The sequence below is a fragment of the Vitis riparia genome, chromosome 12 (genome assembly GCF_004353265.1).
Source record: "Vitis riparia cultivar Riparia Gloire de Montpellier isolate 1030 chromosome 12, EGFV_Vit.rip_1.0, whole genome shotgun sequence".
In the NCBI taxonomy this organism is placed as follows: Eukaryota; Viridiplantae; Streptophyta; class Magnoliopsida; order Vitales; family Vitaceae; genus Vitis; species Vitis riparia.
Genome location: NC_048442.1, coordinates 22,510,855 through 22,582,943, shown reverse-complemented (window position 1 = coordinate 22,582,943; position 72,089 = coordinate 22,510,855). Strand labels below are relative to the sequence as shown.

General features: G+C 31.2%; 2 protein-coding genes and 1 pseudogene across 4 annotated transcripts in view; 2 read left to right on the top strand and 1 right to left on the bottom strand.

Annotated features, from left to right (window-relative positions):
• Positions 1 to 1,769: 1,769 nt before the first annotated feature.
• LOC117926289 (pentatricopeptide repeat-containing protein At1g11900-like) lies at positions 1,770 to 8,927 on the top strand. The gene is made up of 3 exons (XM_034845374.1): positions 1,770 to 1,980; positions 7,174 to 8,325; positions 8,692 to 8,927. Exons 1-2 carry the CDS (start codon positions 1,873 to 1,875, stop codon positions 8,224 to 8,226), a joined length of 1,161 nt encoding a protein of 386 aa, XP_034701265.1. The 5' UTR covers positions 1,770 to 1,872; the 3' UTR covers positions 8,227 to 8,325; positions 8,692 to 8,927.
• Positions 8,928 to 40,906: 31,979 nt separating this feature from the next.
• On the top strand, positions 40,907 to 43,478 carry LOC117926115 (annotated as a pseudogene).
• Positions 43,479 to 68,765: 25,287 nt separating this feature from the next.
• LOC117927347 (probable receptor-like protein kinase At2g42960) overlaps positions 68,766 to 72,089 on the bottom strand; it is a 4,803-nt gene continuing 1,479 nt past the window's right edge. For all 3 annotated transcript variants that reach the window (XM_034846839.1, XM_034846841.1, XM_034846840.1), the window contains exons 2-8: positions 71,708 to 72,089; positions 71,513 to 71,617; positions 71,193 to 71,315; positions 70,789 to 70,959; positions 70,546 to 70,675; positions 70,229 to 70,438; positions 68,766 to 69,324 (exon numbers count right to left, since the gene is read on the bottom strand). The exon at positions 71,708 to 72,089 is cut by the window's right edge. In XM_034846839.1, coding sequence (XP_034702730.1) covers positions 69,199 to 69,324; positions 70,229 to 70,438; positions 70,546 to 70,675; positions 70,789 to 70,959; positions 71,193 to 71,315; positions 71,513 to 71,617; positions 71,708 to 72,089 — 1,247 coding nt within the window. In that variant the 3' untranslated portion in view covers positions 68,766 to 69,198. The remainder of the gene's footprint in view (positions 69,325 to 70,228; positions 70,439 to 70,545; positions 70,676 to 70,788; positions 70,960 to 71,192; positions 71,316 to 71,512; positions 71,618 to 71,707) is intronic.

Here is a 72,089-nt window from a genome sequence, read left to right as displayed (position 1 = left end):
CCGGATGAAGCTTCCCGCCTTATTAACTTCACGCACCATGGAATACCTTTACCCATTTTCCTTCCATCCCTTCTCCCATTTGTCGTCTTTCCCATCCTTAACACATTGGTCCAGCCCTTCCAGAAAGATCCCGACGCTTGCCGGCCCCAATCTAACCCATGAGGATACGCCTTTTTTGCTTTCCACAATGAAGAGTAGGGTTTTACCTCTTCTCTTCTCCACCTCTACTTCAAAGATTTTTTATTCCACCTTGAATTTCTGCCTTTTTCGATTCGATTTCACCTCGTCGTCGTTAGCCTCCCCCTCGCTCTCACCCTTTCTCTCTCTCTCCCTCTCATAATTATAGAGAGTAGCAATATATGGAAACTTCCCGTAAAAGATTACCAATTATAAACAGATGATGAGAGAGACACCATTTTTTTATGAAGGAAGGTTAACACAAGCTAGATTTTGGTGAGGTGTTTTGGGAATTTTTCGGAAGAAGATTCAATAGATTTTCGGTAGTGGATGAACGCCATTTGGATGACGCACCGGTTGGATTTTGAGGGAGCATTCTAGGGGTTTTTGGTAGTGAAGATTCAACATATTTTGGGATATTCAGAATAAGTTTTAGAGGCGCGAGGAGGATTGAACAAGCTTATGTAGTTTTTTCTCCACATGACTTTAATTATGAGCTAATTTTGAATAAAGCCAAGTTGAAGTTATTGATAGACTTGAAATTTTGTAATCATAAGTGTATCAAATTATAGTTTGATTTTGAAAAGATTATAGTCTTTTGGTGGTCATATTGTTCATTCATATCATTCCAAATAATAAAATGATATTTGACCGCAATGTATTCAATTTTTAATCCTTCATCAATGTGATAGTGAAATAATATTAAAGTTTTGACATGATCCTACGAGAATGCGTCATTTCCTTTTGTAATGGTCATTTCAAAATTCATTGCATCTAGGTGAGTTCCAATATCCAAAACTCAAGATAAGTAGTTTTTTTCCGAAATCAAAGGCAACAAACTCAAACTTTGAAAGGTTTAACATTATTTGAAAACTACATATGGAATAATTTAATAAAAAAATTCAATTTATTGAAATAAATTAATAACATTATCTAACAATATTTTATCAAGTAAGTAATATTTAACCAATAAAAATATAATAATTTAAGATTTTATTGCTATAACATTATTATAAATATGATAAAAAAGCATGAAGATTAGGTAGTACTAATAAAATAGAAATTAAGAACTAATAGTTTTATAACTTTCGGTTATAAATTATTTTATCGTAACAAAAATATGCAAATTTGTACGTAATTTTAGGTTATGAAATATTCGTTGTATAACTTCCAACTATACAAAACAATAAAAATGAATTAGAAATTATATACGTAGTTTTTTGATATGTTTTTTTTTTTAATTTTGTAATTTTCTATATAACTTTTGGTTGTGAAAAATTCAAAATATTTTTTATAACTTCTAATTATGATTTTTTTTTCCAGATCATTAACATTTATTGGTACATTTTTATACCGATATTGACTATTTTGTCTTAAAAAATAATTTGAAAAATGAGGGAATTGAAAATCATGTTAGAGATTATAAATAATATGAATTTTAAAATTAAACCTAAATGAAATAAAATAAAAATTAAAAATAAAATTAAAATTAAAATTAGGACATCTAATGGAAGTGGCTGAATAAATCTTAATGAAATTGTGGCCACGCCAGGATCATATAAGGGTGGAACAAAGGAAGAATAATCGAAATAAAGGTTCATGAATGAACCAAAATCAGTTTCCAAACACACCTCTGAGCAAACAACAGATACAATGTGGAACTGAAACCCTAGAATCAGTGGCGTAGTGGCGAGCATGATAGCTCTTTCAAGGCCCTTCACCAAGATTTTCCCCTCCATTTTCTTTCGAAGTTTCCATTCGAATTTGGGTCCCATTGCAGCAACCAGGCGTCATCGATATTCTGTAAGTTTCGATCGCTTCTGGTTCCGTTTGTTTCTCCAGAAAAAGAAACGACGCGACTATTTTCCCTTCTCGATGGAAATTTGGATTTCTTTTGGCTATTCAAAACTTAATTACCTGTATCATGGCTTTTAGAATTTTTTGTGTTGTGAAATTTCAATCCCGGGCATTATGATAAGACTGATGACTTTGTTTTGTTCTACAAAGAAAGCTATAGGTTTTCAAACAGTATTGAAAATCCATGTTCTTTTAGCTCTATTTACAGCTGCCCAAGTAATTAGGTTTAGCTTGAAAGTAGTAACCATTTTATAGAAATATAGAAACTGTTTTATGGATACATTCTTTTAATAAGCTCAATAGTTCATTGGACAACAGGAGAAGCAAGACAGAGCACTACAGTTGTTTTAAGTTGTCATGGACCTCTTTAGTGATTATATGGTCCTGCAATAGGTGGAAAGGAAACTTTTCCTCTGGGTTTTGCTGCATAAGAAAAAATATGCCATCGCTGGAATTTCTGGCCAGGGCTTAATAATGGGTGATTATTGTAATCGTTAATTTTTTAGAGTAAGATTTGTGTTTGTGTGGGTATAAGCATATATAATGCTACTCCTTGTTTGCACCTTGGAAAGTACAAGAGTAAGGGGAAAAATAAATAGGAAGGAATGTCAAATTCTTTGGTTTGGTTTGTCAAAGGAGAATTGCTTAAATGTTTTGTGCATTTTTCAGATTCTTCATTCTTTATAAATTGGAGAAGGATCAAAGAAAAATTTATTTTGGTCAAATTTGTTTTTTTTCTTTTCCTTCACTCTTCTTTTTTGCCTTTCCCTCATCTTTACCCTCATTCTTTTGGTGACCCAAGTAAATTCTCAATGAATGTTAATGCAAAAGTAAGTTGATATGAACTAATTTTCTGGGCTGAGGTTGCGGAACAGTTATCTTTTAGAGCTAGTAGACTTGGGGCCCTTATTGCATGTTGCCCATGGCAAACTTCTAACTTTGAGTTCTTAGGATTTTTAGCTTTTTTGAAGTGTAGTTCATGTTTTGTTCAAATATCAATTTGTGACTTCAGAAATTCTTTTGGGATTAAAGTTTTTGGTTTAGGGTTGTTAAATAGATAGTGCAGCTTATGAAAATTGTTGGTTTGGTGCTTTCAGAAGCTTGTTCAGATGCATACTTATTAAATTAACCAATTTTAAAATCTTCGATTGTAGAACTAGCCAACATTGATCTCAACTGACTTTATTAATGATCTAAATTATTGATAGTGGTTGTTAATTGTTCTTGTATTCAGTGCTGGTTCTTTTTTGTCTTGGTGGCTCCTCTTGTATGCACCTTGTGTACGTAGGGTGTGCCTCCCCTTTTTGATTGGTGCTTTTAATGTATCTTTTTGTTTTCCTGTCAAATATATAAATAACATTGATCACACCTGGCTTGTCTCAATTAGGTTGCTGAAAGATTGGGCTGGGTTTTTGCAGTCAGTAACATAATTCCTTAAGATGATTTCTCAAAGCAAACACTTTTAGGCAAAATAAGTAAAATAAAGTCTGCAAGTGATGAAAAAGAACCATATCAGTTTCCTGTGCAAGCAGGGTGAGGAGTTGCCTAATCATGTTCTGATGCATTGTGGAATGGCTTGCAGTTTGTAGACTTTTAGGACTCTCTTTGTTTGGATGGTCATGGGTCTTTTCCTTATTTGTTTTTTTTTGATAAGTAAAGGATAATATTGTATTAAAAAAACCGCCAAAGCAGCGGCTTAAAGATTACAAAGAAGAAAACACCCCCCACTCCCTAGCTGGATGCCAAGGACGGAGGAGCAGCCCGAACCCCACCCTCAACGGGTTCCCATCCAATCAATAAAATCAACTAAAGTCGAAGGACCATATTTTATAAATAGTTTTGTCTCCGACCAAAGGAAATATACAAAAGAATTCTTAAGTCTTTGGATTGACAACTCTTCTTCCTCAAAGGCAACTTTGTTCCTTGACTTCCAAACCGTCCAAAAAAAGACACAATGGGCTTGCTCTCCAAACTCCCTTCCTCTTTTTTCCCACAAAAGACCCGTCCCATCCCAAAAGTGTCGCCTTAACTGTACCTGGCAGCATCCACTGCACCCCAAAAAGAGAGCAAAGCAACGCCCACAAAGTCCTTGCCTTGGCGCAGTGGAAAAGAATGTGATCTATTGATTCTTCATGCCTTTGACAGAGGTAGCATCTATTCTCTAAAGACCATCCTCTCTTTTGAAGTTGATCCAAGGTAAGAGCCTTTCCCCACGTTGCTTCCCACCCAAAAAACTCACTCTAAGCTGCACGTAAACTTTCCAAATGGCCGATGAAGGGAAAGAGGTTGGGGGGCCTAAGACTAATGATTTGTAGAGAGACTTAACAGAAAACTTCCCACTTTTAGTCTCTCTCCAAATCACTCTATCTTCCACCGCCTGCTGAACTTTCTTCCCATTAAGGCCCAAAAAGAACCTGCACACCTCATCCGTCTCCCAATCATTAAACGGTTTGGAGAAGTGCTGGCTCCAACTCCCACCCCCCTCATTGGAACACCACACATCTTTTACCCAAGCATCATTAAAAACAGCTAAAGCAAATAAAGAGGGAAAAGAAACACAAAGAGGTTCATCCCCACACCATCTATCTTTCCAGAATTTCCCCCTTTGCCCATTCCCCACCACAAAATAGAGCCTGCTACTTACAACAGTCCACTCCTTCCATACCCACCCCTCACTTCCTTAGAACACCAACCCCCACCACAAAATAGAGGGTCTTTTCCTTATTCCTTGAAAGAGTTTTCACATAGTTGGCTGGATGTTTTAGGAAAAAGGTTGTGGAGGATTATGCCTTTTTGCCTGATGCGATCCATTTGAAGATAGCCTGATAGAATAGGCTTTTGGGGACTTGGAGTGGTTGGAGGTGATGATGAAGTCTAATTTTGTGTGCTCTTCTTGCTTTTGGTTTACTCTTGTTCCAGATTGTAAGCACCATTAGTTGGACTGGCAACAAGATGATGTTTGTTGGAACTAACAATAATAATCCTGAGCCAATCTTGGGTTTGATTTAGGGACAATTGTGTTTTGGACCCAGTTGGGCCCAAAAATTAAACTTTGGTCCATATAAGTTCACTATTTAAGCCCAAGACCCAGAGGAAGTGTGAAAATTGAGAAGAATGATATGAATTTTTTATCTTTCTATAAATGACCTTTGTTGACTTAAAAAAAAAAAAGAGTAGAAAAACATCAATTTAAATTTTATTCCTTTTGTTAAACTTCAATAAAATTCAATATAATTTAGTGATTTGGACTTCTTTTTGGGGGGGGGGGGGGGGGGGGGTGGGAAGTGGTGTGTGGGGATAAGGAGAAAGGGGGGCTTGGAATTAGGAAGCTTACCCTTATGAATAAAGTGTTACTTGGTAAATGGACTTGGAGATTTGCTTCTGATAAGGAGGTTCTTTGGAAGCAAGTGCTGGTGGCAAAGTATGGTCAAGAGAATTACGGCTGGAGGACCAAAAAGGCTGTGGGTGCGTGTGGGGTGGGGGTGTGGAAGGAGATTTTAAAGGAAGCTGGTTGGTGCTGGGATAATTTGGTGTTCAAAGTGGGAAAAGGCAATAAAATCAGGTTCTGGACTGACATGTGGTGTGGGGATTCAGCGCTGTCCCAAAGGTTCCTGCATCTCTTCATCTTGGCAGCCAATAGAAACGCGTTAGTTGAAGACATGTGGGACCAGAATGTTGGAGAAGGAGGCTGGAACTTGAGATTTATTAGGGATTTTAATGATTGGGAGGTGGAGATGGTAGGTGAGCTGCTCCAAGTGTTGAGGGGATTCAGGATTACTTGGGGGGAAGATTCGGTTTTTTGGAAGGGAGGGGGAAGTGGGCAGTTTAGAGTGAAGGATGCATACAGCTGGTTGGATAGGCCTATGGATGTTGTCTTCCCGAAAAACAAAATTTGGATGGAGAGAGTCCCAACTAAAATCATGTTTTTTTGCGTGAGAAGCGACTTGGGGAAAGATTTTGACTCTTGATAGGCTCCAAAAGAGAGGATGACAGCTCCCTAATCGGTGTTTTTTGTATGCTTGCGAAGCGGAAAGTGTGAATCACATTCTTATTCATTGTACAGTGGCTAGAGTGCTATGGGACTTAGTGTTGGGTTTAGTTGGGGTCAAGTGGGTGTTCCCTAATACTGTAAAGGAGGTTTTATATAGTTGGGGGGATGCTTTTGTGGGGAAAAAAAGGAAAAAGTTTTGGAATTCCATTCCGTTATATATTTTTTGGATGGTTTGGAAGGAAAGGAATAAACTAGCATTTGGGGGGGGGGGGGGGGGAGTTAGCAATTCAGAGGTTTAAATATTCTTTTGTATGTAATATTTGGGGTTGGACTAATTTGTATATGGAAGAGGAGCCGCATTCCCTTTTAGGTTTCCTGGAGTGGCTTGCCTCCAGTTAAGGGGTGGTTTGTTTTTGGCTTTTTTGCTTGTTAGGCCTTAGCTGCCTTGTATACGTCCTGTATACTTTGGGGCTCTTTAGCCTTCTTTTAATGAATTCTATGTTTGCTTATCAAAAAAAAAAAAAAAAAAATACACCCTTTTCCAAAAAATAAAAATAAATTATTATTATTATTTAAAAATCAAACATCTTGGAAAGTATATATTTTTAAAATTGTGTATATAAAAAAAAACTAAAAATATGTCAAATTTATTTTTTAAAAATGATATATTTTTATAATATATATTTTAAAAAAAAATAATTTTCTAAAAATAATAAAATTTTAGAATAATTATTAAAAAGAGATTTAAGATAAAAAATTTGTCAAACATTGTGGTAGAAAATAGTTTTGAAGGGTATATTGCTTTCTTCATATTTTATATCATCATCATCAATTATGCACTTTATATGGACCAAAACTTAATTTTTGGACCCAACCGGGTCAAAAACACTATTGTCCCTTTGATTTATATGTTCAACTTGATTAATACCCCAATATGCAATTCAATTTCATCCTTGTTCTTGTCTGTGAATTTGAGTGATGATTCTGAATTTTGATAGAAAACCAAGAAATAGAATTAATGAAGAATAGTTCATAGTTAACATAAATACATTGCTGCGTTCACTCTGAACTCCTTTTTCTTCGCGCAAATTAATTGTTTGAATTGTGCTTTGTTGCTTTTACAGTTAATGACTATACTTCTAATGCAGAATTTTATCTCAGCTATCCCAGATGAGGTCTCCTGGATATTGCCATTCTTTGCTATTCTGAGTAAATCTATTGGTAGTTATCAATCATTAGCAACAGAGGCCTCTCCTGATGAAGATGTTGTGCCAGATGAATTCTTGAATGAAATTCTTTCTGATATAGAAAGGTCTCCAAAATTCTCCAGTGAGAAACTTTGTACTACTTACATTGATAAATTGTTGAAAGCTGGGAATCCTTCAGCTGCTGCTAGGTTCATGCAGTCCTTGCATGATAAACACATATTCCTTAGTCCTAATGCATATAATCTCCTTCTGGTAGCAGCAAGTGAAGCAAATGCCATTGACTTTCTATCTCAGATTTTTAAGGATCTATTGGTGTCCAATAAGCCCTTGTCTTCAACTTCTTATTTCAATGTTGCCAAGGTTTTTACAAAGACCGATGATTCTGTCCTGCTCAAATTTGTGAGAGAAGTATCAGAATTAACCTTTCCAAGAAATGCAACGATTCTCAACAGGATCATCCATGCCTTTGCTGAGTGTAGGCAGATTGAGAAATCCCTGATCATATTTGACCACATGAAGAGTTTGAAATGTAAACCAGATTTGATCACATATAATACTGTTCTAGGGTTCTTGGGTCGGGCAGGCAGGCTGGATGAAATGCTGCATGAGTTTTCCTCCATGAAAGTGGCCAATATTGCCCCAGATATTATTTCATATAATACTTTATTAAACAGCTTGCAGAAGGTTGGGAGATTGGATTTGTGCTTAGTATTTTTTAGAGAAATGGGTGAGAATGGACTCAAGCCAGATTTGCGAACTTACCGAGCGCTGATTGAGGGCTTTGGTCAGTCAGGGAACCTTGAGGAAGCACTGAGACTCTTTTCTGAGATGAAACAAGGGCAGATCCGTCCATCTATCTATATTTACCGATCATTAATTAATTATTCAAAGAAGATGGGGAAGGTGGAGCTAGCAATGTCTTTATCGGAGGAGATGAATGCATGTCTTCCAGATCTTATTGGTCCAAAGGATTTCAAACAGAAAAACAGGTAGCTAAGAACTTCAAAGTAATTTTGAAGTATCAGAATTCATAGGTCAGCTCAAGCAAGGATTTGTTTTGGAGGCACAGTTCATGAATCATGCTTGACATTGGTATGTAATTTTGATACACTTTCTATTCTTTGTTTCCCCCTTTTCCTTTTTTTTTTTTGAATTGATTCTCAATTGAAGTCTTTGGATCTTTTAATCCTGTGGTGAGAACTGGTCGTGCTATGGACAGGAACTAAACCCTGAACTCAAGAAATGTCTATGTGTTCATCCATGTCCAAATTGTAACCTAACCATCCTCTCATAGTTGTGTTTATGATTATCTGAATTTGACAGTGTCCAGTCATACATAATAGGCATTCATCACATGCAGTGCATAACTGTAAATAAAAAGAGATGCAAATCAAAATGATTTCAAGGTTCAATACACAGACCAACTAACTTGATGATTTAATTGTGCTGTTGTCAAAGGTCCCTTGAGAAATGATTGGTGGTGCATGTGTGCCTGTTGGCTTGTGCGAAAGTTGGGCTACCATTTTGGACCTGATTGGTAAATTCTCAACATGCCCTCAAATTTTTGGTAATATCTGGAGCAGCTGGTTTTGTAGGTTCATGATTTAAGTGCAAGGGCAGGCTGGCAGCATTAGAGGATCCGAGTACTGAGGTACTTTCTTATCTATATTCTTGTAATGAATGTAGAAGTTAATCTTTACTGGGTATTTCTGCTTTTAACAAGACCTTTCTCCTATTGTAACAGTGGGGACAAGCTAGACGAGTAGTTGACTGCAGCAGCAGTTTGACATTTAAGATTGAATTTTCATCCTGACTACTGGTCTGACATCTGGCATCAACTTTGATGAATATATCAGCCCATTTATGTTTTGTTCTGGGTATGAGCTTTTTTCTGGTGCCTCGTTGAAACTGTCTAATGGGGTGTTGGTGGGAAATACATTCAATACAGTATGAATTCTGCAACAACCGTGTCTTGACCCAGTATGATCCGTGTTCCTTTACATATCTTCTAGTTTAATTCATATTATGATTATAGTTAAATATTTATGGCTTCTCCAGAGCATCAGGCAGCCTGCCTGAGTGTTGGAAACAAACAAGGGTATGAAGGTGTTGGAATTTAGGAGCTTGGATGAGAAAAAAAAAAGGGATGCTATAACGTAAAATCCTATATGTCATGAATCACGTGATATTCTACCAACTAGATCTATGTACAATACCGTTTCGATGAAGCTTAACACAATGTTCATGTGAACAAAGTCAAAAAGGTAGATCTAAAGGAGTCTGCTGGAATGTGTGTGATGTGCCCAATCAACTTGGTGAAGAACTTGCAGGAGAGTAGCAGTTTTCTCTGACTTGAGTTAGAATTGAACCCACTTTGTAAAGAAATTTGTAGAAGCTAGAGGGGAAACAAGCTATTTGTTTGTGGTCTCCATTAAATGACTGGGTGAACAACTTAAAGATGCTCTCGAAAGTAAACGGCAAGGGCGCATTCATGATCCTGTTGATATGAAATATGATCTTCCAGTGGAAGTGCTGCAGCATTGACAAGTTCAAAATCTAATAAGAAATATGTGATCAAATAAAGTGATTCTAGAACGCCAAACGAGTAGTGGAAGCAAATCTTTGTGTGGTAGTATGAAATTCAATTGGGCTTGAGCATGTTTCTTTGTAGATGTGTGAATTTGGCCTGTGGGGTTGAATTTTGAATCCAAGTCTGTCTGAGAATTGTGGGTCTAGTCCAAGCCTGATCACTCCAGGGCTGGAGCCTGATCCCTGCCAGGTACATGTCCTGGAAAAAAGAACCTACCAAAATCACGATATGCAAGGCTTTAAACCCCTTGTGCAAAGCATTACCACTTTGTGAATAACTATATATTTTCTTCTGATGTTCCTTGTAACTGGATTTTTTTTCTAGTATTCTATATAATCCGAAGTTGGATTATACTTAGAATAAGAGGGTGTTTGATAAATCAGTTTAATGTTGAGGATGTTTGATAAATTAACTTAACAGTGTGGTTGACATTGTTTTTATTTGAAGAGTCAGTTTGGTAGTAATTCTAGAAAACATTTTTAATATTTTTAATACTTAAAAATTTTTATCATTAAAGTGTTAAAAATGGTAAATACGCTTTCTAGAATTACTCCTAAATGCACTTGAAGTCTTTTAAGTAAAAGTATTTTTAGGGGAATTATCAACCAAAATATTTTTTCAAAACAGATTGATGTTCTCCAATAGAAAGTTGTAGAAAAAGTTCAAAAAAACGTAAATACACTGGAGAATTTTAAAAGATTCTTCAAAAACAACTAGAAGACCTTAAAGGATTAGTTAATGGTGTCTAGTTGAAAAATCTTTCCAACTTAATTTAACTTATTAAACACCAATTTACATCATATGAAAAATGATTTTTCAAAAATTTCTTGACAAGCATTGAAAAGATATGTTTAAATTCCAACCTTTTCATACATATTAGCAAAGTCTAATGTGGACCAAGCCACTTCCTAATGACGCCTTGATCGCATCACAAAAGAATCACCCTTTAGACCCAAAAAAGGAAAAAAAAAAAGAAAAAAGAAAAAGAAAATAAGAGAAGGAAAACTAGCATAAATCAAGATGGACCATACCCATATATTGAGACAATTGTGTTCATAGATGGAACAATGGCCCAAGATATCACAAAAGCAGCTATATAAACCTCATGAATCCAATAATTGGTATAAAAGATTTCATTTCCTACCACCTCATTTACAGCTTTCCAAATTCATAAGCCGATAACAAATCTTAAAATCTACCCATCATTTTGAGCCCACAAAAGTAAAGGGGCAATGCCCATTGGGGATGTTAAAAGGTTGACAACCAGGAATCTTTCACCTTTGCCATATGAAGAAGGGAGAATTATGACACAATCAAATCAAAAGTGGCTTAACTCATGAAGAAGGAAAAAAAGTCATAAAGCTGCAATGAACATGTGGGTGGGGTCCTAGATTCCTAATTGACTAACTTCTTCAATATATCTATTATAATCATTCATTTTCAAGACCAGAGCCCCTTCCAAAGTCAAGACTACCCTACTAAGTGTCCCTCAAGATCCTTTTTAATTTCTTATCAACTAGACCAATACCAAATTCAAGTTCAAGTCTCCTAAATGGGTCATTTAGTTCTTTAGTTTATAATATATACAAACACTTACTCTTTCTTTGGATTTTGGATTTGGTAGGATGATTCCATCAAAATTTAAGGCTCCACATGAAAGGACATCCAAAGTAGACTTCATCCTCATTGATGTGATATATTCAAATATAAATTGTCATTTCAGTTTTGCTCCATACCAACCAACTATGAATCATGACAACCTCCCCATCTACAAAGCCCACCCATACTCAAATTCGAAAAATAATAAATAAATAAATAAAGTTGATTTGGACAAGCACCTAATTTATATGCGAATTTTTAGAGTTGTTCATATGATCTGAAAGGCCTGAATATCAATCATATATTCATGGACTAAGGTCATATCTTATGTCAAGTATTATGCAAGAAAGATTGAAAGCTGTCCAAGCTTAAATGAAGGGTTTTTTTTTATTTTTTATTTATTGGTTTTTTCTTTGGGTTTCATCTATCTTGACGTGAATTTAATATATGTTGCTAATTTTTATCCTGGTTGGAGGAAAAGCATGACAATTTAAAAGTTAATTTATTGATTTTTACTTGGATTTTTCTAAATTATCAATTATTTATAAAAAGTTGGGAAAAAAAATACATATGATAAGCCTCAAAGTCTTACTGTAGGAACTACCCAAACTACTTATAGGAATACATAAACATCAGATCTCAAGTTATAATCTATTCAAGATTTCATATTAATAACCCAATTATAACAAGATTATGTTATAACCCAAAATTAAGATCATGTGTTTTAATTCAAAATCAATATCAAGTTAAATCATCAAGAAAAATAAATTGGAAGCGTACTTAGGTCCATTGTAATGCAAAAGAATGAGGTTTTAGTCTTCCACGTCTAAACCTTTCTTTTCTAAAGAGAAAAACCTTGTTTTACTCAATAATGGGATATGAGTAGAATATCTAATATGTTTAGACTAGGGACCTTAACCTATTTATATTATTTTATTTTATTTTTAACCCATCATAAAAATGAAATAAAATCAAGTGGTCTCTACACATTAAAGTCCACACTTAATGAGATGCCTAAGTCTAATAAATAAATAAATAAAATTATATGATCACTTTAATGTACTAAACAAAAATAATAGCTAATAATTTACAATTAATCAACATATGTGAGTCTACTTTAATAATTTCCAAACAGTGACTTCCTAGTAAATAAAATTAGGATCTATATTAAGCTATTAACTTTTTAAAAAAAGTTTAATTTTTAGGTAGTGTGTCAAGAATATTTATCATGCTCATTAGGCTTTAACCCTAACAATATATTCTTACACAATTGTTATCATCTAAAAGACCTAAGTAAAAATGCTTGAAATATATATAGGTTTAGAGACTTTTGTTTTGTTTTTTTAATTAGAGACAATTTTTTTTTAAAAAAAATTAAAAATTATAAGAGAGAACAAGGAGAAGAAAGTAAGAAGAAAAAAATAACTTAATTGTTGAGTCATTCTTTATTAACTCATAAACTCTTATTCATAGGCTAAGGATAACACCAATATGGTAATTGTACAAACATGGTAATAGTGTTGTCTCCTATAAATTATCATAAATATTTATAAGACTCACCCTTGGATGAAAACCATTCTTTGAATATGCCTTATTAGAACTTTACTAAGAAAAAAACCTTGTGGGAAAAATCCTAATGAAGGAATTTTTTTTTTTTTTAGTGATTTTGAATTACTATGAATACTTTATTAAAAACCTTGTTAGTAAAAGCTAGTGGTATAAAATTTGGATGAAGGGAAAAAAAGTATAGTATAACGATATCCTTAATAATTTGTTCTTGCTCATATTGACATGATTATATTTAGTAGCTCAACTAAAGATCTTTGAGTTATCGTATTACAATGTTAAATATGAGGTTCTTGAATGTTGCAATTGGTATTACTTTTGTGAATAGGTCAGTCAAATGGTCACTTGATCTTAATTGTTGAACATTAATTTCATTGTTTTTTTGAAGCTTATGGTGTAAAAGAACCTGAGCTATATATATTTAGTTCAATCACCCATATTGAATCCTTCTTGAATTTGTGCAATGCATGCAACATTTTCATGTAACATTGTCAGATTGTCTTTAATGGAAGATAATCCACATAATTCTTAATATATTGGATCATAGATCTCAACCACACACATTCTCAACTTGCTTTATGAATTGCAATTATTTCTAATTGATTTGAAGTAATTATCATTGTCCACTTCAATATAATCAATTTAGGAAGGTGACAACTAAGTATACATGTCAATATCTTTCTAGTAAATTTATAGAAAATGAAATCTTTGATCTTGTATAATTTTTTAGATACATTAATGCATTGAGATGTGGTACTTATAGACTATAAACCAAACCATTCTTCATTCTCTTCTTTAGAATGAATGGGTCCTTGTTCACTTCAAGTGAATGAACAACCATGGGAAACTTAGTGGACACAATTTGTCCATATGAAAGCACTTCAAGACTTTCTATGTACATTTTGATTGATAAACTAATGCTCATCATTAGAAAAGTACTTGATCTATAAGTCAAGAAAAAAAAAATTTGTCCAAGATCTTTCATTTCAAATTCCTCCTTTAGATAGTCAATTGGTCTTGTAATCTTTTAAGGAGTTTCAATAGGATTCAAATCATCTATATATACTACAATAGATATGAATTCGATTATCAATTTCTTAATGAATATGCATGAGTAAATAAGATTATATACATATCCTTTCCTTAATAAATATTCACTGAGGCTATTGTACCACATGCATGCATTTGAATTGCTTAATCCATACAAGGATCTTTGTAACTTATTGAAATCATGCTACGAGGTTTCAAATTATGTGCTTTAGGTGTCTTACCTTCCGGGATTCATTTGCGTCAATAGTTTAAATCCTTCAAGGACTTGGTTGCTTCATGTTTTTGAATTTTTTTTTTTTGGAATTTTAACATATATATGGATATGTTTATAGTACATGTTAAGTCCTTCAAGGATAATCAACCTTATGCTATAATTTTTAACATTATCTTAAATACCTTTTTATATGATAACTCATTGGTATCTAATAATTTTTACGTTTTTAAACGTTAAACTTCAATTTCTTTTTATATTAAATAAGCTCGATGTCTTCTAGTCTCTAGTCTACAAGTCCAAATGATCCTCTTTTTGTCAACGGGGTCAAGCTTATCTATATTGCATCTTTCCATTTTAACCAATTATTTCTATGTCAACATTCTTGCATAATTCATGATTTGAAATCCTTATCATTTCTCATGATGTCAAAGTCCATCTAAAAATAAGATAGATGTGTTGTTATTGATAACATATTTTGACATCATCTTCCTCATGTCATGTTCATAATTAATAGAGAATTTTTTAGGTATCTATGTTTTTTCAAGTTATTTGCTCAATTTGTATCTCTTCAAGGGTTGCTTATTCGATATATGCATCTTCAAGGGCTATTTGTTTTGTTTATGCCTTTTTGGGGGCTGGTTGGAATTGATTAGTCATTTTGTAACCTCTTTGAGAGTACCAAGTTTTCATACGTTTTCCTCTTATGGGAACTTTGAGGCAACATGTTTATCATACTTTAGTGTGCCTTAGACTCATTAGTTCATCGTCTTTTAGGAATATCAATGCATACTAGAATATTAACAATCAATATATGTAACTTTTGTACTTTCTTTGCATTAATGAATAGAACTAGTAATGAGTTGTAAGTCCTAACAAATAAATAATCTTTTGAACTTTTAGTTCACATTGATTAGTATAAGTATCAAGTTGAAATAGAGTCAATAATTTCACATCATTTTTCTAGAATTGACTTTCCTCTCCCGAACAATGGAAAAATTATCTCATAATAATTTATATAACATTTTATATTATCTTTTAAGTATATAAATAGGATAACCACCAAGTGATTACTATTCAAAAAGAGCATATTATAGATAATAATTGTTATGCATTTCACATCTTTTGAGTAATAATTATGCCTAAAATACTTAATTAATATATTGTTGCTCTTGCAAGAGTTACTAACAAGTTTTGTGAAGCTTTTGAAGTTATTTCAAGGTGTGATTTTGGATGAATTGAGTGACAAAAGAAATAAATCAACTTGAAGAAGGCAAATAATGTTGATAATGATCCAAATGCATAGTGGAAGAAGCAATGCAACTGGTTTGGATCAGGATTTGAGTTGATTGGAGGTACGTAACTTGGTTTCAAATGAAAAAAATTGAAAAAATGACAAATATGCAACTGGCTTGGATTGGGATCATGCAAAATTGTGCAAATTGGATTAAGAAGGGGATTTTGTTGTAGTGTAAAAAATGGATTTTGCACTATTGTGCGAAATGGGCCAAAAGTTTTGTTACCTTTTGTTGCCATCCACTCTGAAATTTTACATGACTATGCAAAAGTGCCAATGCTTGTGAAAATTGGCTGGAGCTCATGTGAAATCATGTTTATGGTGTCAAGTTCTAGATTTTTTAAATTGGAAGGTTTTATAAGACCAATGGGAGGTTACCAAGTGTCCACTTAATCTTAGCCTATAAATAAGAGCTTGAATTTCTCATAGGGATTTTTTTGACACTTTGGATTTTTGGAATTTTCTAGTAACTCTCTCTTTTAATAGAAATCTCTTTCTCTCTCTCTCTCTCTCTCTCTCTCTATATATATATATATATATATATATATGTATTTAATTTTCCTACTAGTCAAACATGTCTTGTGAGATCAAATCTCTAAGCATTAGTGACAAAATCTTGTTTTTCTTTGAGGAATGAGGATTTAGAGGCAATATTTATGGTGAATTAGATAAATTAGCTTTAATTGCAAAGACAATTTGATTTAATTGAATTTTATGGAATTTTTCTTCAAATTGTCTTGAATGACTATTATAATGCAAACTAGGTAGATTCATTAAATTCTTAAAATTAGATTTAATGAGATTAAATAGTTGCATTGTATACATCATTGTAAGATGATTTAAGATAAATGGAATACATATGAATTGAATTGGTCTTTTAGATTAAATCACCTAATTTGAAGAAAAATTGAATCTAGATTTAAAGCTAATTAAAAAATCGATTTAGATGAGAATTTAGGTTTTCAATCTAACTTGATGAAGAATAGATCTTAACACCCATTCACCATAGAGATTGTTTTTTTAGAAAATCGTAGCTTTGAGAGTTTTTTTCCTATTAATTTCATTTCAAAGTTTGATTTTTTTTTTCATTAAATTGTTCTTCCTAATTTGAAATCATTGTAATTTCCATTTTTCATAATGAGTTGTTAATCCAATTTCACTTGATCACATTCAGTTCTCTTTCTCTCATCAAGCCTTAATTATTGGAAATAATCCATCTTAGTGGATGACACCTAAAACCATTATACTACCATAGCTTTTGTTAAAAACCATTTTTGATTAGGTAAGAGTTACCTTAACATAATTGAATTAGGTTACAAATTTTGTTTTGATATGATAAATGATGAAAAACGATCGATTACCAGGTAAAAACTTCTGGTTTTATAAGTATGTTGATGCATCATTTTTTACTTTGGGGAACTTAGTTAGTCTTGCAAGATTCTTCTAGATCTACCAGAATAAAAAACATCATTTACATGGAATCAAATGCTACTAATGACATAATGTGAGCTCTTTCGGAGCCTCTAACCAGATTTTCATTATTTGATATAGTATTAAGATATTTTGTTATCAATGATAAATAATTAATGAGATAAAAGTTTCATTAAATGACAACTCATAAAGATCTCATCCTTATAGGGTTAAAGAAATCATATTATAGAGAAAGTTAAATCAATAGAAAAACACTAGTCATTCATATATATATGTGTGTGTCTGTGTGTGTGTGTGTAGAGAATATGTCTATTATTTATAATTTATGGAAAAGACTTGATGTTGGTTCTACTGACATCTATCTTATCATTCAAACTTTATATATAAGTTGGTCAACAATGATAAAAAACAATCATTTTAAAGATTATACTATTAGGTAGAGATTTTCAAATTATATTATTGTGAAATATAAGGTTGACTAGATATGGAATGAGGACACTTTCAACTATTTGTTATGAAGCTTATTTTGCTTCATATGTATGGTATATCCTTTTAAATCATATTAAAGTTTAAATAAATTTTTTTAGGAAATTTTGATAGTTGTTGTGTGTTTATAGCTTTTGATTCTTTTCTTTTTTAATATAAAATTTACTTTTGAAAGTTTAAGAGATTGTTTGGGTTTCAGATTAAAAAATAATTTTTTTTTAAAAAAATAGAAAAGTATTTTTAAATATTCATTACATTGCTTGACAATTTTGGTTGTGTGATTAAAAAATAGTTTTTTATTTTTAAAAATGGAAAATTGTTTTCAAGAGAATGAAAGAAACCCATCTTTCTCTTATGCCAAGTTCCATGAAATGAGAGATTGAGTGAAAGATTCTTGAGTATACGAGTTCTACGAGGTCTTTGACATCTTCTTCAAATTGGATTCAATTTGAGAACATCCAAATCGCAAGTATAAAAAAATAAACTTTAGATCTAGTCTTTATTATGGTTTTTGATGTCATATTTTCCATTGTGCTTAGATTTAGTGAATTGTGATTTATTATTGTTATGAATTATTGATTGCTCTTTAACTTGGGTTGTAAGCATTATGGTTGTAAGGATATGAATTTCTTTTTGGATGTAAAAAGTTTTTTCTTTTGTTAGATGAGTTGTAAGCTCTAATTTGAAAAAACATAGCATTGTTTTTCCTATGCAAAAATTTTATTTTATTTTTCCCATCTTTGTAACCCAAAAAACAAAGAGAAGCATTCCCCTACATCAATCACATCCATGGTAGAGAAACCAACCAATAAAGGTAAGTTTTTCGGTGGAAAAATGGAGGGAATTAATAGAAGAAGCAACCTTGGGTAGGAAATGTAGGCAGCAATAATCGAGTGCCCTTTCAATATTTAAATCACCCTAAAGTAGTCATTTCTATTACTTAAGCATTGCAGGCAATAGTAAAGGGTAGTAGGGGCATATTTGGTAGCTTTGGGGACTTATGTAATAGTTTGAGGTTTTATGATCTAAACATAATTTTTGTTACAAGCAAATTGCTAGTAATTATGGGTAATTTGGATTTCATCAAAATTTTATTACCAAATGTGCAATGGGATCTCTTAAGGCCATGGAAAAAACTTTATTTTTCTTTATTTCTATTTTGTGTTATTTTTTAATTGTATGTTTAACATAAATCAAAGTATTTTGGTATGCTTAAAAATAAATCATGAGAAGTAATTTTTCAATATTATTTATTTAAACTGAAAATTGCTATATAAGATTGCTATTCCTTTTGAACTATTCTTTTCAATTTGACAAATGGTTCTCTAGGCTATTCTCCTTGAAAGAAAGAGAATGACACTTATGGTGATCCTTTAGGCTTTTCTCCCTAAGAAAAAGAGGATAACACTAAGTCCTTCAACCTCTTCTCTCAAAAAGAAGAAGAACTATGTTAAATAAGGAAAGTTTAATGATAAGGAATATGAGAACAATTCTTTTTAGCACAAATATTCCAATTTAAGAAAGAAATAAGGGGTTTAAAAAATTTCATGATAGAAAACATATTTTAAGAACAGTACCCAAAATTTAATGAAATAAATTATTATGAAAATTAGATTCTATGTCCAAAAATAATTATTAAATTGAAATGGTGTATGAATAAGGAAAGTATTATGAGGAATTTTGAATATGAGAGTTAAAGTTCGTTTCTAAATTTATTCTTAAGGGTTTAAAATATTTTTCTTAAAAATATCTTTTTAAGAATCCTTAAAGAATTAAATTTTACCACTTGTGTGAGATGCTCTCAAAGTTTCAAAATCTCATAAATTGGAAGTTTCCTTATTACAATAGAGTTTCAAATTTGGAAAATAAATATTGTGGAAATTTTCACTAGAGATTATTTATCGTTAAAGGGTATTTACCAAAAGATACTTAGTAATTTGATAAAATAATATTTCTTGTATAAAATACTTATTAAATGGAATTGTCTAGAGAAAGAGATTTTTTATTTCATGAAAATAGATTTTAAAATTTGAGAGTATATATTTTATCAAAATTTATTTTTAGATAAAATAATTTGATAAAAATTTAAAATTTCTTAAGATAACATTATCCTATTACACTAGGTTTCCAAGTAGGAAATTCTCAAAAAAGATAATTTATTCACCAGGGTAATTATTAAGGTTTTTAAAAGCTCTTAAATAACTTAAAAGATTAAGTAGGAGAGAGCCCTAGGCAAGCTCATGGCCTCCATTATCAAATTAATCTCGATTTGGGTTTGTCACTACCTCAATAGTAGATTGGGCAATAGAAATAAAGGGATATAAACTTTCCATATGGACAAAAGTATACATGTCTATAGTGGGAGCAACCACTCTAATAGTTGGAATTCTTTACTTAGTGGTATGGATGTTAAGGACAATGGTTGCACACTTAACTTGGATATGAAGTGGTTGAATCGTCCACCATGGTCCCACTTGCATAACCCAAGGGCCAACTTATAAGGTTTATTGATCTTGCCTTAGGTACCTTCCATGGCTAAGGCAAGAAAATCAATCTAAGTGGGTCTCTAACTAGTAATAAGGTCAGAACCTGCCCACCATATGATTGATTCTTATAATATTAGGACACCTTACAAAAGAATATGTAGTCCTCAAAACTTTACATTTTTTTGAAATATTGTTTGCCTTGAATTCTCAATTATATTAATGCATGGTTATTTATTTATTTTTTATATATAGATATCATGTCTGCTAAATGACTCACTTCCTTTCTCACAACCAATTAATGGACCAAGCCCAAATAATCTTTTGGGTTGAAAAATAATCTAGATGTAGTAACCAATTGTAAAGAGGTTATTTTAGGTTGAGCTAATTATTCATTGTGAACAAACCTAATATTAAGAAAGAGTGGTATATCAAGGGTGGCATAAAATAAATCAAAATACCAAGTATGTCATACTTGGGTTTTTGGATAATGTGTTACAACAACAACACATGTCTATTACCATGGACTTTAAAATTCTCTTTTTTGTCTACAAGTGATATTTGGTGATAAGGACAAGTAAACTAGGCAAGTAGTCCTAAGGATTGTTATGAACACCAAGGTTTGTATGATTTTAGAGACCTTATCAAATTCCTTTGAGATGGATAAAAGGATTCTCAAAGATTATAAGGTGTTCATATAGGATTCAAAAGTTTTTCAAACTCTTCAACAAAAAATAAAATGAACAACACCAAATAAGGAAAGTTCAAGAAAATGAATGAAAGAGTAAGTTCAAGGGCAAGCGATCTTTTTTGGCCTTTTGGGACACCGAAAAGGGAACACTTAGGTTACCTAAGAAAAAAGAAAGCACACATCATATTGTCATTGTTGAATATATAGAGTTGAATTTCTCTAATTATGGTGGATAGATACCAAATCCACTAGTCTTTACAAGGCTTTCAATAAGTAAGAAGGTTACATGATGAGATTGTACTTACCTTCGCTTTAGTTGCAAGGTTAGTTGTGCAGGTTAGTGAGAGGTATTACATATTTTATATGTGACTCTATTATCACTTTGCTAAGTGATAAGAATAGTCAAATCTCACTAATAAGAATGAACTTGGTAGTAATCAAACATTTAGCTTCTAAAGCATAGGTCATTAATTTAAATAGGATCTAAAGACTGGTTAAGTCTATACACTTTGATTCTAGAGTATTTTCCAATCTAGGAATCCTATATTGGTGGTAAAATTACCAAGAGGTGCTTTATTCCTAAAGGATATAAAGTCAAAGAATGTTTAAAGTTAGCGCTTACTGACATGTGAACTTTTTGGATGGGAAAAGTATGGGTAATTCATAACTTTCATTCATGAATACTCTAGGTTTGGATGTGTGTACTTGGTACATAGGAAATCTAATGCCTTGGATAAATTCATTGAATTTAAGGTAGAATCAGATATCTTATTGGGTAAACATTCCAAGGGTCTTTTCTTATGGTGCATGGGATTATATCCTAGTTGTGTGCACTAGAGACTCCACTATAAAATAAAATAATGGAAAGAAAAAATCAAACTTTAATGGACATAATGAGATTGATGATTGGTTTCTCATCACTTCTTACATTCTTTTAGGGATATGCCTTAGAGATTGTGTCATATCTCCTTTACTTAAAAGGTACATTAGTTTGTAAGATATCAAATAGGATTTTAAGGATTATTACTTTATAGTCAAGATGATCAAAAGTTATTTGTTAGTGTAAATGCTAGATTTCTTATGAAAACTATATGAAAAGTAATAAGACAAAGAGTGATATAGACTAGAAAACACTAAAAGATGATCTTACATTGCATAGGATACTGTGGATTCAGAGGTATAAGCACATATCATTCCAAATACTTCTAGTAGATGAGTACCTCATCATAGTGGGAGTTTTATCTCCTACAAATTATGATAAGGAAATGAGCAACATTAGAACTTATATTTGGCAAAAAGCTATGAAAGGATAAAACCCATAAGTGTAAATTGGTCTAAAGAAAGAAAGAGATAGATGAAAAGCTTAAGATTTATGTGGCTAGGTTCTAAACAAAGGAGTAGTGATATCCACTCAAGCTTATATAACTTGTTGGCACAATTTATAAGGGTTGGATTGGCTCTAGGTTCACTTTTGTGTATAAGGACATTTTGGTAATTACATATGGTTGCACATGGGTAGATAAATAAGGTCTATGGATTGGGATAATTGATTAATTAGTAGATCCTGTTAGGTTAATTAATCAATTAGGATCTATTTTAAGTTAGATTAAGTTACTCACGCCTTTAATGGGCTCATGTCACTTAAGCCCAATTAGGAACCCTATAAATACCATCTTAGAGGTTAGGGTTTCCATAGAGTTGTCTTCCACCTCCAAAGAAAAAAATAGCCATAGCCTCAACGCTTTCTTCCATCATTGGAAGTGTGCCAAGATCAAGGAAAAACCATCAGGTGAAAGATATGACTCATGATCTTCGGTCTATAGACTTCCTATGACTATGAATATACTTTTCATAGAAATGAATCAATTTAGGAATGTCTAAATTGAAGGTAATTTTTTTAGCACTAACAGATAAAACTATTTTGTTTAAAATTATACTTGTTTCTATTGTGAATAAGATTTAGAAAGTCAAGGAAAGTTTTTGCTTTCACCTAACCTAATCTAGGTATAGGGAATGGAGAGATATGAGTATCCCTACATCTTCTCCATAGCGACATCTTCTTTCACTACTATCTCACAAATTAAGTGAAACTTCCTCTCAATGTGTTTATACCCTTTCGATGGTTTCATAGTTCTTTAAACTATGCCACCGCCTCATTATTATCACAAAATAGTACCAAATGTGGTACAACGCAAAGTACTACTCTAAGTCCCATGAGAAACTTCCTAAGCCAAACAACATCCTTTGTTGCTTCAGAGGTAGCAACATACTCGACTTCCATAGTGGAGTCATAAATACAGGATTGTTTCAAACTTCTCTAACTAATAGATCCACCACCTTGAGAGAACACAAACCCAGAGGTAGGTTTGTGAGAGTCTTTATAAAACTAAAAGTCTTAATCCATGTACCCAAGGGGTACCAACTCATCATAATGATACACTAACACATAATCCCCCATTTTTTGAAGATACTTAAGTATATGCTTGATTGTCATTTAATTCTCTAGTCCCGGATTGGATTGATACCTACTCATCATCCCTATGGCAAAGAAAATCCTTGACTACTACATAGCATTGCATACATAGGGCTACTCACTATTGAGGCATAGGGTATTGCTTCGATGAAATCTTTCTCCTCATGTGTCTTAGGACAGTGATTTGAGAATGAGGTACTCTATGCTTAAAGGGTAGTAGACCCTTCTTAAAGTCCTGTATCATATACTTAACCAAAAACTTATCAATATAGGTGGTTTGAGACAAGACAATCTTCCTATTCTTATAGTCCTAGAGTACCTTAATCTCAATAATATACTATGTCTCACACAGATCTTTCGTCTAAAACTGAGCAGATAATCAGATATTGATTGATGACAATGTGCTACATCATTCCTAATAATCAAATGTCATCAACATACAAGATAAAAAAATACACCATGTTTCCTTGCAACTTCTTATACACACAAGACTCTTCCTTATTTTGATCAAAGTAAAAAAAATTGACTAATTGATTGAAACATATGTGTAAACTCCAAAATTTGTCCCAATTTTATTTTTACATTAATTTTGAGCCTAATTTTGTCATTAGATTTTAAATCCTAATTACATGCGATATTTTTGGCTCACTCACCCTTTAATTCTTACTTTTTATTATTTTATAAATTGTTTTATTTTTATTTGTTATTATATATATATATATATATATATTATTTTCTCTTTCTTCTTTATGTCATCTCTCATCCACCTACCCTTACCTACCCCCATACCTCTGCCCATATTCCCACGTCCAAGCCATACCCCTAGCTCATCCCTTTATTTATTTTTTATTTATTCTTCTTCTCTTCATGATTTCTTCTTCTAGCTCCCTTCTCACAGAACACACACTCCACAACCCATATACCAGACGACTAGCCCATTTTCTCTTCAATTTTTTTTTCTTCTCTTTGCAACCCTTCCCAAACACTACAACACCCACACTCCACTGCCACTCACGACTCTCACCCTTATTGCCCCATTTTTATTTTATTTTATTTTATTTTTTTTCCTCCCTTCCAACACAGCCACCACCTCACATGCACTCCACTTCTCATCTTTGGCGGTCTTCGTCACCATTGTCGGTGGCGTGATATTGGTGCCATTTCCGATGCCCCTTCATCCTCCATCTTCTTCCATTTTCTTCCACCAATTTTCTCATTATCTTTCTTTTCTTTTTTATTTTATTTTTGTTTTTCAAAAGGCCATTAATCATCACCACCTCCGGTAGGACCATCGGCTAGTCGTCGCCGACGAGCCACTACTGGCCGGCGACCATCTCCTACTTTTCTCCAATTTTCTTTCTTTCCCACAACACTCCAACCGGTTTCAAAACGTGAGTTAAAATTTTTATTTTTATTTTATTTTGCTTTTATTATTATCATTGTTGCCATTATATTTATTATTGTTTGATTTATGTAGTAATGGTTTGGGTGTTTTGAGCTTTCTTAATTTATTTAGTTATTTACTTATTAAATTTTGTTTGATTTTGATTGTAAATTGGGATTAGCATAAATTGAGTTGATTTTGATTGTGGATTTGAGTTTATATATTAAATTAAGTTTGAATTATGGGATATTAAGTTTAGGCCGGATGAGATTTATTTTAATTTATCATGTTTTGGGTTTGATTAATTGAACTTATATTTTGGCTATTAATTTGGAAATTTTAGATTAGGGCTTATGACATGTGAGATATTTTTGTTGTGATATATTTGTTAATTTGGACCCATCTTGATTGGCAAAATTTGTTGGACTAATTTAAAATTTAAATTTGGGCTTGAATATCCATTGTGAATTTTATACATTTCTAAAATATTTACTTTGAGTTATTTTTTTTTTTGCATGGACCCATTCTGCAATTTTGTTGGTTGAGTACAAATTTATGACACGTGGTGCATGAAATTTCATAGAAGAAAGTGGGAATCAAAAAGTTGTAGGAAGACATTGAACTTGTTGTAAGCCTATTGGGGTACATGTTTTATTACCTACTTTTATTTGGTTTTAATTTTATTGGTTTATGTAAATATTTGTTTGTATATATTTGCTTGTTATATATAGAATTGAATATTGAACAAATCAGAAATTTTGTTTAAATAAGATGAATAATTCAGTAAATATGTTTTAATAAAATAATAATTTTAAAAGAATTTTTTTTATTAATAAAAATTCAGAAAAATGCATTTAGAAAAATAAAAAAAAAATTGTTTTTAATATAATTTGAAAAATTGTTTTTAATAAAATTGTCCAAAAATTTCTTTGTTTAATAAAAATTGTCCAAAAATTGTTTTGTAAATAAAGTTGTCCCAAAAATTAAATTTTAATAAGATTGTCCAAAAAATGTTTTGTTTTAAAAAATAAAAAATTTCCTTGATTAAAATGGGATTAAAAGTAATTTTTAGAAATAAGGGATTTAATTTTTTTTCTTTTTAATTAAGAATTCTTTTGCAAATAAAGTTATATATATATATATATATATATATATATATATATATATTTTAATAATTTGTATACATCACTTTTTTTAAATGAAAATAAATGGAAATACTTTTTTTTAAAAAATAAAATTATAAAAATTCATTAATTATTAGTAAAAGCAAGTAAAAATAATTTTTGTGACTAAATTGAAATTTTGTAATAATTTCTTTCGATACAGTAAGTGTAAATAACTTTTTTTTAAAAAAAATAATTGAATACAAATGAAATTGAAAAAATAAATTGACTCTTTTTGTAAATAAATAAATTGAAGTCATTAATTCAAAATCATTTTTAATAAAATCCTTTGAAGTTTCTTGAAAACTATTTTTTAAAATATTTTTTTTATTTAGTTCAATAAATCATTTTGTATAATTCTCTTGTTATTTATTTTGTGTATTCTTATAATTAGATTTCATTATTATTTTTGTATATATTGATTTTCATCATGATTTGTACATACTCATTTGCATAATTATTTTTCTTAGTATTCATAAATAATTAATTAATTAATTGTTACAATTCCCTTAATTCGTTTAGTAGAGGTCGTACGTATACGAGTTTAGAGGGGTGTTATGGTTCACTACTGTACCTTCCCAATAGGTAACCTGACCCTCGGATTCAGATTCGGTTTTTGCAGACATGTCTTTTCCAAATAAGGAGTCATATAAGGTTTTCTTTCTTATTTTTTTTTCCATTTAAAAAAATAATAAAATAAAAATAAGTGGCAATTCCAAGTCTTTTCTAAAAATCATATTTTTCACCAAATAAATAAAAAGAGAGTCTCACTGTCAAGTGGGGATGCACGTGAAAAACGCGGGTCCATAGCATGTTCCATGAGTGAGATGATTACTTTAATCCATAAATGGATTTATGTAACTTGCACATAAGGTGTTCTTAGTCATTTTCCATAAATTTGTCTAGTTGCATCATATAGATACACTCATTAAGACTACCTTCCAAGAATGCCATCTTGACATCTATTTTCCATATCTCATAATCGAGATGTGCTGTAATGGATAAGAGTATTCTAATGGACTTGAGTATGAGTATCGATGAGAAGGTCTCCTCATAGTTCAAACCAAGTTTTTAACTGTAATCCTTTGTTACAAATCTATCCTTATATGTTTTAACTTTTCATCTACCCTTTTTTTTTTCTCTTATATGTCTTGACCCATCCATCTACCCTTTCAAATGCTTCACAAGATCCCAAATGTCGTTAGAATACGTAGATTCTAACTCTACCTCCATAGCTCCTTGCCATCGATGAACATCTATATCACTCATAGCTTCATTGTAATATGTGGGATTAGTCTCATGTTCCTATAAAATGACCTCAAAAGACTCTCTCAAATACATGACCATATTGGGTTGTATAACAACTCTCTCACTATGATGAGGCTTTCATGTACTAGAACTACTAGAAATGGTAAATATAGAAACCTCTGAACCCATAGTCCTATGTGCTAATGAGGAAGTATTTTCAAGTGCTCTCTAGTTTATATCATGTTTTGCCTTATTACTTATCATATAGTTTCCTTCCAAAAATCTAGCATTTATACTAACAAATACCTTATGATCGACGTGATTATAAAAGTAATGCCCTCTCATTCCTTTTGGATAACCTATAAACTAACATACCCCAAACCTTGCTTTTAACTTGTCTACTTTTGGCCCTAGCATGTGTGTTAAGCACCCTCAAATGTGAATGAGTTGCAAACTAGGTTTATGACCTTTTCGGATCTTTGTTAGAGTTAAAGTTACCAACATGGAAGACACTAGGATAAGAAGGTAAGCCACAGTCCCCTAAACTTATCCCTAAAATGATACAAGAAGTGATGAGAAACTCATCATAGATCTCATAATGTCAATTAATGTTTAATTTCTTCTTTTCACTACTCCATTCTACTATGGAGTTCTAGGTGCACACAATTAGGATATAAGTCTTTTGCCACAATACAAGTGAAAGATCCCAAGATGGTTTGGAATTAATTAAAAAAAAAAAGTAGACATAGTCAATTTCTTCAAGTTTTACATCAAGGGGCACAACTTAAGGCTTAAGGGGCATCACCACAAGGCGTGGCACCCTGGTGGCTTCAATTATGTGTTTTTTTGGAGAAAAAGGTAGCTATAGGTGTGGCACCCCTATGGCGTTCTTTATGGTACCCTTATGACTCCATTTATGCTAGAAGTATCACTTTTCTTCCTTTAGTTGGTTTTGCAAGAAAATGACCTCAAAAAATTTTACAACCTAGTTAGATTTAAGTTTAAGAAGTAAGAAATCCAAAAATCATCTTATTTGAACATCTTTAATCCCATCAAATAGTTCAAAACATTTTATTGGCCGAATAGGGACAACACCTGAGAGCTCCATACAACCTTAGTTTTTATTTATTTAATTCATACCTTGTCCTTGCATCTAGGATGTCCCTAGCAAGTCTCAAGATCATCATTATTCATATAAGAAGGCTATAAATATAAAAAATTAGGGGATGGGAGGGGAGAGGAATGAGAAAACTAAGTATACACAAGGTAGTACCCAATTAACTAGTTTGGGAACACGTTTAATGCATAAATCAAGCTAAAGACGTGATTTTTTCCCTTATCACCATGCAATTTATAAAATAAATCAACGACATATCAATTACTTTTTCTCCTTTCTTGGACATCTTTAGTTGTATCTAAAAAATCACTTTTGAGAAAGAGAAGGGTTGAATTATGAAATTGAGTGCATAAAACACCATTTTAAAGCTTTTCAGTAATATCAAATAAGGATCTCATTCATATCATGAATCATCACCAAAATATAAAACTTTCTCAAACAATCATTTTCATCTTACCGAATATCGCCAATAGGGCTTGATATTTGGTAGCTCATGAATTGCTCTTGACCATGGAGACCTATATTGTAGAGACTCTTATCTAGTGACAATTCGCCCTTATTAATTTCATGAGACCACCTATCACGGTTCCTTATCTTTGACCTATTAATGCCTTGAACACTTTTTCCATATTGCTCATCCTACACATCAAAATTAGTTCCATGCATATCTCACCCATGAGCAACAAGTTCAGCAATCATTGATCATTTATGGTACTTGAGGTTAAATAATCAGAATTTTCTCAACAATATTCCCATCAGCATTCTCATCACTCTCTAAAGAATATGTATATTCAACAAATTCTGTTATAAAAAGATTTTCAAATTATATACAACCTTTGAAAGTTTAACTTAATAAAAACTTCCCTACCTAATGCAAGGCTTCACCAAATAATTTCAGCTTGCCAATTCTCTACTTGGATCACACTTGAACTACAACTTAACAAAGTAAAAGGAGCAACAAAGCTCCAAAAATTTTCCCAGGACTCTTATGTTTTGCCAAACTACTAAACATCAACCCACAAAGCAAGCAGCTATTTGATTTTTAAGTTGCTACCATGTCTCTCATTATGAAGTAATCTGGCCCTTAATTAGCTTATCCTGTCCCACTTTGATTAAGTGCCATTTCAAAGCAAATATTATGAAGACAAATGGTTCTCCTGCATCCACCCCCATGTGCATTAAGGCCTAACATAATCCCAGCCACCAAAGTTAAACAAGTTGCTGATATATACAATGTATGCCACATTCAAGTGCTCCTCCTTAATTCAAATTAGTCCTCCAATCACTTCACTAATAAACTCAAATTTAACTAAGATTTTTATGCAAAAGTCTCTACTTTCATTCCTCAAAATTCAATACACCGATTCTAACAATGTTAATACCTTTATATATTTAAACAAAATCATAGCACAATAATAGAATCATGATCATTACACAAATGTTAGGTTTTATACCCATACCCTAATTGAATAATCAAATAAGGTTTTTATAAAGCACTTTTACCAAAAAGTCCATTAAAAATGTAAAAATATGATTTAACAAATTATCAAGGGAGGGTGTTTTGACTTTGTATGGTTGAACATCCATCATGAGGACAGTTTGAATGTTCCATACAAAACATTTGAACATTCAACCATACTTTTTTCAATTTTTCCTTCGATTTTTTTTAAAATTTTTTTCCTTTAGGTTTTCATTTCCTTTATAAACCATAGCCATAGCCATTTAACATGCTCTAATAGATTTAAGATAATATTTTCCTCATATATTAATATACTTACATAGAATAATATAAAGAGTTATTTGATTAAAAGGGTATGTGAAAACCCAATTTTTGAATTTTAAACTTCTGTACTTTTTTGTCTAATTTTGAAAAAAAAAATGCCCTTATTATTTTCTTATAAAAAGAACATTTTCTTTGAAAACTTACATGTAAATACTTGAAATGATAAATGACATTTATGTAAAAAAATGAGTTACTTTTCAAGTAAAAACATAAAAATGGTTGGATTTATAATTTGGGGATTATCTCATCTCTTTTAATCAAACATTTCTAATATAAAAGAGCACTACTTTAATTATAATATATTTAGGGTTATTTGATTGAAAGAACCATTAAAAACTCAATTTTAAAAGTCTAACCTCTTATCAGTTTTTGGTCATATTTTGACAAAAATGTCATCATTCTTTTCTTGTAAACATAACCATTTCTTTTAAAACATATATATATAAATACTTAAAATAGTTATGGACATTTATGTTAAAAATTGGTATTATTCAAATAAAAACATGGAAGACATTAAATTCACAAATATAAGGATTATTCCATCCTTTTTAACCAATTAATTCATATATTTAGTTCACTTTTTTACCATTTTTAAATATCTCATTTTTCTAATAGATTTAAGTAATGAATACTAAATAAAATTTGGTTGTCTTATTTATCAATAAATTAAAATAAATACTAATCTTCAATCATCATACCCAATGTGATAAAATAATAAAATAATATATCATGATTAACCAAACTTTCTTTTTCCATGAAATAAAAGTAAATATTTTCTTCATTAATCCGTTTAACAATATTTCTTACAAGATCACTAGTAAACCAAAAATTTCAGAGTGGAGAAATAATTAGTTGACTTTTTTCTTTCTTATGTTTCATGTCCTTACAAGTTCCAAACATTTTTTCTTCCCCACTCTTTGCTCAAAAGTCTTTATCATACTTCACATCAATAATCTAATTAATTGCAAAAGAAATTGGGTTGGAGCAGTTACATGATTTTTGACCTTTATACAAAGGGGTATTTCAAAGGTTTCTTTTATATATTAGCACAGTTGCTGAATAGTTGTCCATGCCGTGTCATGACCCTTCGTAGGTTGCTTCCTTCCTTCAACAAGTGTCTTACATGCTTCTTAGGAGGAATTAAATCTAGAATGTTGCTAAAACAAACCCCATAAAATAGTGATTCCAAGAAGCTTAAGTCAGTCTCTCTCGCTCTCTAACCCATAAAATAGTGATTCCAAGAAGCTTAAGTCAATCTTTCTCTCTCTCTCTCTCTCTCTCTCTCTCTCTCTCTCTCTCCCCCCAACTGAATCATTTATTTGGGAATGGTGGCATCAACTGCCTACCCTTTGAAAATCTGCAAAAGCAAAGCTTTTAAGTGAATTTTGACCTAGACTTTGAGCGTTAGGCATGGGCTAGTCAAAACTTGTCCCATAAACTGCCTTTGATGATTCACATCATGCATCATGGAATCAATTATTATTTATTCATAAAATGTCTTGTCTAGCTCCTTCATTTTTCTCCCCAAGGAATAGTATATGACTATATATCTTCATTGGTGGAGCAGGGTCTTTAATAAAATAACCTAGAAATTAATTTTAAACGAAGACAATCCCAATGAAAAGGATTTGGGTTGATGACCTTCTCTCTTAGTCTAAGCACTTTAGTGGTTAGAAGCAGTCAAAAATAGTTCCGAACTTTTGAAGGAATCATACAGCCCCGACATCCTTTCACATTTCAATTAGGACTTTGTTGAAATTTGCAACATGCAAGTGAATTGAAACTGACATAAAATAATACAAGATGAAATATAAAAAGTAATACACAAAGTCTTGACTGCACCCATTTGATGGTGTTGAATATTTAATATTTTTTTTTGGTTAAAAAAATTGCGGGGAGAAGTAGATAAACACAACTATCAAATATACTGATTAGAAATGAGAGAGCCAATAGGCATTGAGGATTAATACTCAAAAATTACAAATTTAATACCACATTGAAATGACCCATTAGTCTCAAAATGAATAAGTTAAAATACTATAAAAAAAACTTTAGAAGTAGTGATAGAAGAAGAAAATATAAATATATTTGAATTTCTTAAAATATAAAAGATATCAATATAAAAGTTTTACATAAGTGGTTTTTTGTGGAATAGAAAAAGTCTAATTTTTTTTTAATTAAAAGTAATTTATTAATATCAATTAATATAATTAAATTAAATCTATTAATAATAAGTTCATTTTTTTATTGATATTAATAAATTACTTTTAATTAAAAAAAATTAAATATTTTAACTTTTTCTATTCAGTTAAAAATTAAACGTTACCTTATACTTTCAATATCATTCAAATCTTTGACTTGTGTTAACATATTTAGTTCACAAATTGGTAAGATATATATATATATATATATATATATATATATATATTTATTTATTTATTTATAATAAATAATATATCTATAATAAGATTTATTTAAAAAAAATTATTTGCATTTACAATTTTCTTGTCAACTTAAAATATTATTCACTTTGGATCTAATAATCCTTATATCCTTATGCATGTTTATATGGTATTGAAGACTTCAGGACATCGAATCTGTTTTTTAGGGTCATGTCGAATTTTCCTCCATTTTTTTTTTATTGTGTACCTTATTTGCCCTGTCCTTTTGCTTCCGTTACTACCGGAGCCAAAATTTGACCGGCGGAACTTTCAATGCTTGACTATGACCACATGGTAAAACATGTGGTGGAAAACCTAAAGCATAATTGAGAAAAACGAAAGACCAAGCCACATATGGCTCCTATAGTTTAATATAGACCAATAGAGTTATTCTCCATTGTTAATTAATTTATTTCAAAGACTTATCATTATTCAGCCTTTTTGGTAATGATTTTTTTAAAAAAAAATTAACTTAAAATATATTGTTAAAACCCTTTATGATGTCTCATATCATATAGTGAAAAAAATTTCTGATGCTATATATGTATAGGTTTCTTTTACCTGTATAGATCCATTTTAAAGTATCATTTTAAATCCAAAGTAGATAATATCTATATAGTTGATTAAGAATGATTATAAAATGATATCAAAGTCAATCCTCAACTTTGATGTGGAGGTTTGTTTAGCCTCGTGAGAGGTGTTTATCTATTTGACCTCGTGAGATGTATTTATTTGTTTGATCCGTAATCTCATAGGACATAATGAGGATATTGTGTTTGTATGAAAAGTATTTGTGATGTCCCACAATGAATAAATAAGAAAGTTTTAGTTGCTATATATATATATATATATATATAAATTACTCTTAATCATGTAGATACATTTTAAAATTGTGATAACTCATTTGGGTATAGAGTGAATAATATCTACATGATCGGATGTGAGTCGTTACAAAAATTCGATAAAATTTAAAAAACACTTTAAAATATTTTAAAAATCGATTATAATATTTTCTAAAAAAAATATTTTATAAATGATTATGGTAAAAACATTTTCTTAAAAACACTTCTACTAATTTTTTTTTGAATATAAACCGTTTCAAATGCAATCTTGTAAATTTGTTAGGGGGATGTTATAATTCATAAAGGGTCTTTAGTTTTTTTCTTGTGATTAAAAAAGTAACTGTATTTTTCAAAAATAAAAAGACTTTCGGTCATTATTTAAAGACAATAAATTTTCTTGCTTTTTCTTGATACATATTCTTTATTTTTGAGTATAATTGTGGCAAGTGTTCACATTTATTAGTCCGAATCAACTATCAACTAGAAAATTTATGGATTGATGTATACATTTTCCAAACATCCTTGTTTTTGTTGGCATTTTTTGCTTGGTAAGGTAGGTGAGCTACATGTACGATTATAAAATAGACTCACCAAGCTGTTTTCGTATGCTATTTAATAAAAAATATTTCGAACTAAAAGGACGGTTATGTTACTTTCAAGTTACTAAATTTCATTTTCAGAAAAAACAAAGAATTTCAAGACTTTTGTTTCACCCATGTGTTGCAAATCAAGTTGAACTTCTTCTTTCTATGTTTTCATGGTATTGGAGATGGACACGGAACACATTGTTGGTTAAATAGGAGTAATTAGTGGGTATTTGAAAATTAATTTAATAACTTAAAATCACTTAATAACTTAATTTAAGTTATTAAATAAATTAAATATGTTTCGTAAAATAAATTAATAGTATAACTTAAAGTTAAAAATAACTTTAAATAATAAGTAAAAATAATTAATTTAATTTTAAATTCATATCTTCATTTACTTTAATTACCTTCATAATCTCATTTTTTATTCCACAACTTCTTGTCCTAATTATAAGGATATATATGTCACTTTGATGATTTATAATAATTTTTAAATTAATTTTATTAACTAACCTTAATACTTAAAGTAAAAATTAAATAATAAATTTTAAATTAATAACTTAAATATAATTTAAATTAAAGTCAATTTAAATAATTAAATAATAAGTATTAAATTTTATCGAACACCCCTTAGTTTTTCATTTATGTTATTGTTGTTGTTTTATTAAAGTTATATAATATGATAATATATACATGTATTATGAGAAAACCTTTAACTTTTTATGCTTAAAAAAAATAAAAATAAAATTCAACTTAAAAAATTGCAATAACTTAGCCTTAATCTCTATTAATACAATAAAGCTTAAGTGGAGAGGAAGTCAGGGTTTTTTCTTTCTTCCTCTCAATTTTTTTCTTCCCAATAAACCCCCTATCATAAAAATTTCTCCTCCCAAGCTTATTTGACAACAATAAAGAATTTAAATCAAATCCAAAGCTAATTTTAACCTCATTTACATGTATACTAATATTTTATTTATTCCACATAAATATAATTTAAGATACTATTTAGTTGAAAAAAAACAATTGAGGAATACTTCATAAGTGAAAACATTTAAAAATAAAAAATAAAAATGAAAGAAAATTGTAGGAAAAAAAACCCTTTCTTGAAAGGTGATACCAAAGGTGAGCATCTATGGGTGCAATGTTAGGCACCATTAATGATGTCCAATAATTAATCTCAATGTCTTGAGGGTGTTAGGAAATATAGTTTCGGTGCTTTAAAATCGATTAATATTATAGCTTTAAATATTTTCTTAATTATTTACTTTCTAAACCTTAAAATAATGAAAAAAAAAGTAAAGAGAAAATAAATAATACGAAGGTTATAATTGGAGGTGCTTATTCATTTATCTATTATTTAAAAACCATAATTTCATTAGGGGTTTAGAAAGATTGAAAGAAAGGAAAGGGATGAAGAAGAGGAGGAAGGTGAGCATATATTAAATTTTTTAAGGATATTATGATCTTTTTATTAAGAGGTCTTTTTACCCCACAAAAAAGGGAATGTGAAGAGTTATAAAATAGATGTGTGTGTATATATAATTTTTCAAATTAAAATTTTTAACTTTTTATACTCAAACAAGATATTTAAAAGTAAAATTCAACTTAAAAAGCTATGATTGAAATGTACAAAGACCATAGAGAAAAAAACCAAAGGAGGTAGCTAGCCTTCATCTCCATTAATAAAATAAAGCCAAGTGTGGAGAGGAAGTCAGAGTTTTTGTTAGATACTCTATTGTTATGCTCCATATATGTCCTTTTCTGAGATTAATACTTCATGATATATATAAACCTAACAAAGCATCTGCCCTACCTTGACCGGAGACTTCCCACTTAGCTGTACAAAACGAAGGACAAGAATGTCAACAATCTCAGGCTCTTCTACTTTATTGTGTGTGACTGTTTCTCTATAATATCTTTGTTCTCAAATGGTAGCCCATGACCATGGCCAAGTATGCAGTATTGAATTCACAAAGCCTAGCTAGCTAGGGTTCCTGATCAACAGCTGTGTATATATATATGTATCAGTACAATTTGCTTGGGTCCAATGACTCCAATATCAACTTTATTTCATGTTCTTCCTACACATGGATGACGTGAGAGCTGTGTCCACAAGTGACTGAGTGGCTCCTTATAGGTAATAGGTATCATCTGATGTGATATTATTTTTTATTTTTATTTTTATTCTCAAGTAAAAATGACTGACCACAATTTCAAAATCGTCTTCAGTGCTGAACCATGAATTGCATCCCTGGAATGGCTCTCCAGCCCATACCCATTATCCAGCATATCTCCACTTTCTCAACCATTCCATGCACGTATTCTCTTTGACTTGTTCTAAAAATGACATTGTTACATGATGAAATAAGGCCAATTATGGTAAAAATATCTTAAGTTTGTAGCTTTTTTTTATTATTGATTTCACCTTTGATAGAAACCATCTCAAAGAGAAATGGCTAATATTTGAATATAATAAAAAAATAATTTTTAAATTAAACACTTATTGAGTATTAATTTAAGAATTATATAGATGTTTAATAAACCAATTTAATAACCTAAAATGATTTAATAATTTAATTTAAATTATTAATTTAATGATATAATTTAAAGTTAAAAATAGTTTTAAAGAATAAGTGAAAATAATTAATTTATTTTGAAGTTACATCTTTATTTTACATTTTTATCCTTATTTATCATAATCACTTCATAATCTCTTTTAGCACTCTATGCCCTCCATTATTATTCAACTCATTTTACCTTAATTATAATTTATGAGGATAGATATATCAATTTGATGATTTAAAATAAATTTTAACAAACAATCTTATACTTAAAGTAATAATTAAATAATAAATTTTAAGTTAATAATTTAACTTAAAATTAACTTAAATTATTAATTAATAAATATCAAGTAAGTTAAGATCTAATTTTTTTATAAAGTAAATGTTTTTAAGCTTTAAAAGCACTTTACTATTTTCTTCTATTTATAATTAAAAAAAAAAAATAGGGTATAACCCTTTGCCTTTGGTGTATATATATAGATATAACCACTCAAGATAATATTGGCCCAAGAATCACGGTATAGAGTAGGTTGTGATAATCATTTGGTTTAGAAAACCATGATAGGTGCTTGGTCAATTGCGGGACAATTCCCATTCAATATAATTGTGATGTGATTTTGATAATACGGCGCAATTATAGAGAATCCAACCCCAACATGGCTCCTTTCAATTATTTCCATTTTATTGAAGGCACATCTTTTCATAATTCCCACTCTTTTCTTTATGAACATAAAGAAATATTTGGTGAAAATAAAAACAACCACAACAATAATAATAATAATTTCTAAATAACTAAATAAAAATATGGAATCTAAGGTCCGTTTGATCATTTGTTTATGAAAACTATATTTTAGTTAAAATATATGTATATAGAGTTAAATGAGATTATGCTTTTCTTTTATTTTAAAAATTAGTGAAAAAAACTCTTACTTATTTTTTTAAATTAATTTTCTATTTTATTTTATTTTTAAAAAACTACAGCGATTAGGGATTTTAAAAAACGGTGTTCTCTTTTTAAAAACTGAAAACCATTTTTAAATCACAAACAGAGACTCTAACCCAAATAGAGACCAACCCTTTTTAGAGAAAAAACTTTTTACCAAACTTTTTACACTCATTTCAAATCAAAATACTTTTAATTGAGATTATATTTACTTAACAAGTGAGGGTTAATTCTTCATAATGGGATTATCCCTCCTTTTTGACCCAAAATTGTGTGTTTTAAAATGGCAATGAGGGTGAATGTTGTTGAAATTATCATTAGGGACACTTAAAGGTGATAGGTGGGTGAGACAAGAACCAAAAATTTTCAAGCGACTTGTCCTTGATATTATGCAAGTGATGATTGAATTGTGTTGATTGGTTCCTAGGAGTGGACTGCCTTTGTGGTGGATTTTGCTCTAATTTTGCAAACTATGTATGGTGCTGCCTAAAAATAAAAGGGGAGCTAGGGATGATGTATGTTGTTGACTTTGAATGTTTGGTAAAAAATCATTAGACACTAAATCCAAAACTTTTTTCCCCTCTTCACATCTAACTTCAACAGTCAATTTCAGTTATGGTTGCAGGGCTTGAGATGAATTTAAAGAGAATCTTTGTATGTAGTGCCCAAAGATATCACAAACATTTATATGAAACCCATATATAGTTGATGTTTAGTATTTTTATACCATTCAAGAGTTAAATGTCTCACCCAAAGAGTTTTGGGAAATGTGTGTGTTTTGATGGACACTTTAAAAATAAAGTAAAAGGTAGATCTAGATTTGTAAAATTCAAGTATAAGGTAAGATTTGAACTTAATATATTGAATTTTAAAATAAATTAATGTTTTATATATTTTTAGATCAAAATTAGTATTAATATATTATCTTTTAGTCATAGAAGTTATATTTGACTTAAATGGGTATTATTACCTCATATTTGAAAATGAATAAAATTTAATTATTTTCAAAAGTTTTCTTTTTTATAAAAATTTACTAACTAGATCTTTGATAGGCTTAAAATTTTAATTTATCTTTGAAAAAAAAATATGATATATTTTTTTTAAATATAGTATTTAAAAACCATTTTCAATTCTATGCTAATTAAAAAGTTGTCTTTTAAAATAACAATTTTAATTTAAGAATTAAATTTGAAAGTTATTTTATAAAAATATAATTTTAAATTTTAGAATTTATATTAAAATTATCTTTTCAAAATATAACTTTAATTTACCGGTTGGTAAAAAATAACATTCTATTCCTATTAAAAAACATACCATAGATTTGGGATATATCTTTCTATTATTTGGAAATAATTTTCCAACTAATATAAAATCAAAATTATTTTTATAACCACCACTTTTTACTCATTTTTTGTTTAAAAACTTACAAAAATATAGAAAAATTGTGTGGCAAGAAGGATGCACCTTTGAAAGTTGGAAGACATATAAATGGCTTGTTAAGCTTTGTAGGTTGGTAAAAAATAACTCCTCACAATAATCCTAAGTTAATATACCATCTCGATTTATCAAAATTCATATTTATACCTTCCTTTTCACGAAATAATGACCAACTCTCAAAGTTAGTATCAACTTATTGAGTTAGCTACTTCAGAAGACATGTGATTGACTTCAATTCTTATGACCATTCAAATAAAAAATGTAATGGAAATTAAATGAAACTAACTCTAAGAAACATTGTGTAAAATAGAAGATAATTTTTTAAAAAATACATCATAGAGTTTATACATGAACAAAGAAAAAAAAAAAGACTAATGGAAATAAATTACAATCTTATCTCTCTTAAATTCAATAAATTAAAAAAGTATTTGGTAAAATTTAATACTTATTACTTAATAACTTAAGTTCACTTTAAATTAAATAATACTTAAATTATTAAAATTTATTATTTAATTTTTGTTTTAAGTATTAAGATTATTTAATAAAATTAATTTAAAATTTGTTTTAAATTATAAAATTGATATTTATTTTTATAAATTGTAATTATGATAAAAAATGTTAAATAACAGTGGAGGTTGTAGAATAGTAAAAAAAGATCATGGAAGTAATTAGAATAAATTGAGGTAGGTAAAATAAAGGTATTAGTTTAAGAATAAATTAATTATTTTTACTTATTATTTAAAGTTATTTTGACTTTAAATAATTAAATTGACTTACCAAATACCAACTAATAGTCATTCTAAATTTCTAAATGTTTTTAAAATAATAATAAGATAATTACCAAACTAATAACTATTACAAAAAGATAAGAAAAATGGGGTGATGGGATGGATTTAACTGTTTTTTCTTTCAACACTAACGTGTAGAATGGTGGTTACCTCCGTCGTTGTTTAAGATATTGACAATCGTTTTTTAAAACAAATATTTATAATATAAACAATATTAATAAAATTTGCCATAAAAAATAATTTTATGAGAATTTGTTTCCCAAATATGTCATTTTTTTATAATAAAATTTAAGTGCCTTCATTTTTTTTAGAGCGTTCTGAATAATAATTTCTTTTCATATTTTAATTTAAAAATAAAATTTTGTTCTTGAAAATAATTGAGGTTCACCATTTTTAAGATTGCTAGTAAAAATTAGTTTTTGATGACTATTTTAAAAATGTTTCCAAAAACAACATTATATTTTCTAAATATGTTTTTAGCAACTAATTTTTGTAATTTTTGTAAATTAATGAAAATTTATCAAGTGAGGAAATACCAAATCCATTATATCCAAATGCTTTCACGTAATTTCATTTGTTGGCAAGGAAAAGGGGAGAAAGAAAGAAAGAAGGAAAGAACAAATGATTGCATGGAAGAAAAATGAGGTAGTAAGACAAGGAGGTTGTTGCAGGTTGCGAATAAAAAAGAGAGGGAGGTGTTGGTGATAAGAAAAAATATATTGACTGAGAGCAATGAAGATTGAAGAGTGTGAAAGGCACAAACTGGGAAGAAATAGCAACGGTAATGACGTTCACGCCGCGTCACCCAAGCCTCAAGGCCTCAGAGCCCTCGAGGCCTAAAAAGGCGTAGTGGCAGGCGTGGTAAGCAATAGTCTCTCCCACGTGCCGACTGGGCTACTGTGGGGCATAGAGAGGAAGCGGGTCAAAATGACGGTGCCCAATCACTCACACGTGTTAGCCTCATGCTCCATCCATAACTTCCCTTTCCATCCATCTTCTATCTTCTCAGTTGGAAACATTGACCGCCACTTCTTTCGCCCTTTTTGGTGACTGCCTACCACCGCTGCTCTTCACTCGCCCATATTTCCATTCCATTTTTTTTCCCAATTTCATTAGTATTATTATATGCTTCTTTGCCTTATAGATATCAAATATTGTGTCACTAAATATATCTTAGAAATAATGGAATTTTTGAATTTTTAACACCTCAATTTGTATCATCATGGGTAATATTTATGTGAATTTCCATCATATTTATCTTAAATATTTTTATGAAAAATCAAAATAATTTTTTGAGTTAAGAAAAACATTTTTGCATATTTAAAAACAATTTTGAAATTTCAAAATTACTTCCAAGTGGCCCTATTTTCATTACTAAACTTTATAATAGGGTGTCTTTTGTTATTTTTCCTTTACATCTACATTTAATTGGTAACACCATAAAGAAGAAACTATAAGTATATCCATACTTTTGAGTGTACCCCTAAATTCAGCAATCAAACCTCACCGTGCCACAAGGTAGGAGACTATTTTTTCCTACCTGAAATGAAGCCAAACTCTTGTCCAAAAAGCTTCAACAAACCCCTTTCTCTTTCTCTCTCTCTTTCTCTCCAGACAAAAAGAGAATAAAATCCTCAAGCAAACCACTCTCTGAGCTTTCCTTTGATCTTCCTTCTCTTTCGTCTTTCTCTCTTCTTTTCTTCTTCTCCAATGTCTGATGAGAATAGGAGGACTCCTTACCACCACGATCCTTTCTGTCATGACCAAAATAGGGTTAGTGGGGCTGGCTTCCCATTCTTTTGTGAGAAGCCGGCCATCTTCAATCAAGGAGTGACTCCTTCACCGCAAGGCCTACGCGCTACTGATCCCTCCTACATGACCTTCACTGACTACTTACATGGCTCTCTCGACTACAACACCCTTTCAAAGGCCTTTGACATGTCTTGCTCTTCATCCGAAGTCATCTCTCCAGTCGACAATGATTCGGGAAAGGGTACAGCCAGTCATGAACATCCCTCCACGCCTAATTCCTTGGACACTTCTTCTTCCACTGAGGCCGTCACTGAAGATTCCGGGAAGAGTAAGCATAAGCCTGATCTGCAGGGAGGAGGGTGTGAAGATGGAGATGAAAATTCTAAGAAGCGTAGGTTTTTTTTGGGGTTCTTCTTTGTAGGTGTTGATTCATGGTAAAGATCACATGATTTCAAGGAATATATTAGTATATATAGACTTTCTCTCATGGTAGACTTTCAAAGTCTTTGAATAACTGACATTTTTCTTTCTTTCCTTTTTTTTTTCTTTTTTTTTGCAACATTTTCCCTTGAATTCCTTTCTTTCAGCTCATGGTATTCGACTTTCTCCAGCTTCACGGACAAAAGAAAATGAAGGATTTTTGTTTCATCATTCCCTTTTTCTTTCTTGTCGACTTTCTGATCCAGTAAATTCTTTCTTTTCTGGTAGTTGAATGCAATACCAGTTTGTGGGATCAACAAAGAAAACGGCATACAAATTCAACCCTATGTAGCTGATTTATCATTTTTCAAGCATTCTACATACCCACCAAGGAAATTTTGGTTATATCTCTGTGCTGCACACATATACTGACATTTTTTTTTGATAATATTTCAGGAATAAATCGAAGAAGAAGGAGAGAAACGGCCAAAGGAACCACGGTTTGCTTTCATGACTAAGAGCGAGATCGATCATCTTGAGGATGGATACAGATGGAGAAAATACGGACAGAAGGCAGTCAAGAATAGCCCTTACCCAAGGTTTTACTTCAATTATCACTTCACACAGCACAATTTTTTTAGTAAAGGATTTATTAATTCCCACAAAAACTGAAAAAAATTTACCTCAATACTTCTGTAAATGAACCTAACTGCTTCATCTTGAGATCTCTGGGGGAAGAACACTAGAATTGGTCTATATATGGTTATCACAGTATAGCACAGAAATATCAGCTTCGCTGAGTAGTTTTGGAAACATAGTCTTGCTTGATGTCATGATCTAGAAAAATTCCCCAACATTCCATGGATTATACTTTGTTCATATAAACATAAATTATTGCTCTAACCTCTACATTGAACATGACCAAGGCTGGTTGCAGTCAGTAAGAGTTTCATGAATCATGGTTCTTGTTAACTTACAGATTTCTTATTTTAAAATTGATGATAGAAGGCAAAAACCACTTAGTATAGAGCTTCACTCAGGAGGGGTTAGTGATATACATTAACATAAACATATGGACATTTCATATTTTCATCCTATATTGCCTCGTAGAAATCTTTAGATTGCATAGAAGCATGGCATCTTATAGCTCTCTTCCATGGTTGTATGAATGCAGAAGTTATTACAGATGCACCACTCAGAAATGCACTGTGAAGAAACGAGTTGAAAGATCATTTCAAGATCCCTCCATTGTGATCACTACATATGAAGGACAGCACAACCATCCATGTCCGGCTACGATAAGAGGCAATGCTGCTGCAATGTTGCCAACTTCATTTTTCTCATCTGCTACAGTGGGATCTAGCTTCCCTCAGGAGTTTCTGACTCAGATGCTTCCCCAAATAATCAAAGCGGTCCGAACTCTATGTACTATCACAACATTACTCCCCATCACCAGCAGCAGTTCCAACTTCCTGACTACGGATTATTGCAAGATATAGTTCCCTCTTTCATCCGCAAGCAGGAGCCATGAACTCTCTCTATTAATGTAGTTGTTTTGCATGGTAGATGAACTGATACCTATATGTCTAGCTTTTATATATGAAGGGATTGCAGTGAATGCATATTTCTGGCCTATGATGTTCGAGTACAAATATTATTCAGATCTTAAAGAACTCCCTCACTTCAGATCAACTTTATCTTAAAGTTGAAACGCAGTGTTCACTTGAAGTAATGGCAGTTCGCTTTGACATTGCTTTCATGGGAAATGAAACATCATATGGGAGGATATGATGGTCAGGTCCAATTCGTATGATTGTAGTTGTTTGATCACACTAGAGACTGTAATTTTGCAATATTGGATCATTGTTGAACATTTTGTTTGGGAACCAGCAGTTTAGGTTATTGAACGTACAAGTTATATATACACACAAAAGATCCAACACATTGAACCTCTAAATTTTATTATGGGATGGAGCAATTGGGTTATAGAAGTTTGGTGGTTCACACTTCAGATGAATGACTCGGGGTTTGTCTACATATTCATTTAAATCCCATAATGCAAACCCACATTTTGATCTCTCTCTCTCTCTCTCTCTCTCTCTCTCTCTCTCTCTCTTTCTATATATATATCAACCTAGTCTCTGAAATAATTCGATGGAGATCATGTCGCCATAGTTGCAGATTTAGAGTTTAGCTCTCTCAATCTATTCATTTAAATTTGAGTTTCACCTTTCAATAATCAGCTTTTTTGTTTTTAGAGCTTCTTCAGTGGTTGCTGCCATATTAATTTCGCACTTTATATGATTAAGGAGTGATTCTCCGACAGTGGAATATCAGCAGCATTTCATTCTAAGATTAGCATATCCTGACATGTTTATAATTACGAGGATATAAACTCAACCCCATTCTGTCATATATTGAGAGGCATTTGCAATAATGTTATGGGGGGATTTAGACTGATGTTCCAAGGAATAATAGGATTAGCATATTATATTTCAATTATACAATAATAACGCAAGCCCGAAGAATGACATGCATTCCAAACTGCATAATTGTAGTAGAAGAAAGCAAATCGCATTGCAGATGAAATGATTTGTCTAATTGCTAAGGAATTGAAAGGCCAACATCTTGGAATAAAGCTGGCCATGCACATGATAGCAGCCAAACCACTTACGGTACATATATTACTAGGGTATGTTAAAGATCCATTTCCGACATTCCTTCATCTTTGCATGTTACTTCAACATCAATCAGGCCTACAGGGTGTACTCTCTCTCCCTCCCTCTCTCTCTCTCTCTCTCTCTCTCTCCTCTCTCTCTCTCTCTCTCTCTCTCTCTCTTCTCTCTCTCTCCTCTCTCTCTCTCTCTCTCTCTCTCTCTCTCTCTCTCTCATAATGAATGGAACTTGAATAGCATGACAAACAATAGTGTAGACTTTGTTTCATCATGAACCAATACAACAAAATTTTCAAATAAATTGTTTATTTTAAAAATTTATTAAACATAAAGAAAGAATTCCAAAGAAACATTAACTCACCTTTTTCATATAGTTCTATTATGAGATGAGCAACTTTAATCCATTGTAAGTGCTTTAATGACAAGGGATTCCCGCATCATATATCTAATGTATTCCGATAATTAGGCTTAAGACGAGATAATTAAGTACCAGTTATAAGTATGATTTTTCATTAAGGAAAAAAGAGTGTGTTCTCCGAGTATGATAAGCTTTTGATAGCTATAGCATTTCTAACTCCAACTATCTTTCTTGCTGTGGATATTTAAAGACCACAAGAAGTGGGCATCGTCCATGTAAGCTTGGATCCTCCTCTTGGTTCGAACTGAATTACGAAGGTTCACACTTTCAAGGATTTAACTACAGAAAATTCTTCAACTTCAAGCCATGAACTCTTTGCCTGAAAGATAATGACGAATTAATTTTCTAAGATGGGATGTGTATGAAACAACGTACACATCGTGTTAAAAGCTTTTCTTTCTCTCTCTTCTTTTTCGTGTCAAAAGTTTTCTTTTCTTTCTCCTTTTTCGTGATTGAATTTTGGATGGCCTCCCAAGCTACAAACACTAAAAAATGATTTGAGTTCGAATTGCAGTGTAAAGTTTTATCTTTTTTTCTCCTTTCGACAACCCTTTTTGACCTTGCGATTTCCATTTCAAGGAAGTATTTGAGATTTTCTAGATCTTTGATTTCAAACTCTTTAGCAAGAAAATTCTTGAGTTTGCATAGTTCTTCCTCTTAATCTCCTGTTAGGATGTATGATAATGGCCGTTTTAACCTTTTATTGGGTCTGAACCTTTTATCAGGTTGAGTAAGACTTTGTGGTAAAAAAAAAGTCATTTATTAACCATCTCATGTAGTTAAAGAGACCAATCACAAAAAAAAGCATGTGTTCATTAAAGGTCAAATGAAAAATCTTCATGTGTCACAATCCAATAATGCAATATAGGTGTGGAAAAATAAAGGACAATGACCCCAACGAATCCAAAAATAAAGAATTTTAAATATGGTTTGAATATATTTTTTGTTTTCTATTTTTAAAAAATAGAAAATTATAGTACTCCTTAAATTTACTTTAAGAAAACAGTACCTTTTTAAAACTGCTTAAAAAAATGAGGTTATTAAAAAAATTTTAAAAATAACTTTTGAAGATATAAGACCAAATTCATGTTTTTTTTTGTATATAAGAATTAGTATATTTTATGTAAGGGTTACTACTTTAAAAAAAAGAATTGTGTTCAAACGAGCACTTAGTAATTATGATATAATTATTGAAATAAACAAAAACAATGGATTGGATGATTAAGAAAGTAATTATCGATTTTCATTAAAAACTATCCAAATATGTTCTTCCAAATTCCCTAAAATGTTAATTTTAATTAGAGTATAATATTTTAAGTGTTAGGACTTTCCAAATATATTTGAAAATTTTCTTTAAATATTAATATTAATTAAAAAATTATATTTAAAAGAAACCAAAAAAACTATCCAAACATATCACTCTGCAAACCCCATAAATAGTCCTCAATACTTTCAAGACGTAACATATATAATGTATGAATAGAGTTAGAGAAATTGTTTCAAAGTCTCAAGAGCTTTTCAAGCCTTGTCTTTTATCTTCAAATTTGAATTTAAAGTTTCAAAGGTTTTTCAAGGTCAAGTTGAAGATTCAAAGATCATTTAAGGAAACAAAAAAAGTTTAAAGGTTTAAAGTTTGGGAAGAACACAATCAAAATACTTTAGAAATCAAGCCCTTAAATGCTTTTGATCCTAGATTATTAAGCATTCAAACTCTTGTATTGCATTATTTTCTTTAGGATAGAAGAACCAAAGTATAAGATAGAGATTGTACCAATTTCTCAAATTGAAGAAATTTTTTAACTTGATCATACATATTTTCGAAGAGAAATTTATGTGTACAAATTTTTGACAAGCTTGATGGAACCATCTTCACCTCTTATTTGTTCTTTACAAGTGAAAAATATATACGTGGAGTCCAAGAAAATTTTTGGCCTTATAACACGAATCAAGGCAAAAACAGTATTCTAATAATAAATTCAAATTGTTTTTCTCATAAATCCTGAAGTGACTTCTCACAAGAATTCATTCATTACATTAGCTTTGCTAGTTGTAAAGGACGTGGTTGAGCAAGTGGTATCACACTCAACCTTGTCTTAGAAAAAACCTTTAAACTCTAAGTCCTCTTCACTCAATAAGTTCATGAATCCAATAACGAGTCTATAGCAACATCTCTCGCGATAATTCGAAGGCAATGCATGATGTGGCATCTAGTTTTGTTGACACTTCTAGTGACATCATGCTAATTATAATGAGAATCATGCTCACTTTAGAACAACTTGTCAACATGACTAGAACAATTGAAGCTTTAACTAAGTTTATGCCAGAAACAAATGCTCAAATAACTCTCCATATTAGCGGAGAGAATCAAATCATGGTGTTAATTTTTAATAAGCTCTATATCTCAAGAAAATCCTTTCCAAGCTAAGGCTTTTGAACGTGTAAGATCAATACAAGAACTTCTAAGTCTCTATAGACGAATTTATCCCTATTAGTCAATTAAGGGCATTTCTCTTTGATACCATAAAAAACAAGGAAGAAAATCTTTCATCTTTCCATGCCTATGTGATGAGATCCCAAACTTAGTATCTTAATAGGGTCAATCAAACCTATTTTGATGAGTAAAAGGTCTCAAAATTAATTCCTAGTTAAAGTTTGGTGTTGGAACCCTTGTTTTTGAACTAATGTGTTTTGAGGCTTAATTCAGGTAATTATAAGTGTTTTTAGCAAAGTGGGAAGCCATTGAGAAGAAAGGTGGAAAGAATAAAGCATTCAAAAACACAATTTTCTAAGAGGATAATTGTGCACTCATTAGGCACACAATTCTTAATTTGTGCATTTTTCGTCTACGCAATTTTAAGAATACCAACCCTTAGTTAAAGGAATTATGCACTAAAGAGAAGTAGTCAAGATTACACAATTAAAAAGTCAAGGCTGTAGGCTGTGTAATTTAAAATAGCACACCTCCCACTCTTCATAAGTCAAAAAGCAAAACTTACTCTTCAAGCCTCAAATTGGGCACCCCTAAACTTAAAAGTGCACAAAAGACATTGTGTGAAAATTGTGCACCTCACTCTCTAAATCTAAAAGAGCACAATATGAAGAAGTGTGCAATTTCAAAGGCACGCCTACCCCGATAATTAAAAAATGCACCTCAAGAGGCCCTCATTACATGATTTCACACCTAAACCAAAGCTTGTCAACCCTTTTCTCTGATTTCACGATCATATCCAAGATTGATGAAAACAACCATTCCTCATAGTAGTTGCTATTTCACCAACTAGCCCCATCATACCTATCAAGCCATTACACGAATAAGAATTGGACTCTACCTACCTAATTTTGGTGAGAACACTTACAATTATAGAGGCAAAAAAATGGAGAACGCAAAAAAGCCAAGGCATCAACAATTTAGGAAGAGACATAAATGATGAAAACATAGAGAAGATAGTATAGGACATAATTAGAGTTAGGAAATTTCTTAGGAAGTAGTGAAGGGTTTGAAACCTTTTTACCCTATTTCTAATCTTACATTTTCTCCATATCTTTCTAGTATACACAATCTTGTATTTTTACCCTCTTTTTATTAATCCAATTCAATTTCTTGAACACCCTATTTTCTTTGTGTTTATAATACAATTAATTTCCATGTTAAATTATTTGCACATGTTTTTCCATTTGATCGTGATGTTGGGCTTAATTAGTTGGGTGTTGTGAGTGGAAGAGTGGGGTATTTTCCCTAGCTCCTTAAAATGTTAATGTGAATGTGGATCGGGAGATAAAGCCAATGGTTGGAACAATTGCATGTTACAATGATTGTGAAGGCCACAAGTTAAGCAATCATTAGAATATGTTTGAATTGTAATGAAAATGGCTTATATCTCCCTGAAATAGAGCATTATAGTAATGGTCAAAGCAGAACCCTAATGTAGTTAATGCCCACTGCAATAGTTGTGAAGACCGCAAGTCAAGCAACTTTGAGAGTGAGTTTGAGCAAGAAAAGTTATGGCCTAGCTTGACCCGATCTAATACCTTAGTATCCCAATAAGTCAGATGACTTAAAAATGATACTCTACACCTATGAGAATGGATTGACTTAGCAAGTGAGATTTCTCCTCTAACCCCACTCACAACACCTTATCTATTTTACTTTCTAGATACTTTAAATCACACACATCAATTTTTCCTTACTTGGATGATATTTAGAAATACCTAGCTAACAACTTTGTAAGAAAACAACTTTCCCTATGGGATTAATCCTAGTATCCACTAGGCAATAATGGAAATCTTTGCACTTAGAGATTTGACACACTTTTGGTGCACAACCAAGATCAACTACTATGCTAAGCCTTTCTTAGAGAGAGTCTAGCTTTTGAAGATGCATATAGGCTTTTAGCCACCAAATTTCAATAATTTGATGACAAAATGAATCGAGGGCAACGTGTGGCCTATTAATGGAAACATGTAATAATGTGGGCATTCAAAGGGATCTCCTAGTCAAACAATTTGATTGTTCTATGAAAGAAAATGCCTTTGATTGGTACATCGATCTTAAATTTGGTTTAAAAGATAGTTGGGAACAACTTAAGTAAGAGTTCCTCAATCGTTTTTAAGGTACTCAATACATTGTAAGCATGAAAAAACTCCAAAAAATCATTGATCGAATGAGGATTCTATTATTGATTGTATCAATAAATGGAGAACTCAACTATGATGACAATTTATTCACAACCCAAGCTATTAAGATGTGTACACAATTATTAGGATTTACACTACATTCTACAAGGAATAAATCCAATAACCCTTAAAGAATTAAGAACATGAGCCCATGATATGGAACTTAGCATTTCAACTAATGGAAATATGGCTATGTTTTTTTAAGATCCAAGAATGGTAAGAATAAGAAATACACTTTTAAGGGGTTAGAAATCTTCTATAAAGGCAAGTAACACAAGCACTATGAATACTAATACTATTCTAGAAAAACTCCTAAGTAAGATGAATGGGTAAAAGTTCAAAATAATTTACATTTGTTAGGATAGATCCCTTAAGAGCATGATATGATATAATAGATTTGGAATTCATTATTTATTTAATGATATTCTAATTTTACTTTAATAAATTATTATTCCATGCATTACACCTTATGAGGTTTTCACCTAGCATCTCTTTCATTGTACCTGACTTGAGTGCAATAGGAGTTACACGAAAGTTCCAAGTTATGGGTTCCTTATAAGTAGATGACTTATTCACAATTGGTTCATGAACTTAAGCAATCCATTAGAGGATGTAAGACACCATCTTCTAATTGGAGGATGACTTGTTTTGATCATCAAGATGAGTTTCCCATAGTGAGTGCATTAGTGTGCATGGTTTATATATTGGATAGGATCCACAATGAGTCATGACGTAAGGTTATTGAGTAGTAATGACTTCACCAAGTTGTTATGTTGTATTGTTTCTCAATTTTGAGAGAATACTTTTCTTGTGTTAAAATTAGCAGTAGCTTTGACCCACAAGTAAGATCTTAAAGTGATCATATATCCCCTGTGGATTAGGTCACTATTAGTTGAAGTCGGTAATAATAGTTATTCTCAATAGAGGTATCATAATATCTCATGAGATTCAGTTTCCTTGGGTGCTTCTAATGATGTGTATTTAGCTAAACTATGGTCATTGTAGTTCCTTAAGTGAAACTTGACATTAGTTCTGGTGAGTTAACATATGTCAATTGATCACATTATACGAGGATTTGGAACTCAAGGATTGTAGAGGTAATCATGAGAGGTTGATAGTTTTCACCTTGTTAGATTACGAATACCAGTTCATAGGGAGATTGTATACAATGGATAATGAGTCATGGGTTCGAACACCTAGTGTCTTGTTATAATATACTTAGAGTACTAGAACATAGTTGACATTTGTATTGGAATATTAAGTCAACTTTTGAATTAGATTTTGAGAGAGCTAATACTATATTATAGGTCTTAATGGTCCCTATTTGAGTTCATATACCTTGTTGTCATGTTTTATGAAAGTTGAATCAACTCTAAGTTCACCTATGTGCATAAGGTCATTTTAGTAATTATGCAAGGTTGCATAGAAATTAGTGGACAACATCTCTAGACTGGACTAATTGATTAATTGGAACTTTATTAGGTTAATTAATTAATTAAGACTCTTTTTTGGGCTAAATTAAGTGATCTAAGCCTAAGATGAGCTTTAGTCACTTAAGCCCACTAGGAACCTATAAATACCCCTTATAAGGTTTTTATTCTTCTATTCTTCATTCACATTCTAGAGATAGCCCTAGTTTTTACCTTAAGATACTTCTACTATCTCTATACCAAAGCCAAAGTCATCGAGTAGAAGATCTCTAGGTCTTCAAGGTTGTCTTCAACACTTAGAATTTAAGGTTTGGGAACATCTAAACTAAATGTTAGATTTTTAATCCTAAAAATAAATTTTAAAAAAATAAATAAAAGTTGGTATTGCTTCTATTGCATAAATCTTTATTTAGGGTATGTCAACCTCCTTTTTGCAATCTTAATATTATTCAATGGCCAAGGAATGCATGCATGTTGTTGTTTTTTATTTTTAAATTTTTTTTATGTGATGACTGAATGAGATAATTATTTTGTTTCTTTATTTCCTTTATAAATCTAGTTGTAAACTCTCTTATAGGAGCGTAGATTTTCAAGTTTTCTTGGAAAGTTTTAATATTTTTCCATAGATTGAGGTGTAAGCTCCATGATTTAATTTTATGATGTAAAGGTAACTTTTTTTATCATTTATGGAGGGCTATAAAAGAAATTTTATCATTAATGTCAATAAAGATTCGGTTTTTTTATTGGGGTATCATCTATGAAACATCAAGGAGATTAATGGCCATAAAAAAATGTTGAATCTTTCTTTTAAATAATAATAAATAAAAATAAAGGAAAAAATGTTAGGATAGAGCCCTTAAAAGTATGACACGATGTAACAATTTGGAATACGGTAGATTATTTTGTTCTAGGAACACATGTTATTCTATGTGTTCCATTTCACTTCTTGTTGCCTTATAGCCATCCCTTGGTGGTACATTGTCATTCATTTGATTTACTATTTTTGAGCTATCTTTGGAGATTCATTGTCAAGAGATTTTTAGGGATCCAATTGTGACCTTAGTCACACCTTAGTTTAGTACACTTAGCTTTTTTTTTTTTTAATTAAGATCACTTAGTAGGATCTTAGGTCTAGCTCACTTAGTTACACTTAACTCAAGTTCAACTTAGTTGCACCTTAGTCTAGTTCACTTAGTGAACCTTAGGTTCATCTCACTTAGTTACATTTTAGCTCTAGTTCAACTCACTTAGTTGCACTTAGCTTAGTTCACTTAGTTGCACCTTAATTTTAGCTCATTGAGTTACTCTTTAGCTCAGGTTCAACTCATGTAATGACATTTTTAGGTTTAGTTCACTTAGTAGCACTTTAGGTTTAGCTCACTTAATTACACCTTAACTCAAGTTTAGCTCCCTTAATTACATCTCTAGCTTAGCTTACTTAGTGACACTTTAGGTCTAACTCACTTAGCGACATCTTGGCTCAACTCACTTAGTTACACCTTAGCTCAGGTTCATCTCACTTAGTTGCATCTTTAGTTAGCTCACTTAGTGGTATTTTAAGTCTAGCTTACTTAGTTATACCTTAGGCTTAACTCACTTAGTTACACTTTAGCTTAAGTTCAACTTACTTTAGTTGTACTTTAGCTTATTTCGCTTAGTTGCACATTCGGTTCAACTCATGTAGTTACACTTTATCTTAGTTCACTTAATGACACATTAAGTTCAGCTCACTTAGTTGTACCATAACTTAACTCAGTTAGTTACACCTTAGGTCTAGCTCACCTAGTTACACTTTAACTCAACTCACTCAATTACATTTACCTCAACTCACTTAGTCACATTTTAGGTTAGTTTACTTAGTCTAGTTTATTTAGTTGCATTTGAGGAAAATTCTTAGTTGCACTTGAATTAGGTGCACTTTAGGATAGTTCATCTAGATGCATATTTAGTTCATTTCATTTAAGCATACTTTAGGTTAGCTCATCTAGTTGCATATTTAGTTCGTTCCATTTAGGTACACTTTAGGATAGTTCATTTATATGCATTTTAGATGGTTTCGTGTCACATAGTATGGTGCATGGAGATTAAGTTTAGATTTTTGCGATTAAGTGGGATTCTTGGATGTACATGACATTTGGTTTCTTTAAGATGGAAGGGAGAGGATTGAGAAAGAAAAATAGGAAATCTTAGATTCTGAGAAAGCATTGGAGGAAAGACCACAACATATTGACTCTTGGAGAGCTACACGCATAAGAAACATAAAAGTCCACAACACAAGGAGACTTTTGAGCAATTCTTGAGATCTCTATTTTGGAAATTTTAGATTAAGAGGGTTGCCACCTAATATTGGGGAGAAATGATTCTCATTAAAGGGGTGTTGACGCCATTGAGAGTTGCCATATCGAGGAGGACTCTTTGGACAACTTTGGAGACTTTATAATCAAGGGAACTCTTTTTGGAAGGTGATTAGGTTGCCACATGGGATTCTTTTGAATTGGAAGACGCATGAGAAAGAGTTTTTGGGAGTCCACGACCATATAGTTCTTTTGGGAAGATATTGATGCATTAGAGATTGTCATCCATGACATATGGGTTTGTTTTTGGGAAGTGGTTGATGTATTTGAGATTAAGATTGGAGAGTCCACACATATAAGACTTTTTTTTATAAAGAAAAAAAAACGATTGATATTTTATTTTGGGAGTGGATATTCATGCATTAGAGATTTTTTAGGAAGGATGAGGTTCTTTTGGGGAAGTCCACGCGTAGATTGAGGGTGAAAGTTAGAAAGTGGATACATATGGTTTTGAGTTTAAAAAGGTGAGGATTCTCATTGGAGATTAAATACATGACAAGGAAGGTTTTCTTTTTGGAATGGGATGATGATATCCATGCATAGAGGAGGGAGTCTACGGTTGCATATTTGAATTTAGAAAGAGATTTTAGGGAATTGAGAGACGCCACACATGGGAAAGAGGATTCTCTTAGGACTTTTTAGGGAAAAATTAATAAAAATAAGTGGTGACTCTAAACCAATTTTCATAAAAAGTAACTATTGTCATCGAGAATGGACACATGTGAAAATGCGAGTCCACAAAATGACAACTCCATTAGGAATACTAGAGGGTCAAGTTTGAACTTAAGTTGAGGGAAATGTGGCGATTAGTTGGTCAGTGGGTATCCTTCTTTTTTTTATATAACTATGTATAAAAAAAATTAATTTGCATTAACAACACAAAGATATAAAAATATGGAAAAATTGAAGTACCCAGAAAGTGTGGGAAAGTTGAAAAGAATGAATTTTTTTTTTTTTTTTTTATAATGAAATTGAGTAGGCTAAAAGTTGCCGAGAAAGTTTTCACTTTTCAATGTTCCACTTATTGTGATTCATGTCTATCTCATTAGTCCATCATACGCACTAAGTAAAGGAATGCTAACAAAACATAAATCTAAAAATAATCACTGAGAAAACCTTTTCCATTTGTTTGATTGCAAAGAAAATCTTACAAAGAGTAAATTTTGATTCTGTTACAAACATTGAATAAAATAGGAAAGATAAGAGGATATGGAAGTACCTTTGACTACTTCAATAGTTAATGGAATGAGAATTGCAATACCATGGGAGAAGAGAACCTTTGAGTTCTCTCTTGAAATTAAAAAGAGAGAAAGGATTGAAATAGAGGGTTTTTTATCTGTGTTTGAAATAGAATAGTTTAGAGGAGGCAACAAGGTTTATATTTAGTATCTAAGGTAGCAAAAAATGTTGATATTATAATGTCATTTTTAGTGGATTTTTTATTATAAATGTACGTATATTTGAGAACCTATTTTTTAAAATATTATAGATTGGAAAATCAATGGTAGTTTCGCACATATGGGATTCTGAGGTGGAAAAAACTTTATATTTTCATATTTTAATAAAAGTTTCTAATGCAAACCTCACATCACCTTTTCTTGAACCGTAACACCCATTTCGTTATTTCCTTCAAACTTTTCCCTACACATATTGCTCACCATCAGAGTAGAGCTCCTTATGTTAACATCAATAGGAAGGAGGTGAAGAGTAGATCTGAGAAATCATTGGTTGTGGTGTTAGGTAAGTTATTGAGTTGTGTTTGGTGGCCCAAAAAGTGTAGAAAGTTGAAAAAAAAAAAATGAAGTTTTCAAATTTTTTTTTTTTTTTTTTACAATTAAACCAAATCGGCTAAAAGTTGCCGAGAAAGTTTTCATTTTTTATGGTTCCACTTATGATTCATTCCCATCCTATTAGTCCATCATACGCACTATGTAAAGGAATGCTACAACACAAATCTAAAAATCATCATTGGAAAAACCTTTTCATTTGTTTGGTTGCAAAGAAAATCTTATAAAAAGTATATTTTTTTTATTCCATTACAACAAAGAATAAAAGAGGAAAGATAAGGGGATATCGAAGTACCTTTGAGTGCTTCAATAGTTAATGAAGGAGAAAGTGCAACCCCATGGGAAAGAGAACCTTTGAGTCATCTGTTAAGTTAAAGAAAAAAAAGAGTTTGAAATAAAGGGTTTTTTAGTTGTGTTTGAAATAGGATAGTTTTAGATAAGACAACATGTTTATATTTAGTATGTATGGTAGCATAATAGGCTTTTATATAACGTCCTTTTTGGTGGATTTTTTATTTATAAATGTACAAATATTTGAGAAATTAATTTTTAAAATACCGTGGATTAGAAAATAATTCCAATTCTACAGCAGTTTTGGACATATAGGATTCTAGGGTGGAAGAAAACTTTATATTTTCATATTTTAGTAAAAAAAAAAAAAAAAAAATTATGCAAACCTCACCTCACCATTTCTCAAACCTAACACTCATTTCTCTCTCTCTCTCAAACTTTTCTCTACATCGCTTACTCACCGTCGAGTAGAGCTCCTTTTGTTGACACTAATAGGATTGGCGTGAAGGGCAAATCCGAGACACCACTGTCTGCGGCTGTTAGTTTAGTGGTTGTGTTTGGTTGCCTAGAAAGTGGAGGAAAGTTAAAAATAAAAATAAAATGAAGTTTTCATTTTATTTTTATTTTTTTTACAATGAAACCTAATAGGCTAAAAGTTGTAGAGAAAGTTTTCATTTTTTTTAGTTCCACTTATTGTGATTTGTGTCTATCCTATTAGTCCATCATACACAATAAGTGAAGGAATGCTAACAACATATAAATCTAAAATCATCATTGAAAAAACTCTTTTCATTTGTTTGGTTGTAAATAAAATCTTACAAAGAGCAAATTTTGATTTTATTACAACAAAGAGTAAAAGAGAAAAGATAATAGGATATCAAAGTACCTTTGAGTGCTTCAATAGTTAATAGAAGGAGAAATTGCAACCCCATGGGAGAAGAGAATCTTTGAGTCCTCTATTAAAGTTAAAAAGAGAGAAAGAGTTTGAAATAGAGGGTTTTCTATTTCTGTTTGAAATAGAATAGTTTTAAAGAAGGTAACAAGAGTTATATTTAGTATATGTAGTAGCAGAAAGGGCTATTATTATACATCATTCTTAGTGGATTTTTTTTATAAATTTACTGATATTTGATAAATTAATTTTTAAAATACAGTAGATTAGAAAATAATTTCAATTATACTACAGTTTCAGACATATAGGATTCTAATGTGAAAAAAAAAAACATAATACTTTCATATTTTAATAAAATTTTATGATGCAAACCTCACGTCACTCATTTCTCAAACCCAATAACCATTTCTTTCTCATTCTCAAACTTTTCCCTACACTTGTTGCTTACCATCAAAGTGGAGCTCCTTGCGTTGACATCAATAGAAATGAGGTGTAGGGCAAATCCAAGACACCGCTACCCGCAGGTATTAGGTAAGTTTTGTGGTTGTGTTTGGTGGTTTATAAAGTGTAAGAAAGTTCAAAAAAATGAAGTTTTCATTTTTTATTTTTATTTTTTACAATTAATCTGAATAGGCTAAAGTTATAGAAAAAGTTTTCATTTTTTGTGGTTCCATGTGTTGTGATTCATGTCTATCTATTAGTCCATCATACACACCAAGTAAAGGAATGCTAACAACACAAATCTAAAAATCATCATTGAAAACACCTTTCCATTTAGTATAAATTCGATTTTGTGGACTTTTGAAAAGATTTTATGAAATTGTGGAAATTGTCTTTTTAAGAGATATCTTTAGTATAAATCCAATTTTTTTAAACGTATACCAAGTATATGAAAATGATAGAGGGTGTCTCTTAAAGAGACTTTGATGTGACAAAAAAATGTTGTAAATTTGTAAATATTTTTTGAACTACCATGTTTAAAGAATTTTTTTTAGAAGTTATTAAAGAAGTTTAAAAAAAAAAAAAATCCTTTTTGGTCTCCATATAAAGAACCGTAACTATAGCATCTATGCTTATTATCCCTGGTTGTGGATTCCAATATAACTGCTACCATATACTTTATCAAGAAATTTTCCCACGAGACTTTCCCTCTTCACATATTGTAGCCACAAAAAAAGTCTTAGTGAGTCTATGTATCATCATTGATTACAAATTTTTTTTACCCCTGTTATAACAGATAGAAAAGATGAAAACTGAAACTCTGCTCTCTTTGTTAGAGAAGCAAAAGAGAGAAATTTAATATATATATATATATATATATATATATATATATATATATATATATATATATTGTTCAAAATAGATGGAGACAGACTGTAATAACAGCTGGTAAAAAAATAACAAATCAATAACAATAAAGCTAACAACAAATGGGCTTCATCTCGTGAGATCAGTAACTAACTCCTCTTTTCTTGGCTTATCATCCCCCCTCAAGTGAAAGGGTCTTGGAGCTATACAAAGCTGAGATTTGAGAGACAAGAACCTTGAACTTGTGAGATGCTTAGTCAATAAATCTATTAGCTGCTCTTCAGTGGGAACAAAGTGCAGTTGTATCTTTCCTCTCATGACTTGATCTCGTATAAAATGAAGGTCTATTTCTATGTGTTTAGTTCTAGCATGAAACACAGGGTTCTTTGCCATATGGTAAGCACTGATATTATCATACCAAAGCAGAGGTATGACAAGTATTGGCACACATAGCTCTTGGTTATACCACGCATGGACCTTGTTGTCATTCGTGGAGCAAGAGTAGTGACTTGAGGTTCTGGAACATATTTAGGTGGCAAATCTATAACAGGAGAAGAACTAGATGTGTCTAGAGGTGAAGAAGAGGCTGTAGGAATAGGACTTTCACTTGTGGATAGAGAATGAGAATCTATGGAAGCATGACTGATTTTTGAATCTGGGAGAAGACATGGAGTAGGAAAAGAAGGAGGAGTTATAATGGCAGGGGTAGAGCCTTCTGCTGAAGTATCATTAGACGAAATGGAAGACTTGGACTGAGCAAGTGGGAAAGTTGATTCATCAAAGACCACGTGGGGAGTAATATAGACTCTTCCAGTTGCATAATCAAGACATAAAAACCCCTTGTGATTCAAACTATAGACAAGAAAAAGACATGAGACAGATCTGTACTGCAATTTATGAGTGTTGTATGGCCGAATGAAAGGATAACAGAGGCAGCCAAATACACGAAGAGATTTATAATCAAGATGCCTTCTAAAAAGAGTGAAGTAAGGAGAATCATACTTGAGAACTTTGCTTGGCATTCGATTGATAAGAAAAGTTGTTGTCTGAAAAGCGTAGTGCTAGTACTTCATTGGCAAGGAAGCATGAGATAACAAAGCCAACCCAGTTTCAACTATGTGTCTGTGCTTCCGCTCAACTCTACCATTTTTTAGCTGAGTTGTATGGACAGGAGAATCGATGGGCAATACCAACTGCTTGAAGAAAAGACATAAAAGATCGAACTTCTCCACCATTATCAGACTGTAAACACTTAATTTTGGTGTCAAACTGATTCTCCATTTGAAACTTGAATCGCTTAAAGATGGGAAGGGCCTGATCCTTTGTTTGTAATGATTAAAACCAAGTACACCTGGAATAATCATCTACAAAAAGAATGAAATATTTCGCTCCAAATGTAGATTTAACTGAGGCAGGTCCCCAAATATCAGTATAAACAAGTTCTAAAGGTTTAGATGCACGAAAATTTGAGAGCTGAGTGGGTAGTCTATGACTTTTAGCTAACTGACAATCAGAACAAACAGTAGATTTATATTTCCCAGAAGCAACATTACAAGTATTCATGACTTTTTAAACAATGTCAGAAGCAACATGGCCTAGTCTATTGTGCCATAACTCTGCTTTATTTTCAACAGTACTAGAAAAATGGGAATGAAAAGCAGAAGCATTATTAATACTACTATAAGGTTTCTTGTTGCTGAACACAGGAAACTTGTAAAGCCCATTTTCAAGCTTGCCTTGAGCAAGAACCATCTTCGTATGTCGATCCTTCACAAAGAAAGCATTAGAATGAAACTCAATCAAGGCATTATTATCTGAGCAGAACTTAGCCACACTAATCAAATTAGCTGAGATAAAAGGAACATGAAACACCTTCTTGAGTTGAAAAGAATGTATGAGAATGAAGCTGTTTAGAGCCAATATTGGAGATGGAGAGATGCTTACCATTACCAATAGTGACTCTATTTGTTCCCGTGTATGGTGAAGTACTGGTGAAATTCCCCAAATTCTGAGTCAAATGGTGACTTGCTCCAGAATCCAAATACCAACTCTCATCTGCAAGATTATTAGAAGCAGAAGCAACCATAGCAGGTATATTGTTTTGATTCCCATTATTCAAAGAATGAGAAGTAGTAGTCTGACCACCTTGAAAAGAGATATCAAACCTGTGATAACAGATCTAGGCATTGTGGCCAAACTTACCACATAACTGACATTGAGGTTTCTCACTTAGACTGGAATTTTGCCTTCCACCTTGTCCATTTCTACCTCCACGTCCACGACCTCTGTAGGTGTAATTATTGTTATTTGGAGCGTAGCCTTGTCCACAACCTCCATTAAACTTCCTTCCACCACCTCTGTTATTAGAGAAAGAGGCATAATTGGCAGACATTTGTTCAATCGAGCTTTGTTGCTCAAGACGATGCTCAAAGGCTAATAGCATACTATGTATAGCTTCAAGAGAGATCTTATCATCTCTAATGTTGATAGCAGTAACAACAGCATTGTAGTCAGATCCAAGACCTCCAAGAAGATTCATAACCTGATCTTGTTCTGAGATAGGTTCTCCAATAGCAGCTAGATTATCAGCAACTCCTTTGATCTTCATTATGTAGTCTATCATCGACATTGATCCTTTCTTTGTGGATTGTAATTCGAGTCTGAGTTGCACTATCCTAGCTCTTGAAGAAGATGAAAAAATACTTTTCAAGGCATTCCACGTAGAGTGAGAAGTATTATGGCCTATGATTTGTGCCATGATACCTGGTGTGAGCGATAAGTAGATCCAACTGAGGATTGTTCGATCTTGTTTCCTCCAAGCAACAAAAGCTGGATTGATCACTCCTGGACTCAGATCTTTCTCCGAACAGATAGAGGTTCCATCAATGAAATCCTTAAAGCCATTAGCAAAAACGACATTATCAATCTGAGATCTCCACAGGATGTAATTCGTCTGATCAAGTTTCATAGGCAGAGTGTGATTAAGCATTTGATAGGAAGGAATTGACACCATTGTTGAGCTATGTCCAGATCCAATCGGACTAGAGGAAGAAGAAGATTGTGTCGGAGTAGAGGCCATGTTTGGATCGAGAGAAACAGAGAGAAAGTGAGAAAGAGAAGAAAAATCCAAACCTTGAATATGAACTCTAATACCAAGATAGAAAAGATGAAAACTGAAACTCTGCTATCTTTGTTAGAGAAGCAGAGAAAGAAATATATATATATATATATATATATATATATATATATATATATATATATATATATATATATATATATATATATATATATATATTGTTCAAAATAGATGGAGACAGACTGTAATAACAGCTGGTAAAAAAATAACAAATCAATAACAATAAAGCTAACAACAAGTATGATTCATCTCGTGAGATCAGTAACTAACTCCTCTTTTCTTGGCTTATCAATAACCATGTAACTATATGTTGTATTTCTTGTAGTGACTTTTAGCAATTACATTTATTTTCTAATAATATTTTTTCAAATAAAATTTATTCCCATGCATCGGACTCATACCCTCCATTGTGGCCAATAAAAGATAATAATATTTTTTTTTATATCTTAATGTCATAGGAAAAAATGTGAGAAATAACCATTAAAAAAAACGAAAAACAAAAGTTTGAGGAAAATAATTTTTTTAATAATTTAATTTTTTTTACTTTGAATTTTTTTTATGGACAATAAGATTTCAAAGAAAGAAAATTTGAGCATTTTCTTTGTCTTTTTCTTTTTTAAAAAAAAATATATTTTTCTTTTTTATTAATAGTCCAAAACTTGATAACTTTAGCCAACTAATTTTAATCAAAATAGGAAATTTATATTTAAAACAAATTGTCAAGTGCAACCTAAGTTGTAAATATTTGTTGAATATAAAAAGGAAGTAAATTTTTTTAAGTGGATTGTTTTAGACAAAAAAAAAATTACAAAAAAAATTACAAGCACTTGCATAGACACCTTAATATTGAAGTTAATTTTTAAATATTAAAATATTGATATTTAACTTCAATTTATCTATTAATATAATAACATATTATTAGATAATGTATTTTCTATATCTATTATAAATATTATGATTAATATCATATTCTTAATTTGCATATATATGTCATTTTATATATAGTTTTAATTAGTTTAAATTATTTATAAATTGTTTAAAATGAGATAACTTATCACAAATTACTTTTCGAATAAGAATGTGTATAGAAAAATTTTAATCTAATTTGAATTAATTCAATATTATAAAAATAATTCATAAATTTTTATACATTTAAAATAATAAATCAAATTTTCATAATCACTAATTATCTTTAAAACATTCTTTCTTTTAACCTACTCTACTTGTACAACATTCTCATTTAAACCTTTTTGAAGTTTTATTCCTTCTTGCCAAATCCACTTATATGACATACCGATTTAATTTCACAATAAATTATAAATACATGATTTAAATGATATAATACAAATAATAACTAATAATTAAAATAATAATAATAATAATTAATTTTCCAACATTAAATAATTTGATATCTAGAGTTATTATAGCACATTTTGATTTAGACAATATAGTTGAAATAATGATGTAATAAAAGCTCGAAGATGATAAAAAATAAATGCATGTGTCAATGTCAGTTTTTATGTAATAAATTATTATTTAGAAGTGAAAATTTTGAAATAATTATACACACTTAATATTGAAAAAAAAAAAAGATTAAATTAGGAAACACATCATTCGCATGCACTCTCGCTCTCATATATTTACCCTTATCGAAATTAGTGGAAACAAGAAAAGAAAGAGAGATGACATTAAAATAAAGAATGAATATGATTTAGATATAGACAATTATTTTAATTTATTATTTTAAGTTATTTTAACTTTAATTATAATAATAAGTTATTTTACTAAACATTCTTAATATATTTAATGATTTAATTAAATCATTAAAATAATTTAATGACTCCTTGTGCAATTATTCAATATGAGATGAATGATTGCATTGAGGTTAATGCTTGGTCCAGTGGATTTTAAGTTGATAGGAGATGCTTCTTGTCCCATCTTCATAAAAAAAAAAAATATATTAAGATGTAACTATTAACTTCATCTTAATGGTTAAGAAAAAAAAGGCATAATCACAAAACATTTTTTTATTTATGTTGCTAAAATATATGGTCTTGGCAGTGGATGTTATAGCTCTAGGAGGATGTGATCTACCTGCAAACCAAACTGATTAGGCCCAAAACCAAACTCAGTCCGATTACTGAGAATCCTCTCTATAGGGTATTATAGCCCATATCATTCAAAATAATGTGTTTTTTTTTTTTTTTCTTTTTGGCAAATCCTAGAGCGATTTCAAATGAAAGGATGGATCAAAACAGTCCCCTAAAGGTAATATTACCCATATAAGCCTACATTATCTCGGTGCAACTTGGGTGGGTTTATAAAACCCAACATGAGTACAACTCAAACCCGATATAATGTTTTTATAATATTTATAATACAAATTATCTTATATAATAATATTTGTTTTCTTTTTCTGTTTTCAAGAAAAAATATCAAATTATTATATTATATTATATATTTTTTATTTTTTATTTTATAAATGTATAAATTTATATTTATTCTTTTGTTGTTATCTTAAAATTGTATCCAATTTATTATTTAAATTTTTATGTAAATACATTAAAATATTTTTTTTAATATTATAGATGGATTTTGAATTATGCAACCCGACAACCCAAGTCTATCTTGACAAACCCAAATCTAACTCGATCAATCTAAGTCTAAGTTGAACATTTGAATTCAACCTAAGTTTAAAAAAATAAGATTTGATTGAGTTTGAATTAAATACCTCATGTTAGAGTTTGGGTTGGATTTGGTTTGGTTATTTATTTCTTAATCCATATTAGACTCGGGTTAATCACCAACATAAGCAAACACACCCATGTATTAGACTCAAAAGCCTAGCTCCCCTTCAACACAAAAATCTCCCTTTCTTACTATTCTCAGACGCTTAACTCTCGAATTGATTTTCCCAACTCAAAAAATTTCTATCTTAGATTTTGAGCTGTTAGGAGAGAGAGAAGATAGGGTTCATAGCTTGTGGAGAAGACAACCCCTCTGGCTTCATTTTCTGCCTTCTTGAAACACGAAAAAAACGAAGTCGAAGCTCACCTAGAGTATCAAAATCAAAGGTCTAAAGGCTTTTGGTTTTGTTTGAATCTTTTGTTTTCAGGTAAAAAAAAAACCCTAAATTTCTAGGTTTTATTTGCTCGAATTCCTCTTTCTTGTTCTTGCCTGAAATCTCCATGTAATTTGTTATTGTTAAAGCCAAACCGATTTGATTTAGTAGTTTCACATGCATGAAAACAATGAATGATTTTATGATTTTATCTCCCTTTTATCAACTCATTAATTGTAACAAAATTATTTGCTTTAACCCTAGTTTGAAATCCGTATCATTTTTCTGATAATTTTATTTTCGTATTTATTTTCAAATTTTTATTTCACATAGATTTCGTTTATGTGCTATTAGAATTTAACAACTCCATAATCCGTAATTTTTTTTCTCTATGTTCTATTTGATTTCCGAGAAAGTGTGGGAAAAGACATACACGGGTCATAATGGGCAGGGGATGGGATTTTAATGATTATTTGAAAACAGGATAGAGACCATGAACCCCGCCCCGGGTTTGGGACGAGGATGAAAAATAATTATATATTTTGGGATGGGAATGGGATAGGGGAGCCCGTCCCAAACCCGCCCTATTATCATCCCTACCAATAATAGTGGGTATTAATATCAAGGATCTCCACCTATTCTGGGGTCTCCAACCAAAATTATTAAACAATTGAACTTATGTGACTAAAAACAAAATCCAAGGACAATGGCCCTATCTATCCTTATATAGTCTGGTGATCAAGTACTGATGGACCCAAGGCTCTCTAGTATATTTTAAATGTAAGGTCACAAAATCAAACATATCCAACTTTATATTAAAATTTGTATATAAAATGCAAGCAAGTGGAAACTTACCAAAACACATCTATGCAGGTATAACCAACAATCAAATTCCCCAATTTTCTTATTATTAAAAAATAGTCGTTTGACAATACACAAAACATTCAACAATAAATAAAGAAATTCAAAAGAAATATGGTGCTTGTACTTCTAAAATCTCTATATTGACCTCTATCATAAGTCTTTGATCTAGATCAACACCTATAACATAATTATGTATAGGATATAACTACGAATATAATAAAAGTTTACATATCAACACAACAGTGTCTTCATCCCACTAACTATCATTAGGTATCTTTTATTCAAAACGCTAAATGTTCCTTCATCCCACTAACTATTATTAGTTATCTTTTATTCAAAACACTAAATGTTCTTTCAATTGTATTTTTCGAGGATGTATGTTGAAGGTTAAAAACCCTCTAACAATTTTTGGTTGATGAGTCATGAGTGAGTTATATGTAGGAAAAAAAACCGTTGTTATTAGTAATATCATTGGTGATAAAAGTTATGTTTGTATTTAATCACTAATAATCACCTACTGGAATAACCAATTTGTCCAATTCTCTCATTCACATATCATCTAATTCTTGACTTATACATAGAAAAGAACATATTGTAAAATATTCTATGTGGAATGGTATCTTCATCTTCAATACTTTTATACAATACTATATGAAATGTTTACATGAGAATATGACCCATTAAATCCTTCTTGACTAGGTAAAATATATATACCAATTTACATTAAAATAATCAAATTTAATTTTATCCTTAAATTTCTTAAAGACACTCTAATCCATTGGATTGTCCATAGAAATATCACCGAAAAATGCTATAGCTCTAAAAACTTGTTGAAAACGTCAAAAAGGAGTTTCATTTGTTTTATAATTCAATTCATTAAATTATGAATAATACTATAAAGGAACATAGTGACTTCTTCTACATTATTATATGCACTATTTCTATTACGACTTATTCCTCAAAGCATGTTTACTAGTCTTTTAAACGCATCCTAGTCAATGGATAGTTGGTAATGACAATCTTCTTTGTTTATTATATCATAATTTGTTCCATTAAGGCATGTCATTAGTAATCTTCTTCCTTTGAAATAGGCATTTCTGCATACGTTGCATATCTAGCTATACAAGTTCTAGCCCATCTTCTAAGTCTTTCTCACTCCTACCTACACAAGTTGTAGCCCACCTTCTAAGCCTTTGTCACTCCTAGCTACATAAGTTGTCACCTATCTTCTAAGCCTTTGTCACTCGGTATCACTCTACCAAATAGCAAAGTAATCATTCAATTTATCCCAATTATTACAAGTTCAAGCATATAAGCAAAGAAGTTACTAATTGATTACATAATTCACTTCAATATCGTTGAAGTCTACCAAAAAAAAAAAATTAACTAATGTATATCTGTTCAGCTAGGCTCCTTTCTGATTACTTACGGACCAATAGCATCTGGCGTGTGGAGAGGTGAGGAGGTCTCTTGTATTCCTGGGACTTGTTTATATTATACACCAGGTTTGTATCAGGCCCTGCATGGCTCATGGAATCCATTTCATTGAAATGGAAGAAGACTACACACTCAGCTTTTGAACCAAATTAAAGGTTTCATGGGATGAATGTAGAGGAAATGGAAATGTAAGTCTCACCCATTTAATTTTTAAATCATTTTTTTTTTTAATTTAAATTTTTACTTGTTTTGCACTCAATGATTCTTATTATGTTTCAGAATGATCAATCAAAAATGGGTCAGTGTATGAAAATTTTAGCAAAGACCTAACTGCCCAACAAATCACCACCTGAGTTTAGGCAATATCCTTTCACTTCATGTTCACTTCATTGGACAATAACAGGACCATGACATGAAATTAAGCAAACTACCAACATCATGCTCACTTCAATTATTATTAGTTTCAAATTATCCTATAGATGTAAAATTTATTTTTAAAATAATAAAAAAAAATTTTTTAGAGAATTATTAAAGGCATTTATTTAATCTAAAAAATAAATTTATAAATATGCCAATTGACTAAATTTAAAACTAATAATGATTTGGTGTATTTGCACCAAATCTCATGAACTTCTTTTAGGACAAGCTAATGTGGCTATGTAGCATCCTCATTTGTTTTTCAAAGTCAATTACTCAACCAAGAAAAGTGAATTTTTCCTTCGATTTTCACCCAATTTTCTCGTCAAATTTTCCAGGAAAATACCTATATTTCAACATTTTGCTTACTACTTCCCCTCGTTTGTTTTGTTTCACGTCATTTTCCTAGCATCCAAATCCAAATGTAAGAAACTGTCTTTTAACATTTTCTTTTCCCTAAACACTCACTATAGAAAGTGAAGGAAAAATGTATTTTCATACATTTATGTAAAAATAATTATAAAATAAAAACCATTTAAAAATAATTCAAGTTTTATACGTTCACCCATCAAAAGTAGTACGTAGGATGATCAAATATAATACTTATAATATTAAAGAAATATTTTGTTAAATAGATTAAATAATCTTCAAATTATAATCTAACTCTTTTTATGTTTTTTCTTGAAAAGTAACCCATTTTTTATATAAATGTCTTTTACCATTTCAAGTATTTATATATAGGTTTTAAAAGAGAGTTTATTTTTATAATAAAATAATAAGGACATTTTTGTCAAAATAAGGTTAAAGAATGATGAGAGGTTAAATTTCAAAATTTTGGTTTTCAAAAACCTGTTTAATCAAATAATTCATTATTAAAAGGTAACACCACAATGGTCAAAGGTACCTTTCACCGAAAAAGTATATAAAATACTATTTTTTTAAATAGTTGTTTGAAATTTATATTTTATAAATTTAGATTTCTATTTTATGGTTTTTTTCATATGAGTATATGAAAACAAATTTTTTAATGTTTTTTTTTTTTACTTGCTTTAAGACTTATATCTTTGGACTTTAATGTTTTTTGACTTCTCACTTTTTATAAATAACTTTATCCTAATACAAATGTAAAATATTTTTATTTTTATCTTAATAGTAAAAATCACTTTTTCTTGTTTTCTTTCCAACCTAACTTTATTGTTAAATTATTTCTAAAATTTTTGGATAGTTTTTATTTTGATAACTAATCAATAGAAAAGTCATTATGATTTCAAAAAACAAACAAACAAATAAACACCACCCTAAATCTTTCTCATTTTCCTTCAAAAGTTGAGGATTCTTCGAGAATTTTATTTGCTCTTATTTAATATTATAATAAAAATGAGAAAAAAATGTTAAATATAATTAAAATTATTAAAAAAATTATATATTTTTAAATTATTTAATTTTTATACCAAAGAATTTAAATAAATAAAAAATTTAAATAATATATAACAATAATTTATTGATTTTATTTTTTTTTTTTTTGGCCTTTTTTTTCCTTCTACTTTTTGCTTTCTCTTTTTTTTTTTTTCCAAACTTCCAGACAACTAAGCATAACAATAAAAAAGTAAAAATAAATTTAAAATTAATAAATTACTAGGTATACTTCTTTAAATTCATTTTATTCATTTTAATACTTATATAAAAATTGAAATTTTAAACACATACATAAATTTTTAATTAATTTTGATTATATTTTATTTTCTATAATAAAACTAAACTTATTCTATTAACACCTTCCTAAAACACAAAAAAAAAAAAAAAAAAAAAGGATTTTTAACAACCCCAAAGATTTGCTTTTCATAACAAGTACACTACAATTTTGAGTTTTCATCCCCTCACTTTCACTTTTACGCTAGTCCAAATGTGCAATAGGAACTTATTAAACAAGTAAAAATATCAACATCGGTGGTTAGGCTCCCATTTTCTGGTGCTGTCCATCTCATTTTCCGCTCCCCCAAACAGTGGCGGAAATCAGTGGTAGTGACTAGTGAGGAGCTCCAAATACAAGCAAAAGAAATATGACCGTTAGAATGAGTGAGACAGGAAGTCAAAAGACGAAAGGACTTCTGAATAATTGAATTATAACAGCAGCTCAGCACTTATCTGAAGCTGACACAGCTCAGAAACCCAGGCCCCAGAAAAGAAAAAAACAATTTCCCGCCAACCACCATCTAATGAAATTTTCTATTAAGACGGCGACACAATCATAACCCTCAAGTAATATAAAAAATGAAGCTGGAAAGGAGAAAAAAGAAAGGAGAAAAAAGAAAGGGGAAATGGAGTGTGCATCATTCAACAGCAACACAGAGAGATAATTTGCTGCAAAAAGCAGATAGAAAAGAAAATGATGAATGATTCAATACTTTGAAGATATTGAAGACCCAAATGTAAAAAGCAAGAAAAAAGAAAAACCCAGATGAGTTTTTTCACCATCCCAACAGCAGGAATCAAGTCAAAAACAACAAAGAATAGTAATCATGTATAAGAAAGAAGAAAAAAGCACAGCCGATGATCCATCCATCCAAATCTGTACAGAAACAATCTCTCCAGCTCTCTGATATTTTACCCGGTTTTTATGTGTTTAAGAGCACCTCTGGTAGGGCAATACACAGGAGAAGGTAACATTTAAATAACAGCCAATGCTTTAAAAATGGAGAATCCAAATGGGCTTTATCCTCAATCAGATTGCTCTCTTACAAGCAGTAAACATCATTTTTTTTTTTTTCCCTGGAAAACAAACTTTGGAAGGTAGTACCTTGATCTATTGATCTGTTACTGAGTGTTTATATTTTGGGTGAGTAGCATTATTCACCCAGTTGTCATGTCCATGTCAGTCCTATCCATGAATCGCCTCTGAAGTATGGCACTCTGATTCATTTACCTTCTTCTCCACGTCGCCTGAACCAGAGTTCTCCTTCATGGACTCAAGGTCCATGCTGGTTGTTCGGCTCTTCCTTCGGTCCTGGGAAAAGATTGTACAAGCCAAAACTATCAGCTTCTCATCATACCACAGGCTCATTTGCAGTAAAAATTTTAGAATGGCAAAGCATCCATCACTAGAATTGACCTACACTACTATAACTAGAAACATGTCTCCATTGAATAGTGGGAAAAAAAAAAAAAAAAAAAAACCCCAAAAAAAAAAGGGTTTTCATGGGGGCAAGGGGACAAAAAAGATGGTCAATGTTATAACTTGTACTGATTTTGGATTTCACCAATAAAGCAGGGGTAGAAACAGTAACAGGGATATGCATAATGGTAGATAAATATTGTGTTGGACATAGAAAAGCCCCTAAATCTAAAGATGGGGATTTGAGGACACAACTATATCTGCTTGTGAATATGCTATAAGAAACATATATCTTAGTTGAGTTTCTAAACATATGGAAAGACACCATGAGTTGTCTCGGTTAGCCAAATCCAAGATACTAGCTATGGTGCAAAACAGTACAAGTCTCGGGTATCAAGAGATCTTACATTGTCAAAAACAATAAAAAAGAAATAAATAACTTTACACCGTCTCATATCACAAGCAGAAAACAAATTTGTTTTTGCACAATTTCTAAGTAAATAGAGGTGAAACTCCTCATGAAAAGGTTTCAAACCAGTATTAAACAGACTGGTGTGAATTTTTAATGAATGGGACAATGGTGGATATGTTGCTTTAAAATCAAAGGACAAAGGTAAAATGTATACCATGACTTGATTGGAAATACGTGATAAAATCAGTTGTGAGTGACAGAAAAAAATCAAATTGATTATTCTTTATCAATTTTATAAAAAATTATTAAAATATAGTAAGGAGAAATAAGATAAATAAACAAGTAATTAATTGTTAACATTTGAAGGAGAAAATTGGTAAGCACCTCACGAAATGGGTATTCATCCTGTTCGAGCATTCGAACAACCTGACTCATTTTGGGTCTCTTTTCTGAGTCAGGGTCAACACACCTAAGGGCGACAAGAAGAGCGCGTTTTAGAGCACGTGTTGTGGGCTTAACTTCAAGGTTTGGATCCACAACTTCTTCAGCTCTTCTTGTCCCTACCATCACTTTAAGCCACTCGACAAGATTAACCTGCCATGAGCATGAACAGCTTATCATAGCTCTTCTTGAAGAAGCCTGTATATTTACCTTTCGACGAAAGGAGAAAGAAGTCCCCAATGCATTGGACAGAGAAATACCTCATTAGCAGGCCGGCCATAGTCGACTGGATCTCTTCCAGTAACTGCTTCCAGCAGGAGAACACCAAAGCTGTAGATATCACTCTTCTCATTTAACAAGCCAGTATTAGCATATTCTGGTGCCACATAACTGAAATCCAGAGAAAAGATGTCAGGTTCTGAGGCTCTCATAAAAAATTTATATCATACAGGTGGAAAAACTATAAAGACTAAAGGGGACTTAAGATGAACATATAAACATACCCAAATGTTCCCATTACTCTAGTCGTTATGTGGCTTTCACCTGAGCCCAAGAGCTTGGCCAATCCAAAATCAGAAACCTTTGCATTGAACTCATCATCAATCAAGATGTTGCTTGATTTTATGTCTCGATGAACAACTTTCGGTTCTATAGCCTCATGCAAATAGGCAAGCCTGCAACCCAATATGAAACATTTTTTTGACTTTTTCAAAGTGTGAAAGACCAAGATGTTAAATTTCAGTTCTGGAGTAGATTTCAGTTCTGAATGGAATAAAAACAATGACTGGAGTTCCAAAACTTAGAAAGGATTTCATAGAAATAGAGGAGGTAATTGCCTATATTAATCTCGGTTCTAGTAACGCAAATCTTAATGATGACACTATTTTCAGTTGAGAGATGGACTTACGCCTTGGCTGTACCAATAATAACCTTCATGCGGGCCTCCCAAGTAAGGTTGCCATATTGGCGCATAGCTCCATGAAGCCACTGTTCTAAGTTGCCATTGTTCACATATTCATACACCAGCATCCTATATTAAAGAATAATAAGTACATAACCACATCCCAGGCAAATCAGATCAACAAGATTGCAAAAGAATTGGAAAAGTACTTTGTTTTTCAACGAAAAAGTACTTCATCATGACAATAAATAATAATAGCATCCAACATGCCAAATGAATAGGAATGAAATAAATTACCACATCAATAAAAAGTGAACAAATCTTACCTGTGAACTCCTTCTATGCAATAGCCCAAAAGTCGCACGAGATTTTTATGCCGAACATGGCCTATAGCCTCAACTTCAACCCTGAACTCTTTTTCTGCCTGTCCCCTGTGAACCCATTTCATAATGCAGTCATAAACCAAATTTCAACCAAAGCATCATAAAAAGTGAGAGAAGGTGCTTTTGATCTATTCTTACAGATTATTAAGAAGCTTCTTCACTGCTACCTCAGCTCCATTGATTAGTCTGCCCTTATAGACAACTCCATATCCACCTTCCCCAAGCACATTTTCAGCTGAGAAACGACTTGTTGCATACTCAAGATCTCTAAGAGTAAACCAGTGGCCCCAACCAAGATGAGACACTTCTGGTAAACCGATTAAAGGAGAGGCTGATGCAAGCCCATATGACAATGAAGAATGCTTCCGAACAGTTCCAGAACTTCCTTCTTCCCCTGATTGTGAACTACAGCCTCTCTCATGATGATAAATGGAGCTGCACTGGCTGACATTGTCAGGATCACTTGATTTGCTCATACCCAAATGATACATCTTCTCAGAATTTCTGTCAGTTGATTTAT

Coding starts and splice junctions, on each gene's coding strand:
- LOC117926289 (XM_034845374.1), top strand. CDS start 1,873: ATGATAGCTCTTTCAAGGCCCTTCACCAAGATTTTCCCCTCCATTTTC. Junction 1,981..7,173: donor CCAGGCGTCATCGATATTCT/GTAAGTTTCGAT, acceptor CTTCTAATGCAG/AATTTTATCTCAGCTATCCC.